The following is a 58,372-nucleotide window of genomic DNA, read 5'->3' on the forward strand; positions in this document are numbered from 1 at the left end:
ACTTAAGGCTCCTTTAACTACTGAACTAAATAATCGGTTTTGTTATATGTATAGATTTTTTAGCTTTATCTATTTTATGAACCGTGCAATATTCTTAGCAAAAATAGTTGTTCATAGCCAAAAATAGCCGTTAAAAAAAAGAAACCAACGATCACCTTGTGTTGATAATTTATTTTTCTTTTAAGTATTTGAATACATAGATTATCAATATTTTGAATTATTTTTCATAGTTGATAATAATGATTGGAGTTAGAATTTTTATTTTAGTTGGTAACATATTTTCAAAACGACTTGGGTATCATGTTTTTATATTTTTTTTGTGTTTTCGGCGCAATATTAGGTACTCTACAAACAAGTAAGTACATTATTTTGTACTGGTTTAAGAAAACCTGTTTTTTTAAAGCATGTTTCGTTTGATTGTTTTGTTTTTATATGTTTGAACTATTTTCTTGCACGGCAGTACTGTATATTTACTTAAGTTATAGCAAATACCTGTGATATACATCTGTGTTTTACCAATGTTGGAGTATTCATAATGATTCGATTTACTATTACACCTCTCAAGACATATTGTAACTACATTACAATTAGCGTTTAACGCATAATTACAGGTATACAACTAGAATTTTGATTCTATGGATGGGGATGGGGGGGGGAGTGTCCAAAAATAAGGGCCACTCTAGTCTACATACATACAGTCTGTAAATAACAAATATATTTGTATTACTTCTGTCAAGACTTGAATCCCTCCAAAAAATACTTTATAATAGTAGAAGCCCAGTGACAATCAAATTATTTTCACCTAAATTAAAACAATTGATTTAGCCAGGATTTTGTTTTAAGGGATGGTCAATTTTCGATTCAGCACTGTATTAAGTCTTATATATTGTGTGTAAGTGTGAAAATAGAATATTTGTAACGGGTTGGCTCAGGTACCACTTTTCTGATCGACATGCTGTGTTCTCAACTTTGAGAGCATAGCATTAAACATATTATATTAAAGTAATAGAACATTAGGAAAAAGTAAAAAACCAACAGTTCGGTAAGATAAAACACTGTCCCGCGAGCCTCTATATCTCTACCTGAGATACCATGGATGTGCATTTTCACACATTTCAATATTTTAATTAAGGCTTTATAAGGTTGTTAGTCATAAATCTCCAACTTTAGTTTTCAATATGAAACTACAGTTTCGAATTCTTTCATCGTTTAATATGTTCTAAGTCCTGACAAACTTTCAGCCTAAAATAACCCACACATTCTCAAACGCGACGAAGGTCAATGCCAATTATTAATGGCTCATATAAATACTTTTTAACAGTAACATAACGTTTCTCATTTTAGGGCTTACAGAATAAAATGTACCATACTACTTATAATTTTTTTTTTGATTTGGGCAGGTATTATAGAAATCGTATATTACAGCCAGTATTTTTGTACAATTTTCTTGATTTATAATACAAGTATAAGCTTAATAAACAAATTTGCTGTTAAAACGAATTGGTTTTGTATTTTCTGCTGTTGTTGTCGTTGTTGCTTCGTTCTTCTTTGTACAACTGTGTTGAATGTAGACAAGTTTATATTTTGTTCAATATAGGACGTTCTACTAACATGTGTTCTATAACATTATGCATATGTTTTTTTTTTAAGTTTCTACAGTACTTTTTGTCCTTGAAAAAAAATGTTCGGCCACTCGTATGAAAAAAGATCAATTATTATTCTTAATTCCACTATTTTTCAAAACAAGCATGCTTAAGTTAAAAGTTAACTCATTACATACGTTAGTCGTTAGCACTTGGGTTAAGGTTATATTGTTCAAGGAACGAATTTTAAATATCATACCCAATAATCTAACCTAACATATCAAAATATATTAACGTTTTAATCCATGACTCATAATGGCTCATATATTTGTATAAATTTATAAAAAAAGGGTTCTTTTGTAGTTAGGTTTGGTTAACTTATTGACTACAAATCAATGAAAGTTTCCTATCATGTGTTAATTTTTTTAGTTAAAATATAATAATATAATTTTCTCACTTGAATTGATATAAAATATTAAAAAAAACTTTTAAAATATGCCATCGGTCCCCTAACCCCACTAATTAGAGGCCAATCTAAAATCTTATGCAAAATTTTGGTTCAGGGGCCTTTAAAACTTATAACTATTTAAAAACAGTTAAAATGTAATTAATTTATAGTATTAATTTATTCGAGCTAATTTTCATTTCAGCTTACTGTGTGGCCACTACGGACTTCTATAGATCAAAAGTTACAGCTACCATTTTATCAAAAATATGTAGTCAAACTCAATTGTTATTTTTCTTTTTAGCATTATACAAATACAATTTTTATAGTTCTACTAACTTATGGAAAACTATTTGTATTTTTGGCTGTTATTAGTTGTATTTTGGAACGTTTAAATTTGCGTGCACGATAGTACAATATTATGTTTTTTCACCTAAGTATATCTTGTATTCTGTTAAAGACGTTTTTTTAATATTGTGTTAATTTTCTATAATCATTAAACGGCATACATTTACTTAACTGGAAATAATTTTATTGGTGAAAGTCTTAACAACATTTGGAAATAAAATTTTGCATTTAACAAAAAACAACTACTTTTACCTATCTCAGACTTCTAGCACATGTCAATAAATAAACCACTTCTTACCAATTGGTATAGAGTTTATGTAAATACATATTATTTGTGCCGTATACATTTTGACATCTGAATAATGTGAGCAAATAAATCGCAACATTATAAAAAACAAGTAAATTAGGACATGCTAAATACTGAAGAGTACAAGAAATATAGAGGAAGGAATATTATAGCTTTATTAAATCAATGTATAGATCCATATAACACACTCATTTCACTTAATTCCGTTAATAACAAACAAGTAAAAGCGTAGTATACTTTATGTATCAGGTATGTATTAAATTAGGTTTATAAAATCATGTATAAATTAACTAAAATTGTATTAATATTAAAAAAAAATTAGATTTTTCAATATCAGTATATAATTTTTTTAATTAATGGTTTTTTTGAGCCGGTGAAATTTAATTCTTCTGGGTTAGGTCCAGTATTCACGATTCATTATAGTGATGAGAAAGTTAATAGAAATCCTGGAGAATCCACCCTTACAGGTCTTTCAGAAGTGGCCACGTATACTACTCGTGTATCAGGAATACGATAAAGTGACAATTTTCTTATATTTGTTTTGCTATAATAAGGTGGCTGATTTGATTTTATTGAAACAGGCCAATAAGCACAATGAATGGTCGGAAGAAGTTCTATCTTTTTTCCAGTCGGACATCCACTATAAGTCAATGCTGACTCTGCGGCTGCCTTTAAAAATAAAAACGGTTAAACGTGTTTTTGAATAATGTATTTTATACAAAAATTACTTTGTCAACATCCTTAGGGAAACATATCAAATCGTCCCAATTTACAGTGGGTTCTGCTACTAGTTGTTGCTTCCATTCAGAAATTGAATCATACACCTATTAATTTGAAAAACATATACTGACTAACAATTAGTTTGAAGGTAACCGAAAAATTCTTAGTTACAAAAGCATATCTGATAAAAGATAAGAGATTAGAGTAAAGCATTCGATTATGTAAATCACTCTCTACTATTAGTGACGCTACATTTGTACGGTATGTCCGATTCTTTGTTATCCTGGTTTAATAGTTACCTATCAGATAGAACCCAAAAATTTAAGATTAACGGTTTTTTGTCAGATCCCTTTCCTGCCCCTTCAGGCGTTCTTCAAGGTGGCCATATATCTCCCTTACTGTTTGCCATCTTTATTATGGATATTGGTTATTGTTTTAATTATTGTGATCACTTACTGTTCGCGGATGACCTCAAATTTTTCGCTATTGTTTCTTCAATCGAAGACTGTTCTTTTATTTAAAAAGACCTTGATAAGTTTATGTTTGGTGTCTTGATAACGGTTTGAAATTAAACACTTCTAAATGTTTAAAAATTTCCTACACCCGTCCTCACAAGTAAATACCATCCATGATCTCGGAGTTATTTTTCAATCGAACCTTTAATTTTCCTCTCATATTGAAAAATCGTGTACCAAAGATTTAAAAACCCGTGGCTTTTTAATCAGATGCACTAAGGAATTTAATGACGAATTGTGTCTTAAAACTTTGTATATGTCACTAGTCAGACCTCTCTTAGAGTATTGTTCAGTTTTATGGAACTCCAGGCAAATTGCTCGTATTGAATCACTTGAGCGTGTGCAAAGACGTTTCTTGCGGCTCATTGGCTATAAGAGACGCCTCGGTCTTGATCCTAGTCTCCCCTGTTCTACTTCCGCTTTAACTTCTAATCAGGCAAGCCTTAATTTGGTATCACTCGGTACTAGACATGAGTTAATTGACGTATCCTTCCTTTTTAAAAATTGTAAAAGGTACCATTGCCTACTCAGATTTGCTTCATCTTCTTAACATGTTAACATCTTCTTTATTGCACTTAACTATTATACTTTTTTAAATAATTGTTGCATTTTTTTTTAAATTCAAGATTTTATTTAATTAAACATTTAGTTTAGTTAACTATGTATCAATTTTAAAATAATATTTCTAGGCATATCTTTAAAATGTGGTTCAGTGATAATTTACAATATAAATCCACTAATAACGTCCTAAAACACTCAACAATATTACCATATCATATTAAATATTATATTATTTTATTATGTATTGTTTATTAATGTTATTTATTTACTTATTTATGTTAAACTATTATTACTATTATTATTATTATTATTATTGTTATACTATGCGCCTGACACAAATAAAAAAAAAGTGGTAATTTAAAAATGTATTAATTAAGGTACCTACTAATTTGTATTATGTACTTAATAAATAAAAAAAACAATTACATTATTTTCCAAATGGACCTACGCGTCTGTATGTTCTCTTAACGCTAATAACTTGATAAATATCTACTTATTCATTATAACAATAATAAACGTTAAGTTAACTATGTATCAGTTTTAAAATAATATATGTAGGCATTTTTTTATGTAATTCAGCGTTAAGTTAAAATATAATTCAGTACCTACAAACTTTGTATTATGTACTTAAAAAAACAATTACATTATTTTCCAATCTGCTAAACTCGCCCGTCTGTAACAAAAAAGAAGCCATTACAGTGGGGTCGGTTCACAAAGGGGACGGACCATATTAAAGGAGGGGGTCAGAGGTTATTATGAATTATTACAACTGAAAGTGATATTATTCTTATGATTGTAACTTCATCTATTTAATATATCTATTTATTTTACCTATATCACACGATACTCGTGTTCATAAAACACTTATTGTCACTTTTTATTTTTGAATACAATAGCTTATTATTTAATGTGAGCAGGCTACTTATACAGGGTGATTCATATAGGATAAGACCCTCATTTTCCATTAAGTGATTTCAATTAAGTAATTTTTTTTTTTTTTTGAAACATTTAAGTTTTATGTTATTTTATATTGTTAAGTTAAAATGTAATAATTCAGTACCTACTAATTTTTTATTATGTACTTAAAAAACAATTACGTTATCATCTATTTGGCTGGACTCGCCTGTCTGTAACAAAAAATAAGCCAATACAGTGGGTTGGTGCACGAGGGGATGGATCATATTAAAGAAGGGGGTCTGTGGTTAATATAAATTATTACAACTGAAAGTGATATTATTCTTATGACTGGAACTTCATCTATTTAACAACATAAATATTTTTTTCTCTTCTCTTCTTTTTAGTCGGGGTCGGAGTCTAGTGGGGACGGAGAGGTTGCGACTAAGTTTGAAATTTAAGACGGGAGGTACGGAGTGCAGTTTCGTTTTTATCTGCACGAAATTGCAGATACAAATTGCAACTTTACCGCACTTCACCGGCCGTATTAAATTTTAATTCTTATAATTAATCCAAAACTGGTTATCGATCAGTCACAACGTTTAGCGAATATTTCTGCAAAATTATTCCCTTGCATTTGGTCGAAAAAAAGTCATTTAATGTCACATTACCTTCAATAAAATCCCAAAATAGTGTCATTATTGATTTTATAAGCTATGTTGAGTTATCATTTTGGAACACTATATATATATTTTTATAAGTATAGACTATTGAATTAGGTAGCAAAAAAACCTAGCACGATGAGCGGGAGAATGCGGGACGACATAGTATGAAATGCCAGCTGCCACGCACACTCGCTATACCTAGGTAGTACACACGATCATTCATTTTTGCAATCCCAAAATCAGTATGAAAAGTACTATCGATTTAAAAAAAATGGTATCCAATAAAGTGGATTTATACCCAAAATGTTATTACATTTAAAAATTGTTGAGAAAATATATACAGGGTGATTATTTTATCATGAACATCTCATAGGGTTTAATAAGAAATAAAAATATTTTTTTTCATATTGTTGTATACAATGTGATCTCAGTTTTTCACAATTATTTTTTTTACCCCCTTCCCACTTAGTTTTTTTGATAGCATCTTTCAAAACTTAAATAGTAATGCATACATTTCATTAACTTCTTAAATTGAGAATTATGTCCTAAACATTTTGACTGGTCGATAACGAGTTTCAGATAACTATTTTTAAAGTTATAAGAGTTTAAAAGTTAGGATGAGAGGGGAAGTGCGGTTGGGAAATGCACGCAGATAAAAATAATACTACGCTTCACCTTTCCTCCTGCTCTAAACTTGAAACTTCAATAACTTCAAAAATAGTTATCTGAAACTCGTTGTCGACCAGTCAAAATGTTTAGGACATAATTCTCAATTTAAGAAGTTAATGAAATGTATGCATTACTATTTAAGTTTTGAAAGATGCTATCAAAAAAACTAAGTGGGAAGGGGGTAAAAAAAATAATTGTGAAAAACTGAGATCACATTGTATAACAACAATATGAAGAAAAAAAAATGAATTTATTATTAAACCCTATGAGATATTGAGTGGTTCATGATAAAAGAATCACCCTTTATAGTATGATAAAATTACTTCAATTTTTTTCTAAGAACGAAAAACCTTTTGTGTAGTAAAAAACATTACTCGATTATATTACCTGTTCTGGGGAATATGTCCTAGATGGTTGATTACATGCACCAGCGTTCACTAAAACGGTAAAACACGGCAGCAAAAATATAATATTCCAATTCATTTTTTCGTGTATTTATTAAGAAATACCTATAACACTAAGAAATAACTAGAGGAATCAAAATCAGGTACAGCACTGAACGTTTGTTGGTTTTAAGTATTTACAACAACTTACATGTCTTTTTTACTGTATTGCCATTCTGATAATATCTGTTCTGTTACCATTGGTGAAACAGAAGTATACAAACATGATTTATAGAGTTGCTACTTCAAGCAATTGGCCAAGTATCAATAAAGTTATAGTGTACACAGGCACAAAAAAAGCCAACATCGTTGTAAAAACAATAACATCGCTGCTCCGCTTCGTAGCTAAAATATACTTTGCTTATTTTAAATTATTATTGCATCTAAAAATATTTTATGGCTTGTGGCTTCTGTTTCAGTACACAAGATGTAAATGCATGTTTGCCTGTTTTTTTACTGTATTACTTTATTCTAATAACATCTGTTTCTACGACTAAATTTAAATGTAGCTAGAAAAATAATGCTTTAACATTGTATTTCAGAAATATACAAACATGATCTATATATTGAGTAAATGAGTATTATGAGTCGAGGGTTAAAAGTAAAATTGGAATGAAAACAATGTTATAAGATGTAGCATATATATGATACGGACGGGAACCAAAGTTTTATATTTTTTAGGGTGGTCTGAACACATTCATATTTTATGTCGGTAATAATACATTTATTACCGACATTTATTACCGACATTTATAAATTTAAGTACACAATGTAGCTTCAAGACTATAACTGTAACTGGTAAAAAAGGTGCTGTCTCACAGACCACATATCACTGTAAATCTTATTAGGCTTCTCATTACTGTTCTAGATTCGTGTTAAAAATGTATTATTTTTAGGTATGGAAAATTTATCTCAATGCAACAAATACCTATATTATGCGACTGTTTTAATTAGTGGTTCAATACTACCCAATTATAAAAACGTATTGCTTACTACTTCACAGCTATAATATACATACATAATTCATAAATTGGTAAACATCCATATTTATTTTCAGTTTGTTTTATTTTAACCATAAGAGGTAAAAATTCACGTAACTTAAAAAATTGAATTATAAAAACCAAATAATTATATTGAAAACTGACTTTTTGTTTAAGATTTAAGCGTCGATGCGCAGCTGAGAAGCTATTGGCTTTATTTGATGTTGTTTTTTTATGTGCCTTTGTATAATGTAACTTTTTTTAGTACTGGACCGCAATACTGGACTTTCTTAAACTTATTTAAAACGAAAAACGTGGATCGTGGTGTAGTTTCCTTAAGCCCTCACAACAGTTTATATCATTTGCAGTGCAATACAATTGTAAGTGACTTAGGCGAACTATTCATGCATCAATTATCTATTGAATGATTCCCACGTTTTTGGTTTTAAGCTTTTCAAGTATTTTCATACTTTAAAAATTACATTTAACTTTCATATTTGATATTTATTAGTCTACTTTAAAAACGAAGTTAATTAAAACAATTTTTTTCGTATTATAAAATAACATAAAATTTAAATGTTTCCAAAAAGGAAAAATTACTAAATAGAAATTAGTTTAATAGAAAATGTGTGTCGCCTATCCTAGAAGAATCACCCTGTAAAAGAAACCTGCATACAATAAATAATGGAAAAGAGTATCATGTGATATAAGTTTTTAGGAGAATCTGAAATAGCGAACTCGAAAATGAAAAATTGTATAAATTTACTCTAAAACCACCCAGTAAGCCGTGTTTTTGGAATTAGAAAACTATGTTTAGATGACAAAACTATTTAAAATCAATGACAAAGATGCTGCGAAAGTCAGAAAAATAAATTAACTGCCTAAAAAGAATTTTAGTTACTAATCTAATAATAACAAATTACAATTTAAGCTTTAAATTGAGATTTTGCAAAAAAATTGCCTATACCCAATTCCTTAATAAATAGTAGTACGACGTCCCCTTAAGTATCTTGTTTTTGTATGACCAATACCTCGGAACTTTTGGGAAATGATTCTAAAATTTGATCTACCAGATCAAATATCAGATGCTTTGATTGCTTACTAGTGGCTTTGGAGAGTTAAAAATTTACAATATTTTCATCGACGGTTTGGTACACCTATTTGAATAATTACTTAACGAATAATAATTGATACAAAAGAAACTTAAATAAAAATAAATATCAACATACAACAATAATTACATTATGTTATATGCATAAATTTTAATTTTGTCTATTTTATTAACCGTATAATTGTACATTTGTCTTAGCGAAAATAGTTGTTCATAGCAAAAAAAATGGCCGTTAAAAAAAAGAAACCAGCGACCACAGCGTGTTGATTATTTACTTTTCTTTTAAGTGTTGGTGTGCAGTGTCACTTTACGAACAAGTGGGTATATTATTTTGTACTAGTTTATGGAAATCTGTGTTTTTAAAGCGTATTTCGTTTGGTTGTTTGTGTTTTTATATGTTTGAACTATTTTCTTGCACGGTAGTGCTGTATATTTACTTAAATTGTAGCAAATACCTTTGGTGTACATTCGTATTTTACCATCGTTGGAGTGCTTATAATGTTTTTTTTTTTTGTTATTATACCTCTCAAGACATATTGTAACTACATTGCAATTAGCGTTTAACGCATAATTATAAGTATTCAACTAGTATTTTCTAGTATTAGCCAAAGTCCCTGTGTTGTACAGAAGCCAACGATATACAGGTGTTATTATTTTACACATTATATTGTCATACAGTATTTTTCACAATGACAGTAGCGTTGCAAACAAAATACCAAAAACATCTGTTGGTCGTGCGTCATGGTTATACCATTATAAGAACAGCTGTTCATCCACCTATTCAATGCATCAAATTAGAATGTTAACACAAAACAAAAACCAATGACTGCTATTGACACATTGTCACAATTTTTTACTAATCTGTTATGTTATCATTAATTTTCAGATCTTAGTCTTAAAAGTTTACTCGAAAACGCGAAATAAATAAAAAGTTTCCACCCCTTCCAGGGGAAATTATTTATGATGTTTTATTGGTTAATCAATATTTATCGGTGATACTATGCCTAAAGAGTATTCCATTTTGGGGGTTTTTCTCGATTTTGAAGAGGAAGAGGTGAACTTTTAAAATGTCTGATCTATAGAGTTGCTTCTCGAAGAAATTAGATAAGCAGTTTGAAAAATATCGTGTGTCCAAACACCAAAACTAAATAAATAATATAAAATAAAAACATCTAAAAATAATACCTTCTCAGCTTTACACCGAAGCTATATATCTATACCTATTAATATATAATATTTAAATATCCATGTAAATAATTTATAAGTCTTACAAACTATTTGCAAATAATACAAATATATTTTAAGTAAAAGCGTGTCCAGTGACACTGAATTTTTTCTTTTCTAGTATTTTATAATTTGTCTGTATTGTACTGCATTTCATTGTACTTGATTTATATAATACTTTTCTAAACGTTAACATTGTATTATTTTTATAATATAGATAAAGATATTCTATTAATGCTTCAGTTCATCCTTTAGCTTTACAAACCCATAGATTACAATATTCTCAATAAAATCAATCTAAAATGAACATTTTTTCATATCATTTTTTTTGATCTTGCAAACATGTTCAATATATAACATCATTGGTAGGTGATATAATAATTATTGATTTATAACCGCCAAACCGATTTTTTTGTCGTTGATGAAAACCACACTTATAACGTAGAAAGAAAATATATCAACCAGTGTGGTTTTATAATAACTATGAATCACATGATATGATATTTGGGGATTTCATGAGTTGTATGAGATTTTTGTTTTCTATACAAGTTGTGTTAGTAAGAGTTGTTATAAGTAGTAACAATAGCTTCGTTTCTTTAACATAGGTACCTAGATGTCCTAAATTTATTATTACTTTTTTTTATGTAATTTGATGTTATATTTGTTTATTTTCTCATTTATAATATTTTTTTTTGTCAATTCTATTAGTTATTATTTTTGGGGGGTATTTATAAAAAAAAAAAAGTATATTTTATGTAAGTAGGTAAAAATTAAATTTATCTATTTTGTATTTAGATAAAATTGTATTTTTATTTATCCTTATGTAAATTATTTTAGCTTCGATGCAAAGCGAGAAGGTATTGGTTTTACTCTGATGTATGTTTTTTTTTTATCTGTATACACTGTAACTTCTTTAATACTGGACCAATTCCTTCGAATAGCAACTCTATAAATCACAATTTTCATCTAGTTGGTACTTTGGGGGGGTAAAAGTTGAAAAAGTTTAACTCTTCACAGGCGAAAGTTGAAAAAAAAAAAAAAAAAACCGTACGAGTTTTTAAGTTAGAACTTTTACTGGCTATAGCTTCGAGAAAAACAGTCGGATCGAGTTGAAATTTATAAGAAATATTTATTTAGTATGCCCGCGCACGTCAGTTATATCAAATTTGAATTTAACCCAATGCCCACCCCCCTAGGGGGGGTACAGGTTCTTTTGTTTTTCGGGGTTTTTAGCCGTAATTTTAAGACCTTTGGGTTGAAAATTTGCCAGTAGTTGGAACTCATATGTATCCATAACATATTAAACGGAAAAATAATTCGGCACTACAGTTTTTTTTTAATAGCCGGAAAACTGCGTTTTCGCAGATTGCGTATATTTTAACAAAAAACACTTAAAATCTTAAAAAAATTGTTATCAAATCATTAAAACAATTTTATGTAGATCTATGCAGAATGATACTATTGAGTTTTGTGCTCAAGTAACACTTTTGACTTTAAGTTGACACAAAGTTCAATTTTTTTTTTTTTTTACTTAAGTTCTTTCTGGCTGATAAAATTGAGAACTGATAACAAATTCGTAATCACCGACCCCAAAAACATATATTTGACCCCTTTTAATGCCTTTTTCACAAAATCCAGAAAAATGTTTAGCTTCGATGCAAAGCGAGAAGGTATTGGTTTTACTCTGATGTATGTTTTTTTTTTATCTGTATACACTGTAACTTCTTTAATACTGGACCAATTCTTCGAATAGCAACTCTATAAATCGCAATTTTCATCTAGTTGGTACTTTGGGGGGTAAAAGTTGAAAAGTTTAACTCTTCACAGGCGAAAGTTGAAAAAAACAAAAAAAAAACCGTACGAGTTTTTAAGTTAGAACTTTTACTGGCTATAGCTTCGAGAAAAACAGTCGGATCGAGTTGAAATTTATAAGAAATATTTATTTAGTATGCCCGCGCACGTCAGTTATATCAAATTTGAATTTAACCCAATGCCCACCCCCCTAGGGGGGTACAGGTTCTTTTGTTTTTCGGGTTTTTAGCCGTAATTTTAAGACCTTTGGGTTGAAAATTTGCCAGTAGTTGGAACTCATATGTATCCATAACATATTAAACGGAAAAATAATTCGGCACTACAGTTTTTTTTAATAGCCGGAAAACTGTGTTTTCGCAGATTGCGTATATTTAAACAAAAAACACTTTAAATCTTAAAAAAATTGTTATCAAATCATTAAAACAATTTTATGTAGATCTATGCAGAATGATACTATTGAGTTTTGTGCTCAAGTAACACTTTTGACTTTAAGTTGACACAAAGTTCAATTTTTTTTTTTTTTTTTTAAGTACAAACGCACTCTACCAGATGTGAGAAACGAAAAAAAAAAAGTATAATTTTTTGTTCTTGGCATCATCGTGTGTACGAACGGCATATTGATGCGCGCTCTTATCTGCTCTATAGTGTATAGTTGTTGTAATTATCAATTTTCGAGACAAAATAATATTCGATCGTGACCATATAAACGCCCGATCGCGTTATCAACTGTCCACCGTCTTATGTACACGGTACAGGTGGGAACGAAAAACCCCTTATCGGCCCGAGCCGGTCATGGTGTGTGAGAGAGAGGTCGGGGGTGATGACATTTGTAGTGTAGTTAGTCCAGTCAGTATTCGATAATTCGATTATCAGTTATTGATTTAAAATTGATCGTCGTTCCGAGTATTATTATTTTTATTTACATATTGTAAAAAAAAACATGAATGATAATATTATATATTATGACTTGTTCAATTCTTGTAAAATTGAACTTTGTGATACTGCTCTTATACTATTATTAAAAAAGTACAATTTTTTAAATCTCCATAAAAGGGTATAGTATTATTAAAAATTAAAATTTAACAAGCAACAGCCGGCAGCTAGTGGCTATAAGCGTTAGGAACATTTAAATAAAAAGTAATATAATATGTAAGTAAAATGTATTGTTTTCTCCATTACAGTAACAGTATAAGATTTAATTTTTATTTAAATGTTAGAAACTCAATTTTTCTTTAGAATACAACGAGAAATTAATGTACAATTACATTTACATTTTCAATTTAAGGATCTATCTATGAAAAGGTTTTTTTAGTTACATTTTGTTTTGTACATTATCAATCTAGTAAAATAGAAGTATAATAGTGCTTTGAAAGAATATAATATATGCGAACTATAATTTGTTAGTGTGAGATTGTCTACTGGAAGTATATAACAAATAAACCAAACACAGTGTAAGCCAGCAAAGTAAGAAATTATTAAATTTGAATTGGTCATTTCCATCATCATCGACCATTCTAACTAAAACTAACAAGACATTGTTTATGTGTTATTTGGTCCACTGGGTTTTTACCAAAAAAAAAAAAAAAAACCAGTACAGTGGGGTCGGGGCATAGTGGGGACGGAGCATAGTGGGGACGGGGAGGTCACAGGTTTATAGGAATTTTTAAATCTGAAAGTGATAAAATCACTTTCGAAAAACGCTTCGATGCAAATCGGTAGTTAGTATTTTCAAGGCAGTACAATCTAAACCAAGCACAGTGTAAGCTAGGAAAGTTAGAAAGTAATAAATTGAATCGGCCATTTCAAAAACGACTTAGGTCACCGATTTTTCAAAACTGTCTTTTTATCAATGTAATAATTATATACTTAGCTACGTATTCTGTGTGAAAACTCAATTTGTCAGACTCATATTTAATACAAATGTTGAGTACAAGAAATTTGAATCACTGCAAAATATATTTATGAAGTTTCTTGTGGCTAGTGTAATATTTCAAATTTGTGACTTGTGTCGTTTTTTAAATGACTGATAAAATTACAAAATAGAAGCATCAAAGCGTTAATTTGAAAGTGATTTTATCCGAGAGGACTAGTATAGTAGAGTATTGGCATAATGTAATCAAAGCAATGAGGAAACGGAGAGGTCACAGGTCTACAAGAATTATTATAAATAAAAGTGATAAAATTGAATAAAATCGCTTTCAAATAAACGCTTTGATGCTTCTATTTTGTAATTTTATCAGTCATTTAAAAAACGACACAAGTCACAAATTTGAAATATTACACTAGCCACAAGAAACTTCATAAATATATTTTGCAGTGATTCAAATTTCTTGTACTCAACATTTGTATTAAATATGAGTCTGACAAATTGAGTTTTCACACAGAATACGTAGCTAAGTAATAATTATTATACATTTGATAAAAAGACAGTTTTGAAAAATCGGTGACCTAAGTCGTTTTTGAAATGGCCGATTCAATTTATTACTTTCTAACTTTCCTAGCTTACACTGTGCTTGGTTTAGATTGTACTGCCTTGAAAATACTAACTACCGATTTGCATCGAAGCGTTTTTTCGAAAGTGATTTTATCACTTTCAGATTTAAAAATTCCTAAAACCTGTGACCTCCCCGTCCCCACTATGCTCCGTCCCCACTATGCCCCGACCCCACTGTACTGGTTTTTTTTTTTGATTAATAATCTATTATCTTATCTAGATAATAAATATTAAGCAATCTTTTTCCAACGCTGCACAGAACTTTTGATTAATAATCTATTATCTTATCTAGATAATAAATATTTAGCAATCTTTTCCAACACTGCACAGAACTTTAAGATAAATATTTCTGTTTGAAGCGCTCGGTAACCTGCACCATGTTTTTTCGCCATTTGTAATATGTAAGTAGGTTAGTACAATAACAAAACATACAAACTAGAAAAACCACTGAACACGTGTGGGATACCTTGAATATTGTCAACATCTATATGATTATAAAATACAATGGCGTTGCAAAAAACATGTTTAACCTTATAGTAGATTCATAATAAATTTACACAGAAATCAAGAAGTTTCTAAAAAATAATATTTCAATCAATAACCGTATTACCAACAGGGAATAATATTGAAAAAAATTGGGTTTATATCCCCTATTTTTGTTAATAACTATTTATTTATGAATTTATTAATACAAAATCATGATAATAATATGAGATGAGCAATGACGGCCCACAACGTCATGCGAACCGCCGGAACAGCCGTAATAATAAGTTTCAAGTTGACTATTTCTACTTTTGGTAAATTATATTTTTTTGGAGTCGGCGATTGCGAACTTAATACCAGTTTTCACGTTTTTACTCGGCCATAATATTATGTAAACTTAAAAAAGTATATATTTTTTAACGCCATACACGGTGGTGCAATAATGATGATAATAATTACAAACCTTCGGTTTTTTTTCATGGGCCGTCGCGTACTACCGCACAGCTGAAAGAATATTGTGACCCACACTGCAAAAGCAATTACTTTGGGTAAACAATGATTTACCCAAAGTTGTTGTAACAAATCGAGTTTCGTTTGCATAGAGTTAATATAAACAGGGCAAGATGTTTTTTAATGTACGGTATTAATACTAACCTAACCGCCACCACGTGGTACAGGTAGGGTTAAGCGGGGCGAATGTAAAAGCGTTTTTTTCAAATGTCAGTAAAAGTATTGAGTTAAAGCTAAAAGTAATTGTCGACGGTATCTAAAAATAGCATCACTACATATGTTCTGTTGTATAACGGTATTAATAAAAACGATCCGATAACATGCGATATTGCTACAAAATATATTTGCATAAAAAAACAAACCAGTAAACTTGTGAAATACAAAATTATTTTATTTTACAATATTTTATAGTTTGTATTCCAAGTTGTACAAGACGGGTTACGCACCATGGCTGTGGCGTACAGCTGCTTGGAGTATATACAATTAGTTTATACCATAATAATATAAGTTATGTGAAAATTGTTAATGTATGATAACATTATATGATATGTGAACGTTTCAAATGAATAACAATATAAATTACAATGACACTGACGATTATCCATACTAGAAACATCGGCAGAAATACCATGATAGTCAAAAGTTTCAGCAACAGTGCATAAGAAGTCAATACAAGTAGCAAAGGTGCAATAGCCGTGAGTAAGAGCACCAGTAAGACAATACTAGCAAAGAGCAGCACAATAGCTACTGCACTGACCACAACTCCATAACACACCTTTGCGAATAGGCCTTTGCCCATTTCTCGGATGCTAGTCAGAAAGGTCGTTCCAACAACCTGTTAAATACATTTCAAGAATACAGCGAAAGAGTTAAATTCAAAAATTAATTTTAAACTTACAAGTTCTGGTCGGTGGGGTAGGTATATAACTGTCAAAAACAAAATAATATGTAAATTGCTATGAGAAGTTTATTACCTGTGTGTCGACCTGCAGGATCGGCAAATTTGGTTTTCCAAATTTAATAAGTGAAGTTCTGTCAAGGTTTTTGACTTCGGGCAACACCATGCCAAAACCCGGGTAGGAAATTATATCTACACTGCAGTGCAAATGGCGGCTGTCCATTGTCAAATTCCAACTGACTTGTTCTTCCTTATATAACTTTTTGAGAGAGGTATTTTATATTTTAATAGATTTCGGAGAAACTTTTAAGCGCAAAATATTTAAATTTCTATGAGAAGTTTATTACCTGTGTGTCGACCTGCAGGATCGGCAAATTTGGTTTTCCAAATTCAATAAGTGAAGTTCTGTCAAGGTTTTTGACTTCGGGCAACACCATGCCAAAACGCGGGTAGGAAATTATATCTACACTGCAGTGCAAATGGCGGCTGTCCATTGTCAAATTCCAAATGACTTGTTCTTCCTTATATAACTTTTTGAGAGAGGTATTTTATATTTTAATAGATTTCGGAGAAACTTTTAAGCGCAAAATATTTAAATTTCTACGAGAAGTTTATTACCTGTGTGTCGACCTGCAGGATCGGCAAATTTGGTTTTCCAAATTTAATAAGTGAAGTTCTGTCAAGGTTTTTGACTTCGGGCAATACCATGCCAAAACCGGGTAGGAAATTATATCTACACTGCAGTGCAAATGGCGGCTGTCCACTGTCAAATTCCAACTGACTTGTTCTTCCTTATATAACTTTTTGAGAGAGGTATTTTATATTTTAATAGATTTCGGAGAAACTTTTAAGCGCAAAATATTTAAATTTCTATGAAAAGTTTATTACCTGTGTGTCGACCTGCAGGATCGGCAAATTTGGTTTTCCAAATTTAATAAGTGAAGTTCTGTCAAGGTTTTTGACTTCGGGCAACACCATGCCAAAACGCGGGTAGGAAATCATATCTACACTGCAGTGCAAATGGCGGCTGTCCATTGTCAAATTCCAAATGACTTTATGTAGTCCTGACTGGCTCATTGTTCCAATCAACACAACGATCATCAACACAAAAACCGTAGAATACTGTTTATACATATTGTATTAGCTGTAAGAGATCCTTCGAAACAGGAAAAATTAGCAAAAACGGTTCGGAGAAATATGTTGTTTTACACTGAAATGGTGCGGTGATACAAATGTAATAACAGTTACGTTATAAACAAGCCGTTTTTAATACACATGTACCTATATTAGTAGTATTGGCCAGCATATATAAATATATAGAATGTTTTTTTTAAATAACATATGTTCTACTTTTTACCGTTAAAAGTTCCGAAGTGTATTTTACACTTGTTGTAGGTATAATATGTTAGACCTATCTTCAGACTTATAAGAAAGCCAACACTCGGTTGAGGCTGTACATAACAAATCTATTACAATCTCGAAATCCCAAAAAAAATATATTAATCATTGTCAATGGTGATTTGAAATAATCTATTGGTATGATAGAAGCCCAGTGATACTCAAGTTTATTTTAGTAATATCCCACGGCCGGGGAAATCATCGGTTCAGAAACAATGATTTTTATAAATAAATGTGTGATAATTATTCTAAAAAAAACCCTTTTTGAAGAATGTGCATAATATTCTATTTTTGTACTTTGGTAAGTACAAAGTTGATCATCTGTCTACAATAATTTCTCACTACGGTGATCCAATTGGTGTAAGTCACTTTATTTCTAGGAAAATATTAATATTCTGAAAAACAGTGATTTCGTATTCTTTTTGGTTCATATTTTACTATATTTTTTAATACTGTGAAAATTCTTAACTTCATCCCTTATACGTTAAAAGATTAGTGACTTCATTTTTCCAAATGAGAACAAATATTTTTAACTCGATACAAAAGCAGTGAAAAATGTAATTTTACTATCGTCGTTCGATTTTTAATTTTCATTAACCGGGTCGTTACTTATTACGTTTTTAAGACTTGAAATTTTGATCAATACTCATTTGGGATTTCAACACAGGTAGCATGTTACTTGCTATTAAATAATATTATCAACCCCGTCGTCCGTCGTTAAAATCGATAACCAGACACTTAACACTCACTCAATAACATGCACTACATATTTTTGAGTTTTGAGATAATATTATGCCCTGGCTACTAAAGATTTGGAAATGTTACCATCATCAATAATCACAATAATATATTACCCTGATGTGAAAATAACGACTAACATTGTTGATGGTAATGATAATGCCAATTAAAATTAAATAGTTGTTGACGTCAAATTCGCAGGAATGTTAAAAACTTATTTTTTGCAAAATTTCTCTAAACACAATATTATTGATATAAACATGTATTTATTCGTTTATTAAAATACATTTTCCTATATTTATTTAAATATCTGTATTTAACAAAAAAAAAAAATGCCATTACTTAGCCCAGAATTCTAGCACATGTCAATAAGTGATAACCACTTTTACCAATTTGTTAAGGGTTTATGTAAATAAATATTTTTTGTGACATTTTCTTTTTTTTCTAAATTACCAGAGCAAATTAAATTGCCACATTACAAAATACAAATAACAGAACATTTAAACACTGAAGGGTAAAAATAAAATAGAGGAAGGAATGTTATAACTTTATTAAATCAATGTCTAGATCAATAATTTATTAAAACTATAAAATAATTCAATTTTAGTTGATTTATACACAATTTTGTAAACCTAATTTGTTTACATACCTATTACATAAAGCATACTACGCCTATATAAAACTTTTATTTGTTTGTTGCTAACGGAATTAAATGAAATGAGCGTATTATTTATACATTTTTTTTAAACATAAGTGTTTTGAGACGATAAAATTGAATTCTGCCACTCTGATTTTAATCAGTATTCACTATTTGCAAGTTAAGTCTTTTGAAAATGAGTAAAAGTCCTGGCTCAGGCACCGAATCGTTTTCAAAAGCGGCCACGACTACTGCTGTTATATTTGGAATTTTTCTAAGTGTATAGCTTTTTAAAAGACTTCGGTTTCCTGCGTTAGTTGTGTACCTATCAGGAGGCCAGGTAATTTGTTGACTGTTCACAAGAAGACCTTCCAAAATATCAGGTGGACATCCACTATTAATCAATCCGGCCTTTACATTATCCTTTAAAAATAAAAACGGTTAAACACGTTTTTGAATAATGTATTTAGTACAAAAATTACTTTTTCTTCAGTCGTAGGTATATATGACGAAGTACTCCAATTTATATTGGTCATTTTTTCTAGTGGACCTAACCAACCTTGAATTGATGCATTTGGATGGAGGTTTTCGGGCTAAAAAAATTTAAACGATTATAAATTTGAAAAAAAAAGTTCAGACGGATAAAAAATATTTTACAGTCTATGTTCTCTTAACGCTAATAACTTGATAAATATCTACTCATTCATTGTAACAATAATAAACGTAAATTTAACTATGTATCAATTTTAAAATAATATATGCAAGCATATCTTTTAAATGTAATTCAGCGTTAAGTTAAAATGTAACAATTCAGTACCAACTAATTTTTTATTATATACTTAAAAAAAACAATTACATTATTATCCAATCTGCTATACTCGCCCGTCTGTAACAAAAAATAAGCCATTACAGTGGGGTTGGTTCACAAAGGGGACGGATCACATTAAAGGGGGGGGTCAGAGGTTATTATGAATTATTACAACTGAAAGTGATATTATTCTTATGATTGTAACTTCACTTTATTATCACTTTTTATTTTTGAATACAATAACTTATTATTTAATGTGAGCAGGCTCCATAATATACAGGGTGATTCATATAGGATAAGACCCTCATTTTCCATTTTTTTTTTTTTTTGGAAACATTTAAGTTTTATGTTATTTTATATTGTTAAGTTAAAATGTAGTCATTCAGTACCTACTAAATTTTTATTGTATACTTAAAAAAACAATTACGTTATCATCCATTTGGCTGCACTCGCCTGTCTGTAACAAAAATAAGCCAATACAGTGGGTTGGTGCACGAGGGGATGGATCATATTAAAGGAGGGGGTCTGTGGTTAATATCAATTATTACAACTGAAAGTGATATTATTCTTATGATTGTAACTTCATCTATTTAACAACATGAATATTTTTTTCTCTTCTCTTTTTATTAGTCGGGGTCGGAGTCTAGTGGGGACGGAGGGGTTGCGACTAAGTGTGAAATTTAAGACGGGAGGTACGGAGTGCAGATACGAATTGCAACTTAACCGCACTTCACCGGCCGTCTTAAGTTTTAAACTAGAATGACTTTAAAGTAATTGATCCAAAACTGGTTATCGATCAGTCACAACGTTCAGCGAATATTTCTGCGAAATTATTCTCTTGCATTTGGTCGAGATAAAGTCATTTAATGTCGCATAACCCGCAAAGAAATCCCAAAATAGTGTCATTATTTATTTTATAAGCTATGTTGAGTTATCATTTTGGAACACTATACATATTTTTTTATAAGTATAGACTATTGAATTAGGTAGCAAAAAAACCTGCCACGATGAGCGGGAGAATGGGGGACGACATAGTATGAAATGCCAGCTGCCACGCACACTCGCTATACCTAGGTAGTACACACGATCATTCATTTTTGCAATCCCAAAATCAGTAAGAAAAGTACTATCGATTTAAAAAAAATGGTATCCAATAAAGTAGATTTACACCCAAAATGTTATTATATTTAAAAATGTCTGAGAAAATATTTATATATAGTAAGATCAAATTACTTTTTTCCTAAGAACGTAAAATATTTTGTGTAGTTATGAAAAACAAAAAAATGTATTTTGTATATACTAAAAAAAAAAATTGAAAGACATTATTCGATTATATTACCTGTCTTAGGGAATGTGTCCTAGATGGTTGTTTACATGCACCAGCGTTCACTAAATAGGTAAAACACGGCAACAAAAATATAGTTTTCCAATTCATTTTTTCTTGTATCTACTAAGAAATACCTATAACACTAAGAAACAACTAGAGGAAACAAAATCAGGTACAGAACTGAGCATTTGTTAGTTTGAAGTATTTACAACAGCCTGCATTTGTTTTTTACTGTAGCCAGCCATTCTAATAACCTCTGTTCTGTTCTGTTAACATTGTATTTCTGAAGTATACAAACATGATTCATAGAGTTCCTACTGCAAGGAATTGGTGCAGTATCAAAAAAAAAAAAATTCAGTGTACACAGACACAAAAAAAAGCCCACATTATTGTAAAATCAATAGCATCGCTGCTTTGCGCCGTAGCTAAAATATGTATTTGCTTATTTTGAATTATTATTGCGTATAAAAACCTAGTAAAGAATATTATTACAATATTTTGAAAAGTTAATAGTGTTTAGTATTAACACATACTTGATTGTTTTTTTTATTGTAGTCAACCATTCTAATAACATCTATTTCTACGATTAAATTTAAATGTAGCTAGAAAAATAATGCTTTAACATTGTGTATCAGAAGTATACAAACATGATCTATATACGTATATATTGATTAAATGAGTATTATGTGTTGAGGGTCAAAAGTAAAATTGGAATGAGTACAATGGTACAAGATCTTTCATACATATGATTAAAATTAAATAGATCAAAGTAATGTTATTTCTTATTAGGATGGTCTGAATACATTCATATTTTATGTCGGTATTAAATATATATTAGTTCATGTACACAAAGTAGCTTCAGGAATATATATGTAACTGGTAAAAAAGGTGCTCTCTCATAGACCACCTATCAATGTAAATTTTATTAGGCTTCTCATCACTGTTCTAGATCCATGTTAAAAATGTGTTTTTTTTTTATATGGACAATTTATTTTAGTTATGGTGCTTGAGATTCTATTTGTCGCATTCTTCTTATCGTCTTTATTGCACGGTGTCTTGCCAGTGAATTTTGAACAATTGAGGTCCTCTATTCTTAAATTCTCTAATGATCTGACACAATCTAATGTGACACAAGACTTAAGCAAATAATGAAGATCCGAGGTATACAACAACTAATTACACATTAGTAAGAATTTACAAATTTCCTTACTAAATTAAAAATATAGTGTCGTCCAAGAGCAAGTTAGCCTAAGTAACCTATTTTTTATTTTCGTTACATATAAAAAAAAATAACTACTAATAATTAACATTACGTAAACTAATTATTTTTATTAAAAACATAATATCTACGTTAAAAAATTCCCACTTTTGAGAAAAATATAAAACACTTCAATACTTATTTAATAAAATAATGCTGGTTCTATACCGTTTTTATACTTATGTTGCATATTATCATAATAAACGTTTTCGTTAAATTATCACTTCTCCGATCTTCTACTATAATATTTATAAACCTCCATTACTAATCTCATTAGCTTGTTTATTTCAATTTACAACAAATTTGACTTACTATAAAAGCACTACATCAAGAGCGGTAGCGAAGATAATTATTTTTTTTAGCAATTTTTGGGTTGGGGGCATATATGTTGTATTCACAACGTTCAAATTAGAACTAAATGATAAGTTCCAAATAGTTTAAGGGCCCAAATTCTCTATGGATTGTTTTAAGCCAGATATTAAACACTACAATATTAGCCAGAAATTTGATGTTTTAATATACTAACCACCTTAGATACTAGCTTGTTACTGCTTCTTAATATACTATATCATTATCTATAATTCCGCCACTACTCTAAGTGTATTCGGTACTTCAACGAGACATGAAAATCCTCTTTCATGGTTGCAGACTCAGCTGAAAAATATTTTATTTGTAACATTTTACTTGTTTTTTTTACAATGTACCATACTAATTCTTTTTATTTCGTCGTTAGGATTTGTGCAGGTATTATAGAAACCTTTATTACAGCCGGTATTATTGTACAATTTTCTTAATTTTCAATATAAGTATAAACAAATATTTTATCGACGCGTAAATTTGCCTTGAAAATCTCTTAATTTGTTGTTAAAACGAATTTTTTTTTTGTATTTTTCTGCTGTTGTTGTCGTTATTGTTTTGTTCTTCTTTGTACAACTGTGTTGAATATAGAACACGTTTTTTTTTTGTTCAATGTAGGACGTTGTCCTACCCATTGTTTTTACAAAAATATGCTATGATTTTTTTTTAAAGTTTCCACAATATTTTATGCCTTGAAAAATTTGAAGGTAATCTAAATATGAATATATCGGTTTGACAAATAACAACAGATATTATGTCACTAGAACACATTTTATAAGAGCGATAACAAATTATCTAATTTAATATGTTATATCAACTACGTAGATATGTATTTAATGTTATATATATATACATAAAACTACACTTTGTAGTGAAGCTACAATTTATATAAGTAGCCACTTGTATAATGATCAATAGTTTAATAATTATTAATAAACCATGATATCAATTAAATTAGTCATAGTTAATATAGTGTAATTTAATTAATAAATTAGTGAAGCTAGAATTTATACAAGTAGCCACTATACATCTAGTTTAGTATTATAAACGTATAAACGAAACCTAAACGTTCAGGTGTACAATTACACTTTATAATAAACCACGTGACAAACGTAACAAGAACAAAGAACACTGTTACACCAAATGATGGCGTGGCGAGATCATTAATCCTCACCTTGCGCATTCATTTTGAGAAAATTGCAATTTTCAGATTTTTCCCTTTACCTAGACTATAAGACCCACCTTTGTGCCAAATTTGACGTTTCTACCTATACTGGAAGTGTCTTATAATTTTGATGATGAGTGAGTCAGTCAGTATATTATTCTAAAAAACAAGAATAGTAACAATATTACTATTAGAGTTGGGGATAAAAGGAATATTTAAATCTCGTTGGATTACAATTTTTTTTAAATAGGTACTTGTATTAAATCGCAATTAGCTATTGATGTTTAATTATTTTACATTTTTCTTTTAAATATAGTATCTTGACAAACCAAAAACTTATAATAAACCCATTCCTTGGAATGTGGTGTACCCTTTTTCTTTATACCGCTTTTTTAGATCAGGTTTTAGCTTTAAGTTATGATAATTAGACCGGAGGTAGATTTAGAGTGAGATAATAATATATACCAATTTTTTAAAAATTACATAATACATTATAAATACTAAAGAGAGCAAATAAAATTAAGGAAGAAATATTATATCTTTATTAAATAAATGTCTAGATCAATATAATCATTTTATTTAATTTCGTTAGCAAAAACAAATACAAGTGTTAGATAATCGTAGTATGCTTTATGGAATAGGTATGTAAACAAATTAGGTTTACAAAATCATGTATAAATCAACTAAAATTTAAATATTCTTTAAAATAATTAGATCTTTACTCTATTAGTGTAATATTTTTTAAATTCATGTTTTATTGAGCTGATGGAATTAAATTCCGACACGCCGATTTTAATCAGCATCCACAACTGATACAAGTCGACTGAAAATAAATAAAACTCCTGTCACAGGCAATCCTTGGTTTTCAAAAGGGGCCGCGATTACTGCATTTGCTCCTGGAATTTTCCTACATTTCAATTTACCCATATTACTTAGGTTATAATAAGGTGGCTGGCCTGATTTTAATTCAGTAGGCCATTTACTCCAATTACTCAGGTCAAGAAGACGTTTTAGAAGATCAGTTGGACATTTACTTCTTCGTAATGCGACCTTTATAGGTATCTTTAAAAATAAAAACAGTTGAACAAGTTTTTGAATAATGAATTTTATACAAAAATTACTTTTTCATCTTTTCCAGGTCGAAGTGTCAATAATCTCCAATTTATATCGCTCGTTTCTTGTAGTGATTCTACCCATTCTCTACTTTTGTGGACGGGATACGGAGCTGGGTACTTAATCATAACAGAATTTATTTATTATAACAATAATGCACATATATAGGGTGATTTTTTTTATCATGGATCACTCAAGATCTCATAGGGGTTGAGTTTAATAAGAAATTAAAGTGTTTTTTGTATATTGTTTCTATACAATGTGCTCTAAGTCGTTCATTCATTTTTTTCGTTTTTACCCACTCCATACTTAGTTTTCTTGACAACAACTTTTGAATTTTGAATGGTAACGTATAATACAATTCATTAACTTTTAAGTTTTAAAATAATGTACTCACAAATTTGACTGGTCGATAACCAGTTTCGGATAACTATTTTTAAAGTTTTTGAAGTTTTAACTTTAGGACAGGAGAAAAGGTGGAGTGTAGTATTATTTTGAACTGCACGCATTTCCTAGCCGCACTTCCTCTCCCAAAACTGATTATAACCCAATCAACATTTCTAGTACAACTTCTAACTCACATCATTACATTATTCTAAATTTAAAAACTTAATGAAATATAAGCGTTACTATTTAAGTTTCAAAAGTTGCTATTCAAAAAACTAAGTTAGAAGGGGGTTAAAAACAAAAGAAAATTGTAGAAAAATAAGATCACGCAGTATAAAAATAACATGAAAAAAAAAATTTAATTTCTTGTTAAACCCTATGAGTAATTGAGTGGCCCATGATAAAAAAATCACCTTGTGGTTTTGTAATCAAACAATTAGTAAGATTATAAGTTAAGCCCCTCAGGTACACCTAGGGTTTACGGGTTTAATGAACTTGGGGCCCCAAGCTCCCTTCTTCCCATGGTATGGGAAGTTGGTCATAGGGCTTACAATCCTACATCGTAAAACCAAACGTTAAGAAACCACAAAACAAGCCTTGGAATTGGAAAAAGACTGGACAACGACTGGACAACGGAAAATGGCATCAAAATTGGTACTTAAAACGTCAGAAAGATTAATAAACCTGGGGCGTTATAGTGTATGCAGAACGGCATTTAAAATTATAATATTTCTATATTAGCTCTACAAGAAGTGAGATGGCCTGGAGAAGGAAGCCTCAGAAACGATGCCAAAACTATTTTTGATAGTGGAAACAGATATGGAAAAGTTTGAAAATGGACTAGGATTTTTAGTAAGAGAGAATATCTTACCATAGGTTAAAACTTTTTAGGCAATTAATGAGCGTATATGCTACATACGTATAACGGGACGCATATTTGATCTAATAATTCTAAACAGTTACACGCCAACCGAAGACAAGGGATATGATATCAGAGATAACTTCTATGATAAACTAGACAGGATATGTGGTATAATATTTATCATCGTATTAAAATATTTCTTGTAGACTTCAATGCGAAAGTAGGGAAGGAGATTTATAGACCAACGATTGGCCGAGATAGTCTCCATTACACAAGCAACGACAATGGTACCCGTCTAATTAAATTCTGTATGGCTATAAAATGGTCTTAAGTAGTACATATTTCCCTAGAAAGGATATCCATAAGCAAAGATGGATAGCCCCAAACCAAGTAGTGAAAAATTAAATAGATCATTTAATGTCAAAATAGAAACAAAGGATGTATACAAAATGTCAGAAGCTTTAGGAGTGCTAGATAGAAACAACAGTGATAAATAGTGCAAAGAATGGTCTGGGAATAAGGAAAAAAAAATAAAAATAAAATCACGTTAAGCCAATCAATAAAGCCATGTATTAGTAATCCTTTGAAACTTAAAGTTAACAGGAGTAAAAATAAACTAATGAATAATAAGGATCCAGGAGAAAGCAATGTAGTAGCATAATTATTGAAGAATCGCGGAGAAGCATTGAAAATCGAAATGTGGAAAATGATCAATCTTAATTAGGAAAAATAAATGATACCAGAAGAATAGAATACGTCGATATGCCCTGTGATTAAAAAGGGGGACAAAGTGGATACAAAAAACTATAATGCCATTTCTTTATTAGACACGTGTTATAAAGTGTTATCTACAATTCTATTAGAGAGGATAACTCCATACGCTGAAGATATTATAGGACGGTACCAACGTGGCTTTAGAAAAGGAAGGTTAACAACGGATCAAATATTTGGACTGAGACAAGTAATGGAGAAACATTACAAATTCGACAAAGACCTATACATTCGATTCGTTGACAATAAATAGGCTTATGATAGTATAAATAGGGAAGAGTTATGGAACACAATGATCTACTTCGGGATACCGAAAATATACGTTTATATGGCAAAACTGTGCAATAACAAAATTGCTTTTAGAGTGAAATTTCTGAGAGAATTGCCATCGACCTTTGAAGTAAACTCGGGTTTACATCAGGGAGATGCCTTATGCCAAACCTATTTAATTTAGTGCTTGAAAGGGTGATAAGAGAAATAAATCATAGTCATCAAATGGATGTGGCAAATAAAGAAATAATACTCGCGTATGCAGATGATATTGTCATTTTAAGTGCACGGGACTTTAGGGATTCTTCAAATTAAAACAGTATTATCTTTTTATCGATTTAAAAAAAATGATTTCCAATAAAGTAGACTTACAACCAAAATGTTATTTAATTTTTTATCCTAAGAACGCAAAACATTTTGTGGAGTTATGAAAAACATAAGATATATTTTACCTACTTAAAAAAACTAATTAAAATACATTACTCGATTATATTTACCTGACTTTGAGAACTTGACATAGGTCCAATGCATTGACCAGCGTTCACCAAAACGGTAAAACACGGCAAAAAAAATATGATTTTCCAAATCATCTTTTCGTATATCGATTGCGAAATACCTGAGCACTAAGAAACAACTAGACAATTCAAAATCAGAAACAACAATGAACATTTGTTAGTTTTATGTATTTATAACAGCTTGCATGTTTGTTTTACTGTAGTAAGCCATTCTAATAACATCTGTTCTGTTCTGTTAATGTTATGTTTCAGAAGTATACAAACATGTTAATAGAGTTGCTACTCGAAGGAATTGGTCCAGTACCAAAACATTTACAGTGTACACAGACACAAAAAACACACATATCATTGTTAAACCAGTATCGTTACTGCTCCGCTTCGAAGCTAAAATATGATTTGATTATTTTGAATTATTATTGCGTACAAAAATTATTTACGGTTTGTGGCTTATGTTTTTGTACACAAGATGTAAATACATGCTTGCATGTTTTTTTACTGTAGCCAGCCAGTTTTACAGTAGCTGTAACGTCTGTTCTGCTCTGTTAACATTGTATTTCAGAAGCATACAAACATAATCTATGTCTTGCCTAAAAGAGTATTATACACCGAAGGTTTTAAGTAGAATTGGAATGAGTACAATGGTATAAGATGCATCATAATATGACGGATGTGAAATAACTAACAGTTAAAGTTTTTTCTTTTTCGGGTGGACTAAGCGCACACTTTTAAACACTAAGAAGATATGGCCTTAACATAAGAAAATAGTTAGATATATATTTTGATAATGACTATTCAAAATGAATGCCAAATTTTCGAAATCGTATGTCTACTATTTTATTCAATATTTAGTTTTTTTGAGTTTCGTGAAAACTTTCTGTAGTTAGAAATTCATAAATGGACATGGCTTATTGTTTGGAAATAATAACAATTGTTAACTTATGACAAAAGGCTACATTTTCTCGCCTTGAGTTTTGTTAATTTAGAATTGTAATTTAAGTTTTTATTTTTTTAGACATTTTTTTAGTGTTTTATTTTTTTTTTATTTTTTTAATAATTTAAATCCAGAAACGAATGTTAGAATAAAGAGGTTGTTGAGTTAATTTTACAAAAATGTAGGTGACTCTTATAATAGGAGATCCCGACGAGTCCTGTCATCGCAGTTTTCGACCATAATTAAATAGAAATGTAGTTTACATTTTCTTAAATTATATTTTTTAAGTGAACTTTATTTACTGTTGTGAAGTCTTTGCAGAAAGACGATATAACTCGTTGTTAAATTAAATAATTAAGAAAAAATTAAAATAGGTGATTTAGTGTTTGAGTTTCAAAAATGAAACCGTTTAAAACTTGAAAAGAAGGGAGTGGCAATATGATCTATCTATAAATATAGTTTATGGCCACACCCCTGAGTATAAGATAACTGCAAATCGTCGAAACTTTTGAAAAAAAAAATTGCAAAATGTATACAATGTAGCAAGTATAAACATGTGTTTTGCAAAATTCCTCTAAACACAATATAATTGATATAAGCATGTGTTTAGTTTATATAAATATATTTCCTATATTTATTTAAATATTTGTAATTAAAAAAAAAACTGCCAAGTAATAACCACTTTTATCAATTAGTAAAGTGTTTATATAAATACATATTATTTGTGACACATACTATTTGAGAGTAATTATAAGAGTAAAAATAAAATAAAGGAAGGAATTGTAGCTTTATTAAATCAATGCCTAGATCAATATAATACACTCATTTTATTTAATTCTGTTAGCAAACACAAATAAAAGTTTTAGATAAGCGTAGTATGCTTTATGTAATAGGTATGTAAGCAAATTAGGATTACAAAATCATGTATAAATCAACTAATATTTAGTTATTTTATAATTTTAGTTATAATTATTTATTTATTTTTTTTTTTAATTTTTGGTTTTTAGAGCCGGTGAAATTATATTCTGCCTCGTCGACTCTAATTGGACTCCACAATTGGCGGGGGTTGACGGAAAATGAATAAAAGTCCTGTCAGAGGCAACATTTCGTTTTCAAAAGAGGCCGCGACTACTGCTGGCACATGTGGAATACGTCTACAATTCAATCTTCTCATATTGCTTGCGTTATAATGAGGTTCCTGAGCTGATTTTAAATGAGTAGGCCAGTGCAGTAAATTACTGGTGGTAAGAAGACGTTTTATAAGATTAGTTGGACATCTACTTTCTTGCAATGCGACCTTTATAGGTTTCTTTAAAAAAAAAAACAGTTAAACAAGGTTTTGAATAATGAATTTTTTACAAAAATTACTTTTTCATCTTTTTCAGGTCGAAGTATCAATAATCCCCAATTTATATCGCTCATTACTTCTAGTGAATTTATCCAATCAGTAGTTAAAAGATACGGAGCTGGCTACAAAATGTATGTATTTATTATAATAATAATGCACGAATACAGGGTGATTTTTTTTTATCATGGATCACATAACTCATGGGTTTCAAGAAATTAAAATGTTTTTTGTACATTGTTTTTATAAAATGTATCTCCATTTTTCATAACTTTTTTTTTACCTACTCCTAACTTAGTTATTTTGACAGAAACTTTTGAATTTTAAAAGACAACGTATTCTTTATTAACTTTTATTATTTATGATAGTTTACTAGCAATTTTGACTGGTCGATAACCAGTTTCGGATAGCTATTTTTAAAGTTATTGAAGTTTTAAGTTAAGGATAGGAGGAAAGGTGGAGTGCAACATTTGTATTATCTACACGCATTTCCCAACCACACTTCCTCACTAAAAAGTTGCTATAAAAAAAAAAACTAATTTGGAAGGAAAGGGTAAAAAAAAAGCAACGACAATGGTTCCAGGCTAATACTTTTCTGTATGACTAATGGATGGTCTTAAGTTGTAAATATTTCCATATGAAATAAACTAAGAGAAATAGCATTTAAAAAAAAACGACAAATGAAAATTTAGATACAAAGTTAATAAAGCTCACTTCCTTCCCCTTTAAATTTGAAAAAAACAAAAAAAAACCATACTAGTTTTAAGTTTTCAACTTTTTTTTGACGGATAGTATTCTGTTAACGAACCTGCAAAAACATTACACTCGTACTTAGATTGGAAGATTAGTTTTTTTTTTTAAAAATCCCCATCAATTGTACTTTTGAATAAGAAAAAATAAATATTTTGCATTTTTTAAAATTTTTTTAGAGTTTTTAGTCAATTTACCACTAAAACTCGAACTTAAAATTTTGTTTCAGTTTCTTACTTTTTTGTTTTATATAAGAAATTATTTAGTACTCGTATCACGTTGTCTGATAATTATAATTTTTCAAACTTAACCTAGATTACCAAAATCGACATCAACGCTCTAGGCGCCGTCGTAAAACTATTAAAACTTTTATGAAACTAATTTGCAAATGTTTTTTATTGAATACATATCATTGATAAGTTTGTTCTGTATAAACTTATGTATTTCCGTATAATAGCTAATCATTTATCAAATAAAAATTATGAATTAGTGCATTTTATACATGTATTATTTATACACATATTATAAAATATCACGTACACTCACTACCGATAGTCTGCACGATATTTCATTTTTGTAGTCCCGAAATTAGTATGAAAAGTGAGAAGTATTTCACCCAAAATGGTACTACATTTAAAAATTATTGTAAAATTTTGTATAGCATGATAAAATTACTTTAATTGTTTATCCTAATAACGCAAAACATTTTGTGGAGTTAGGAAAAACATAAGATATATTTTGAACCTACTAAAAAAACTAATTAAAATATACATTACTCGTTTATATTTACCTGACTTGGAGAACTTGACATAGGTTCAAGGCATCCACCAGCGTTCACTAAAACGGTAAAACACGGCAACAAACATATAATTTTCCAAATCATTTTGTCGTTTATCTACAGTGAAAAAAACACTAAAAAACTACTAGATAAGTAAAAGTCGGGTATAGCAATATGCTGAATTTCAATACTTTTCTTATAATATGACTTCTATGAATATGTTTTGTGGGTAAGAAAAAAGCTACGGAATTTCACAGGTGGCCTTAGTTAAATAAAAAAAATATAACTTTGACAGACACGGAATGTGATATGAAGTGTGAAAATTTAGCATGAATAATGCTATAGCCTTGGCCTCCAAGCCCGAAAACGACACAAAGTTGCTATACGAAAGTAGCGCACGATGACATCGAAATCATAACGAGTCTTCGTCGTCGCACATTATGTTTGGCGAGAACATAAATAATTAAGACTATTTTACCATCAAAAGTCGCAAGGAGATTATAGATCAGAAGTAATCACTATTCAGAAGCCGGCAGGCTAAAGCATTTTTTATGTTTCATAATTTTAGGCTTTGAGTAGAGTGTAACTTTTTATCAAATTATATTTCATTACTAAAAAATGTATTTTGCTTATTTTTAATTGCGTATAAGAATCGTTGATGGTTTGTGGCTCGTGTGTTCAGTACACGCGATAAATATAATATTTCATAAAAACGGGCCTAGTTGAGAAAGTAAGTACGAAATGTTGAAAAGTTATTGGTTTTTTGTTATTAACACATGCTCGCGGGGTTTATTTCACTGTAGCCAGCCATTCTAATAACATATTGTTATTGAGGTTTAAAATTTAAGAAGGGAGGTGGAGTGCGGTTGAGAAACGCGCGCAGATAAAAATAACTGTACTCTCCACCCTTCCTTCTCTCCTAAATTTAAAACTTTAAAACTATTTATTCAAAACTGATTATCGACAAAAATGAGACAAACTACATTTTCTCGCCTTGGATTTTGTTATTTAAAGGTTGTAATTTACGCTTTTGTTTTTTTGTTTGATCCTCGTTCTACCAGGGAGCTGGTGTTGGGTGCTTATTGGTTCTAAAACCTGGTCAAAAAAAGTTAAGTGCTTGGCTTATAGCGCGGTTATATTGTATATGGGCTTTACAGTGACTTTCTAATATAGCTATATATTATATAGATATAGCATACCAACTACTTATTCAGTGTTATATCTATTTGTTGATCTAACAACACATTTAATGGTTCTTGTTGATAGTGATGTTTTAGACTGTCAGCGTTCCAGAGTAATATGTTTACACTTAGTCCGTTAGTAATTTTCATCTTCATTAGTTTATTTACAATATTATTGATATAAACATGTATTTATTCATTCATTAAAATAGTAAATACAATATATATATGAATATATTACCTATATATTTTTTAATTATTTGCATTTAACAAAAAACAACTACCTTTAGTTATCTCAGACTTAATTATTGGTTTATGTAAATAAATATTATTTGTGATCTGAACGATGCGAGCAAATAAATTGCCACATTATAAAAAACAAGTAATTTAGATCATTCTAAACACTGAAGAGTATTAATAAAATAGAGAAAGGATTATTATAGCTTTATTAAATCAATGGCTAGATCAATATAATACAATATAATATACTCATTTTATTTAAATCCGTAAGCAAAAACAAATAAAAGTTTTAGGTAAGCGTAGTATGCTTTATGTAATAGGTATGTAAACAAATTAGGTTTACAAAATCATGTATAAATCAGCTAATATTTAGTTATTTTATAATTTTAGTTATAATAATTCATATATTTTTTTATAATTTTTGGTTTTCAGAGCCGGTGAAATTATATTCTGCCTCGTCGATTTTAATCAGTATCCACATTTTCCGGTAGATCTTTGAGTTGATTGAAAATGAAAAGAATTCCTGGGCCAGGCAATGATGGGTTTTCAGCACTGGCCGCGAGTGCTGCTGGTACATTTGGAATACGTCTAAATGTATAGCTTGTTAAAATATTTGAGCGATTTTGAGCTAGAGATTCAGCTAATTCAGGAGGCCTTTTACTTTGTTCACTTGTATCAAGAAGAACGTCGACAATATTAGATGGACATCTACTATTAATTAATCCGCGCTTTGTGTTGTCCTTAAAAAATAAAAACGGTTCAACACTTTTTTTGAATAATGTATTTTATATAAATATTACTATTTGATTTTGCATAGGTGTAAATGCCAAAGTATGGCATTCATCAACTGTAATGGTCTGTAGTGGTAAGTTTGGTAGCCATTCTTCAATTGATTCGTATGGTGGCGGGTCTTCGGTCTAAAAAAAAAAATATACGGTAATGAGTTTGAAAAACAAATACTGACTTAGAGCGGACAGATAAAAATTATTTTACAGTCTGCATGTTCTCTGAGCGCTAATAACTTGATAAATACTTATTTATAACAGAATTCATTTTTTATAAAATAATAAACATAAAGTTTTGCAATTAATCATTTAGTAAAGTTAAGTATGCATCAATTTTAATATAATATACAGGGTGTCCCACAAAAAATAAGACAAATTAAATAACTTCTGTTTTAGTGAATATTTTTAAGGTTTTTTTTTTTTAATTAATTTATACTCATTTGTGTTATAAACGCCACGTTTTTATTGCACTTAACTATTATACTTTTTTAAATAATTTTTTGAAAAAATTCTAGATTTTATTAAATTTAACATTTAGTAAAGTTCGGTATGTATTAATTTAAAAATATTATATGTAGGTATATCTTTAAAGTGTGATTCAGTGTTAATATAAAATGTATTAATTCAGTACCAACTAATTTTTATTATGTACTTAAAAAACAATTACATTATTTTCCAAATGACCATACTCGTCCGTCTGTAACAAAGAGAAGCCAGTACAGTAGGGTTGGTGCATGAGGGGACAAATCATATTAAGTGGAAGGGGGCAGAGGTGAACATGAATTATTACAACTGACAGTGGTATAATTTTTATGATTGTAGGAACTATGAAAACAATTTCAATTAAAGTGTAATTTAAAAAACCGGCAGATATCACTACTAAACAATACACACATTTCTGTTATGATGGTATAAATATTAATTGGAAGTATATAACAGGTCTTCATTTCAAACATTTTCCATACATTGGTAATAGAGAAATTCATTGAAACATTGTTAACAACGAAAACTTGAAAGCTTAAGATGTTTTACCGTTTTATTGTTGATGATAGTTTATTACAGTTAGTTCTTAATGTGACATATGAAAATGCAAAAAACTAAAAAGCCAAATAATGGAAAGACATAGAATTTGATGAATTACTCAATTTTTTTACTATTATGTTATGTATTTAACTTTTTTTTTTTTATGACCAAGTGGTAATTTAAAAAATTTTCATGTATTGATTACAAAAATATATATTATATTACCATTCAAGTATTTATATTTTCTTATTTTACAAATTTCACTAATCAAAGTTTTTTTTACTAAATTAGTTTTGTTTGTTATTTACAAGTATATAAGCAGTTGTGAAATTATAAAGAAATGTTACTTAAGGTATAGTTCAGGTATTTTCAGTTGATCGATTGAGTTTGATTGTAATAAAATAAAATAAAACACTGAAAATATCTGAATTTATTCATTACAATCACACCTCGTTCTTACAGAGTAGCAGGGGCACTCGATATCCCGCCACTCGACACCCTGATTCACAACTCGACGCTTAATAAGCCGTCACTACGCCCAGTACCACGGACCAAAATTTGTGTTAATTTATTTTTATTATAGCCCTTTGTTTTTTTGACTTTTACATGTCTTAGCTCTGGCACAAAAATTTTATGCACATTTTTGTAAAAACAATCGGCAGGACACCGTCCTACATTGAACAAAAAAAACTGTTCTATATTTAACACAGTTGTACAAAGAACAACAAAACAATAACGACAACAACAGCAGAAAATACAAAAAAAAAAAATTCGTTTTAACAACAAATTAAGAGATTTTTAAGGCAAATTTGTCTGCGACCACGATAGAACATTTTCATGTCTCGTTGAAGTACCGAATACATTTAGGGTAGTGGTGGAGTTATAGATAATGATATAGTATATTATGAAGCAGTAACAAGCTAGTATATTAAAACGTCAAGTTTCAGGCTAAAATTGTAGTGTTTATTATCTGGCTTAAAACAGTTCATAGAGAATTTGAGCCCTTAAACTGTTTTGAATTTATTATTTAGTTTTAATTTGAACGTTGAACGTACAACATATATTTTATCTCTTATCTTCTGCATCTTACCCCTATCCCCTACCCACTATCTCCCATCCCTATCACTCACCCCTATCCCCCATCCTTATCACTCATCCCTATCGCTTACCCTTATCCCCTACCTCTATCACTCACCCCTATCTCCCTCCCTCTATCCCTGTCACTTACCCCTATCTCTTATCTCATATCAGATAACAGCGTAACACTTTTTTCGTTACGTTTTTTTTCGGTTATTTGCAACAGCTAATTCCACCCCAACCCCATTTCCACCCTCAACCTCATCTTTATCCCCATTTCTTTTTGACATTTTCATGTCTTAGCTCTGGCACATAACCGAAAATATTATAACGAAAATATTGTAACGAAAATATTATAACGAAAGTATTGTTAACGAAAAATGCGTTACCAAACATAAATGGGGATGAAGATGAGGTGGGGGGTGTGAATGGGGTCGGGGGTGGGAATTAGCTGTGGTGCATAACCGAGAAAAAGCGTAACGAAAAAAGTGTTACGCTGTTATCTGATATGAGATAGGGGTGGGATATAGGGGTAGGGGATAGGGGTAAGATATAGGAGATAAGAGATATGTTGTATGTTCAACGTTCAAATTAGAACTAAATAATACATTCAAAACAGTTTAAGGGCCCAATTTCTCTATGAATTGTTTTAAGGCCCCTGGATACCGATCATTTTTAAGGAGTTTTGTATAGGCAATATTTAAGAAAAAAAGTGGTTTTAATACATTTTGACCTTGCCAATTAATTAACCGGTTAATTTTTAAAATCATCATGGTATTATTTTTAATTTAAATCATTTTGTCTATGAGTAAAAGCCATTTTAGTTAATATAATAGTACATATTTTGTCCATCGCACAGGCTGAACCAGTGATCCGATAAGTAATCTGAAAACAGATTTGAATTTGTCATGAAGTTTACTTGAGATCGGTCAGCGTACTTTTTTGATATCTTATTCCTACTACGCATAAAACATGTTTGAACATTTTATAAAATTTCAAAATTCAAATTCAAATTTGGAAAGGGTTAAAAATAAAAATTGAAAAAAACGCTCTGACCGATCTCAAGTAAACTTCATAAAAAATTCATATCTGTTTTTAGATTGCTAATCGGATCACTGGTTAGATCTGTGCGATGGACAAAAAAAGATGTGTTTGGGCTGAAAAAAACGGTCGGTATCCAGGGGCCTTAAGCCAGATAATAAACACTACAATTTCAGCCAGGAACTTGACGTTTTATTATACTAGCTTTTTACCGCTCGTTAATATACTAAATCATTATCTATAATTCCACCACTACTCTAAATTTATCTCTGTACTTCAACGAGACATGAAAATGCTCTTTCGTGGTTGCAGACTCGGCTGAAAAATGATTTTCAATTTTAATTTGACGTGCGATCCGCTGAACGGGTCCCGAACTTCGGAGAGGAGGGGGTTAAAGATAAAAAAGGTCACTTCTTCAACCTTTAACCCTGCATTAGTCGCGCGTTCTACTATTGTAGTACACCGATAATAAATTTTATTTTAAATGATTTTAGGATTTCCTCATCACAATGATAATTATAATACCTTTAAATGACATTGTATAGTTGATATCTGTTATGATTTCGGGCTTTATATTTTTGGTGTGATTCTGTATACTGAGTGATAAAGTTGCATGTTCTACTATTGTAGATTACGCGACCACTCAGGTACATAATTTTTATACATTGTGTTATGGGTATATTTAAAATTTTATATATTGATGTTATACATTATATTATATATAGATACACATACATAATAAATATATGATATACATATGTGTATATATATATGTATTTATACATATAAATATATATTTTAATAATATTGTTTTATTTGTTCTCCTTTAAATTGTTACAGTTCCTTTTGTATGTATTAAATTAATAAACATTGTACAACTATGTTATAAAATACACAATATATATGAGAATTGAATAATGTGGTAAAATCATTAATTTATGTTGCAATAATACATTTTAATTAGCAAAATTGTAATTGTTCTACATATGTAGACGCGCGACTACTCATGTGATATTTAACCGCACGACTAATGCAGGGTTAAAATAATAATAAAAAAACAAAAAAACAATACGAGTTTTAAATTTTCAACTTCTTTTAATTTGTAATAATTAATATTCTGTTAACGAACCTACAAAAAAACATTGCACTCGCGCTTAGTTTGAAAGATTAGGCATATAAATATTTTAAGTAATGCAACGCTCCACGATATTTCCGTTATTGATGTCATAATATGATATTAGGTATCAATTGTAAAGATATAAGTTATTTTAAAATTATCATTTTGAACGACTATAATTGTTAATATGACTATTAATAGTAGGACTACTAATTCGAGGTATTTTGCATTTTTAACCAAAGCTTTGTGATGCTTGTTTTTTTTTTCACAAAAAAATCGTCGCATGTATTTTTAACGATAATATTAGGTTTTAAGTCGATTTAGCACTAAAATTCAAAATTTAAAATTCGTTTCGATTTTAAAATTTGTTTTTTTTTTAAATTATTAAACGCTCGTATTATGTTGTCTGATATAATTTATTGAAATTATCCGTACGATGTAACCTAAATTTTGGAAATCTAGGTTACGTCATTAGTAGTGACAAGGCACCATCGTAAAAACCATTAAAACTTTTTTGAAATGTTTTTTAATTAAATACATATTATTGATAGGTTTGTTCTATATATACTTATGCATGTTCGTATAATGGCTTGTAATTTATCAAATATAAAAAAAATTATGATTTAGTGTATTTTATAGTTGCATTATTTTGAAATGCAACTATAAATCGTGACCTAAAATAAAATGTCACGTCCACTCACTATCGGTAGTACGCGCGATCATTTATTTTTGTAGTCCCGAAATCAGTATGCAAAGTATAGGTTTTCAAAAAAATTGTATTCAATAAAGTAGATTCACCTACACCCAAAATTACTTAAATTTTGTATTCTAAGAACGCACAACATTTTATGGAGGTATGAAAAATATAAAATGTGTTTTGTACCTACTAAAAAAAATAATCAAAATACATTACTCGATTATATTTACCTGTCTAGTCCCGCGAGCTGGTTTAAGACATTGACCAGCGTTTACTAAAACAGTAAAACACGGCATCAAAAATATTATTTTCCAAATCATTTTTTTGTTTATCTACTGAGAAATATCTTGACAATAAAGAACAACTTGAAAAGTGAAAGTCAGGTATAGGACTGTGCTGAATTTCAATGCTTTCCTTACAATATGACTACAATTTGTTTTGCGGGTAAGAAAAAAGCTACTACATATTTTTACAGATGGCCTTAGTGAAATACAAACATCATTTTGTCAGGCACAGAATAATATGAAGTGAGTGAAATTTAGCATGGGACATGCTTTAGCCCTTGGCCTCCCAGCCCGAAAACGACACAAAATTGCTATACGAAAGTAGCGCACCTGTTTAAACGACTAATAACATGTATAAGATGGCATTGAAATAATAACGAGTCGTCGTCATGCATACCGTTTGGCGAGAATATACACTAACTTTTTATTAAATTGTATATTATTACTGAAAAATATATTTTGCTTATTTTGAATTGCGTATAATAATTATTGATGGTTTTTGGCTCATGTTTCAACACACATGATGAAAATTATATTTCATAAAAAACGGGCCTAGTTGAGAAAGTTAATACAACATTTTGAAAAGTTATTAGTATTAACACATGTTTGCTTGTTGTTTTTTTTTTACTGTAGTCAGCCATTCTAACAACATAACATTTCTTACGATGCAATTTAAATGTAGCTAAAAAAATTAAGCTTTAAATTATACTTTAGAAGTATAAAAACATGACCTATGTATTGTTTAAATGAGTATTATGTGTCGAGGGTTAAAAGTAAAATATGAATGTATACAATGGTATAGCACGTATCATATTGTATATGATTAAAATTAAATAGATAAAATTAAAGTTATTTCTTATTAGGGTGTACTGAACACTTTTATATTTTATGTCGGTAGTAAATGTATGTAAATTTAAGCACACAAAGTAACTTAAAGAACTATAACCGTAGGTGGTAGGAAAGGTGCTGTCTCACAGACCGCTTATCAATGTAAATCTTATTAGGCTTCTTATCACTGTTCTAGTTCCACGTTAAAAATGTACTGTTCTTAGATATGGACAATTTATCTCAATGCATCAAATACATTTATTATTTGACTGTTTTAATTAATTTTTCAATATTAGCCAATTATAAAAATGTATTACTTACTTCTTCACAGCTATAATAATATATTAAATTGATATATTGGTAAACATCCATATTTATTTTCAGATTGTTTTAATTTAACCACGATGTCTTAGTATTTTATTAGATGGGTGACGAAAAATTCAACTTAACAAATTAAAATATTTACATAATTAAAGCAATGTCAAGTTTGAAAAAACATTAAAATAATGTATCAATTTCAAAAAATATAAAAAAAGTACAGTTCCAACTTTTATAAGCACCAATAACTATACCTATAATATCTACGCTTTTCCCACCATTTGGATAAAGAATATTGTAGTTGTATTTTATTTAGGTGTAAAAAAAGCCCAAAAGAATGCATTTTATTATTGTTATTCTTAATGTGGTTACGTTGTCACTGTTTTAGGTTTTATATCTCTAAAATTACTTCCAAATGACAAATAGGCTGCTAATTCTTAAACAAAAATCTCGTGTCCAGATTAGATTTTTTTAATATACATAGTCTACCACCTTTAAAGTCTGTATACTATATCTGTATCTGTATACTATTATGAATCTGAATTGTACTTGATCCTTAATGGCGTAAATTCTAAAATAAAATAATTACATTTTGTAAGTTAAAATATTTACACTACAAAAAAACTTCTTAAAATACATTTTAAAAAACCAGTAAAGTGGGGTCAGGGCATAGTTTGGACGGGGAGGTCACAGGTTTACAGGAATTTTTAAATCTGAAAGTGATAAAATCACTTTTGAAAAAACGCTTCGATGCAAATCGGTAGTTAGTATTTTCAAGCCAGTACAGTCCAAACCAAGCACAGTATAAACCAGCAAAGTATTAAATTAAGGTTCTGTATTTATAAATAAGCTGTAGGTACCTATCATGTTTTTTTTTCGGCGTAATGTCACTCTACAAACAAGTAGGTATATTATTTTGTACCAGTAGAAGAAAAACTGTTATTTTTTAAAACGTATTTCGTTTGGTTGTTTGTGATTTTATATGTTTGAACTATTTTCTTGCACGATAGTACTGTATATTTACTGAAGTTATAGCAAATATCTAGGTCGTACAACCGTATTTTACAATTGTTGAAGTGTTCACAATGAGTACAACAACTAGAATTTTTTTTTTAGCTAAAACCCCCTTGTTGTACAAAAGCCAATGATGTATAGGTGTTATTATTTTGCACATTTTATTACTATATAGTATTGTTCACAATGACTGTCGGGTTGCAAACAAAATATGAAAAACACCTGTTGGTCATGTATCGACTTTTTAAGTTCTAATATTAAGTGTTGTTTCACGCGATTTAAAAATGTTGCTGTAAAAATTTACCCACCTATTCAGTGCACCAAATTAAAATGTTAACACAAAACAATACCAATGACTGCTATAGACACAGCCACCCAATTGGTTTTTTAATCAGTCATATTATCACTAGTTTTCAGACCTTAGTCCTAAAAGTTTACTCGAAAAGTGAAATAAAGAAAAAGTTCCCACCCCTTTTAGGGGACACGATTTATGATATTTTTTTGGTTAATCAACATTTATCGGTGGTACTTTGCCTAAAGAGTATTCCCCTTTTGGGTGTTGTTGTTGATTTGATTTCTTTTTCGGTTTCATATTGAATTTTCATGTTAACCCGACTCGTTCAGTATTATTTTAATATCGCGTTTTTAGGCGAAATGCCATGTGCGCTGTAGCGTTATAACCCTCGTTCATTCGTACAGCGACATTTCTGGTCCCGATTTTTTTACCTGGTAACACGATCGTTCCGAAATTCGAAATCATATACTTAGGTCTTTGAGACGCCCGAGCAGTTTTACTTCTATGATCCAAAGCCCTAAGTGCAATGTTTATCGAGAAATTTAATTTCGAAAGTTCTGATTTTCATCAATAAGCGTCGAAACTGGAAAGTTATCTCTACCGCACTTAAAGTGTAATTATCCAAAGCTGGAGCCGTCAATATTTTCGGCAGATCGTCCTTAATCTAAAAATTAAATTAAATTTATAGGCACGTTATAACTTAAGGTTTAAATGTTGATAGAGCTCTAGAAAAAAAAGTATAACTTTGAATTTAAGTTAGAAAAAAATCAAAATTGCAATTTATTATATTTAGAGAAAATGTGTGTCTCACGTTAAACTGGTAACAGTGTACACAATTATTTAATTACTTTTATTCTCTCGGGAATGTAAAACATATTAAATTTAATTGCTGGATTAAACAAACTAACTTGTTTGCAAGTGTGTTGTCTAAAAAAAAGACACTAAACAAAATTACAACGATAATGTTTCATGTATTTAACAAGAGTAATGTCGCCGATTATAGTTAGGTATTATGATTTTTACGGTTGTGATGTTAGATTATATGTCCTAAGATATGGCATGAATTATTTTTTTAAGTATAGGAAAAAAATAGGGAGGTGGATGCAGCAAAAAAATGTTAATAAGAGCCACTCTAATCTATATACATAGTACAGTTTGTAGATAAGAAATAAAATAATATTACTACTGCCAAAACTCGAAGACCCTCAAAAAATACTTCATCATTGACAATAATGATATTTAGCAATCTATTGGTATAATAGAAGCCCAGCGACACTCAGATTATTTTCACCTAAATTAAAACAAATGATAAATGATGTAAGGGGCTTACAGAATAAATTGTGTTGAATACTCTTTTTTTTGTTGAATATCATATTTTATTTGTAACATTCAAGTTGTTTTTTTTTTTACAATGTACCATACTAATTTTTTTGATTTCGTTTAAGATTTGGGTATGTATTATAGAAACCTTATATTACAGCCGGTATTATTGTACGATTTTCTTAATTTGCTATATAAGTATTAACTGATTTTTTACCGATGCGTAAATTTTACTTGAAAATCTCTTAACTTGCTATTAAAACGATTTTTTTTGTATTTCCTGCTGTTGTTGTCGTTATTGTTTTATTCATTTTTGTACAACTGTGTTGAATATAGAACACATTTTTTTTTGTTCAATGTAGGACGTTGTCCTACCGATTGTTTTTACAAAAATATGCATATGATTTTTTTTCAAGTTTCTACAGTATTTTTATGTCATTGAAAAAAATGAAGGTGATTTAACTACGAATATATCGGTTTAACAAAAAACAAAAAACAACATATATTATGTTACTAAAACACATTTTATAAGAGAGATACGAATAAGATATTAATACTTCGGTAGTATTAAAAATGAATTCCTTACTTAGGGGCAAAAAAGGCAAACCAAAATGTCCTGAAATGAATAAATAATACTAAGTCTATGCTTGAAATGTAGTTTGAAAGAGTAAAAATTAGTGAACTTTTAATACACTCATATATTTGTATAAATTTTAAAAAAAAGTGTACTTTTGTGAATACATTGATAGTTGTAATATTCGGAAACACTTAACTTGTTCTTATAAATAAAAGTTCACAGCTGTAGTAAAATAACATGTATTGAGTGGAGACATGTACGAAACAGACATTTCCTAACATATGTTGATAACTTTATTCTGTTATCGAGTATCTTATTGACTAATGTCATAATACAAATCTAGCAAATTTATATTTACATTTATGTTTATACGCCTCAAGGGCAAGATTATAAGACATCATAAAAACAGTGACAATTTATACAACTACATAAAGTACAATAGAATATCAATAGTAGCAATTACTGTTACAAACTAAAAACTATATCTACGGTAGAAGAAAAAAAAAACAAAGAGAAGTAAGGTATTTACAATAATTTATAATAATTACAACAAGTAACAGAGGTCGGAATTAGCTAATGACATACAGCGGCGTAGTGGTTCATTTAAACCATAATTAGTGGAAGAGGAAGAAAGGGAAAAAGGAACTGTGTAGCGGGTAGAACGGGGAGGAACTTCGAAAGAAATTTTAGAAAGCAAACAAGGTGAGTCAATTTATCCATGCAGTAGTTTAACTAAAAACCCAAGATTGTTTGCACGTCTACGGTTAGCTGTTGTGAGTTTTCGCCGTATGAGAGTCCCAAATAACCGAACCATATTCTAAGATTGGTCTAACCGGTGAACAATACAGTGCTCTCAAAGGTGACTTTAATTTAAATTCGGAGGACACACGTTTAATAAAACCTAATGTTTTGAGAACTTTACATGAAACTTTCTCTGCATGCAAATTAGGACTAAGCGTCGGACTGAAAACAAAATCTAGATCAGTGATAGACTTGTCAAGCGACACTAAAACCGATCCCTTTATAGTACGACTAAATTGGATAGGGAGTCTGCGGCGTGTAAAAGAAAAATAATGACATTTAGCAATATTAAATTGCAGCCCCAGCTTATCGCCCCGAGAGACTAAACCTTTTAACTCTTCTTGGAGAATATGGCAATCGTTTAGAGAGTCAATCTGATAAAACAGTTTAATGGCGTGCGCAAATGCTAATAGGCGCACATGCTGTAAGACAAGGTTAGCACTATTAATAAACAACGAGAAGAGTAGTGGAGAAAGGGGAACCCCTTGTGGAACACCCGAAGAAGCAGGAAGAATATCAGATGTAACTCCATGAATTCGCACCCACTGTTTTCTGTCTTCGATAAATGAACTAAACCACGACAATAGCGGCTTTCTGAAACCAGTTTCACGTGATACACTTACCAAGGCCAGATGGTCAACACGGTTAGGTTAGAAAATAATTAGTTTTAGTTATAATATAATTTTCTTATTCGACTTGATGTCAAATATTTAAAAAATACTCAAACTTTAGAAACATCCATGCTAACACTCCTAATTAGGGGTCAATCTAAAATGTAATACAACGTGTTAATCAAATAGGTTATTTAGTGTTATAGGTTTAAAAAAGAAACCGTTTAAAACTTTAAAAGAAGGGTTGGTGAATATGGCCCATTTATTATTACAGTTTATGTAAACGTCCCTGAGTATAAGATAATAGAAAATCGTCGAAAACTTTAAGAAAAAATTGCAAACTTATGCAGTGTAGCAAGTATAAATATATTTTTTGCAAAATTTTTTAAACACAATATTATTAATATAAACATGTATTTTGTCATTTATGAAAATACAATATATATTATTATAATTATTATGTAATAATACCTATATATTTTTTAATTATTTGCATTTAACAAAAAACAACTACCTTTAGTTATCTCAGACTTAATTATTGGTTTATGTAAATAAATATTATTTGTGATCTGAACGATGCGAGCAAATAAATTGCCACATTATAAAAAACAAGTAATTTAGACCATTCTAAACACTGAAGAGTATTAATAAAATAGAGAGAGGATTATTATAGCTTTATTAAATCAATGGCTAGATCAATATAATACAATATAATATACTCATTTTATTTAAATCCGTAAGCAAAAACAAATAAAAGTTTTAGGTAAGCGTAGTATGCTTTATGTAATAGGTATGTAAACAAATTAGGTTTACAAAATCATGTATAAATCAGCTAATATTTAGTTATTTTATAATTTTAGTTATAATAATTTTAATAATAATTTATATATTTTTTTTAATTTTTGGTTTATATTCTGCCTCGTCGATTTTAATCAGTATCCACATTTTCCGGTAGATCTTTGAGTTGATTGAAAATGAAAAGAATTCCTGGGCCAGGCAATGATGGGTTTTCAGCACTGGCCGCGAGTAATGCTGGTACATTTGGAATACGTCTAAATGTATAGCTTGTTAAAATATTTGAGCGATTTTGAGCTAGAGATTCAGCTAATTCAGGAGGCCTTTTGCTTTGTACACTTGTCCCAAGAAGAACGTCCACAATATTAGATGGACATCTACTATTAATTAATCCGGGCTTTGCGTGGTCCTTAAAAAATAAAAACGGTTCAACACATTTTTTGAATAATGTGTTTTATATAAAAATTACTATTTGATTTTGCTTAGGTGTAAATGCCAAAGTATGGCATTCATCAACCGTAATAGTCTGTAGTGGTAAGTTTGCTAGCCATTCTTCAATTGTTTCGTATGGTTGCAGTGCTTCGGTCTAAAAAAAATTTATACTACAATGAATTTTAAAAACAAATACTGACTTAGTGCGGACAGAAAAAGTTTTTCACCATTTAATTAATTTTTTGTGTTATGTTGTATTATTATTTTATGTTGTAATAATTTTTACGATTTTTTCTTTCTATTTGTCATTTTTAATTTTATCAATTCGCTGTTTCATTCTCTGCTATTTTATTTTATATTGTACTTTACTTGAGCCTACGGACGTTTGTTCAATAAATAAATAAATAAGAGATAAGAGATAGGGGTAAGAGGTAAGAAATGAAGGGCGGGGTGGAATGGGGTTGGGGGGTGTGGGAATGGGTTAAGCTTTTTTCTGATAAGAGATATGTTGTACGTTCAGCGTTCAAATTAGAACTAAATGATAAATTCAAAAAAGTTTAAGGGCCAAAATTCTCTATGAATTGTTTTAAACCAAATTTTAAACACTGCAATATTAGCCAGAAACTTGATGTTTTAATATACCAATCACCTTAGATACTAGCTTGTTATTGCTTCTTAATATACTATATCATTATCTATAATTCCACCACTACTCTAAATTTATTTCAGTTAACTATGTATCAATTTTAAAAAAATATATGTAGGCATTTTTTTATGTAATTCAGCGTTAAGTTAAAATATAATCCAGTACCTACAAATTTTGTATTATGTACTTAAAAAAACAATTACATTATTTTCCAATCTGCTATACTCGCCCGTCTGTAACAAAAAAGAAGCCATTACAGTGGGGTCAGTTCACAAAGGGGACGGACCATATTAAAGGTCAGAGGTTATTATGAATTATTACAACTGAAAGTGATATTATTCTTATGATTGTAACTTCATCTATTTAATAGATCTATTTAATTTACCTATATCACATGATACTCGTGTTCATAAAACATTTATTGACACTTTTTATTTTTGAATACAATAGCTTATTATTTAATGTGAGCAGGCTCCTTATACAGGGTGATTCATATAGGATAAGACCCTCATTTTCCATTAAGTAATTTCAATTCAGAAATTTTTTTTTTTTGGAAACATTTAAGTTTTATGTTATTTTATATTGTTAAGTTAAAATGTAGTCATTCAGTACCTACTAAATTTGTATTATATACTTAAAAAAACAATTACATTATCATCCATTTGGCTGGACTGAAGTGATATTATTCTTATGACTGTAACTTCATCTATTTAACAACATAAATATTTTTTTCTCTTCTCTTTTTTTTAGTCTGGGTCGGAGTCTAGTGGGGACGGAGTGCAGTTTCGTTTTTATCTGCACAAAATACCTAGTTAACCGCACTTCAACGGCCGTCTTAAATTTTTAACTAGAATGACTTTAAAATAATTAATCCAAAACTGGTTATCGATCCGTCACAACGTTTAGCGAATATTTCTGCAAAATTATTCTCTTGCATTTGGTCGAAAAAAAGTCATTTAAGTCACTTTACCCTCAATAAAATCCCAAAATAGTGTCATTATTGATTTTATAAGCTATGTTGAGTTATCATTTTAGAACACTATAAATATTTTTTAAGTATAGACTGTTGAATTAGGTAGCAAAAAAACCTGCCACGATGAGCGGGGGAATGCGGGACGACATAATATAAAATGCCACGCACTCTCACTATCGGTAATACGCGCGATCATTAATTTTTTCAGTCCCGAAACCAGTATGAAAAGTACTACCGATTTAAAAAAAAATGGTATCCAATAAAGTGGATTTATACCCAAAATGTTATTACATTTAAAAATTGATGAGAAAATATATACAGGGTGATTATTTTATCATGAACATCTCATAGGGTTTAATAAGAAATAAAAATATTTTTTTTCATATTGTTGTATACAATGTGATCTCATTTTTTCACAATTTTTTTTGTTTTTACCTTCCTCCAACTTAGTTTTTTTGATAGCAACTTTGAAACTTAAATGGTTACGTATATATTTTATTAACTTTTTATATTGAGAATAATGTACTAAAAATGTTGACTTCGATAACCATTTTCAGATAACTATTTTTAAAGTTATAAGAGTTTTAAAGTTATGATGAGAGGGGAAGTGCGGTTGAGAAATGCACGCAGATAAAAATAATACTACACTTCACCTTTCCTCCTGCTCTAAACTTAAAATTTCAATAACTTCAAAAATAGTTATCTGAAACTCGTTATCGACCAGTCAAAATGTTTAGGACATAATTCTCAATTTAAGAAGTTAATGAAATGTATGCATTACTATTAAATTTTTGAAAGATGCTATCAAAAAAACTAAGTGGGAAGGGGGTAAAAAAATAATTGTGAAAAACTGAGATCACATTGTATAACAACAATATGAAGAAAAAAAAATTAATTTATTATTAAACCTTATGAGATATTGAGTGGTTCATGATAAAAGAATCACCCTTTATAGTATGATAAAATTACTTTAATTTTTTTCCTAAGAACGAAAAACATTTTGTGTAGTAAAAAACATTACTCGATTATATTACCTGTTCTGGGGAATATGTCCTAGATGGTTTATTACATGCACCAGCGTTCACTAAAACGGTAAAACACGGCAACAAAAATATAATTTTCCAATTCATTTTTTCGTTTATTTATTAAGAAATACCTATAACACTAAGAAATAACTAGAGGAATCAAAATCAGGTACAGCACTGAACATTTGTTAGTTTTAGGTATTTACAACAACTTATATGTCTTTTTTACTGTATTGCCATTCTGATAACATCTGTTCTGTTACCATTGGTGAAACAGAAGTATACAAACATGATTTATAGAGTTGCTACTTCAAGCAATTGGCCAAGTACCAATAAAGTTACAGTGTACACAGACACAAAAAGAGCCAACATCGTTGTAAAAACAATAGCATCGCTGCTCCGCTTCGTAGCTAAAATATACTTTGCTTATTTTAAATTATTATTGCATCTAAAAATATTTTATGGCTTGTGGCTTCTGTTTCAGTACACAAGATGTAAATGCATGTTTGCCTGTTTTTTTTACTGTATTACTTTATTCTAATAACATCTGTTTCTACGACTAAATTTAAATGTAGCTAGAAAAATAATGCTTTAACATTGTATTTCAGAAACACACAAACATGATCTATATATTGATTAAATGAGTATTATTTGTCGAGGGTTAAAAGTAAAATTGGAATGAGAACAATGTTATAAGATGTAGCATATATATGATTAAAATACGGACGGGAACCAAAGTTATATATCTTTAGGGTGGTCGGTAATAAATGTGTATAAATTTAAGTACACAATGTAACTTCAAGACTATAACTGTAACTGGTAAAAAGGTGCTGACTCACATACCACTTATCGATGTCAATTTTACTAGACTTCTCATCACTGTTCTAGATCTATGTCAAAAGTGTTTTTTTTTATATGGACACTTTATCTTAGTTATCGTGCTAGAGGTTCTATTTGTCGCATTCTTCCCATCATCACTTCTTCGGCTCCTTTACGTAGTTTGACTAATCTTGAAGACTTACCTGTTTCCGATTGCTGTTGAAGCTTCTCTTGTCGTTTTTGTTTCTCCTTTTCTAGGAGTCGCTTGCGTCGAGTGGCTGTCTCCTTAAACATCGTGGCAATTGTCAATAATGCACTATTCATTTCATAAGTTAATAACACAGATAAAATTGCGTTGTTGTCCAGTTATGTGCTATGTTTAAAGTTTCAAGTCTCTAGCTCATCGGCAAGATTGTTTAAATTTGATTGCAAACATTTTTACCGAACAGAGAAGAATACGAGTTAATAAAAACGTGTTAAAATAATAACATTATTTTCATGATTTAAGAAATGGGCGTATCGACAATGTGTGTTAATCACGAAATTGCAGCTTTCAATAATGGGCGGCTGTGTATTTTACCTAGCGAACATTGGCAGCCATTTCCTGAGAATTAAATACATGAGTTGATGATATTGTTGGAATTTTTTTTTCAAAAATGAATGCATTCCCATTCACATAAATATGGAAAGCATCAGAGTGAATCCAAAAACGAAAAAATGTTTTTTTTTAATCGTGTAAAATTTGTAGTTATAATTAGTAATAATTTACAAATTTCCTTACTAAATTGAAAAATTAGTGTTGTCCAAGAGCAAGTTAGACCAGATAACCTAATACTCAAACTTAAAAAAAATTATCGATTTTATATGAGAACTTAAGAATAAGGCGCTCATTTTTCTTAAAATTGTTGCACGAAGAGTGGATAGTAGTATTATTTTTATCTGTGCGCATTACTGTACCGCACTTTACCCCGTCCTAAATTACAATTTTAATGACTTTAAAAGTGATAATTCAAATTTGGTTATTGACCAAACAAAATGTTCAGCAAATCAAATAGATCAGACAGATGAAATATCAGATGCTTCAATTGCTTACTAGCGGCTTGGCAGAGTTAAGCATTTATAATATTTTCATCAATGGTTTTATATTTTAATAATTGTTTAACGAATAATAAAATGGATAAAAGTGAAACTGAAATAAGAATAAATATCATTGTACTACAATAATATGTATTTTTCTGATGTAGACACCTTAACTACCGAGGGAGGTGGATGCAGCAAAAAAATGTTAATAAGAGCCACTCTAATCTATATACATAGTACAGTTTGTAGATAAGAAATAAAATAATATTACTACTGCCAAAACTTGAAGACCCTCAAAAAATACTTCATCATTGACAATAATGATATTTAGCAATCTATTGGTATAATAGAAGCCCAGCGACACTCAGATTATTTTCACCTAAATTAAAACAAATGATAAATGATGTAAAGGGCTTACAGAATAAATTGTGTTGAATACTCTTTTTTTTGTTGAATATCATATTTTATTTGTAACATTCAAGTTGTTTTTTTTTTACAATGTACCATACTAATTTTTTGATTTCGTTTAAGATTTGGGTATGTATTATAGAAACCTTATATTACAGCCGGTATTATTGTACGATTTTCTTAATTTGCTATATAAGTATTAACAGATTTTTTACCGATGCGTAAATTTTACTTGAAAATCTCTTAACTTGCTATTAAAACGATTTTTTTGTATTTCCTGCTGTTGTTGTCGTTATTGTTTTATTCATTTTTGTACAACTGTGTTGAATATAGAACACATTTTTTTTTGTTCAATGTAGGACGTTGTCCTACCGATTGTTTTTTACAAAAATATGCATATGATTTTTTTTTCAAGTTTCTACAGTATTTTTATGTCATTGAAAAAAATGAAGGTGATTTAACTACGAATATATCGGTTTGACAAAAAACAAAAAACAACATATATTTTGTTACTAAAACACATTTTATAAGAGCGATACGAATAAAATATTAATACTTCGGTAGTATTAAAAATGAATTCCTTACTTAGGGGCAAAAAAGGCAAACCAAAATGTCCTGAAATGAATAAATAATACTAAGTCTATGCTTGAAATGTAGTTTGAAAGAGTAAAAATTAGTGAACTTGAATACACTCATATATTTGTATAAATTTAAAAAAAAAGTGTACTTTTGTAAGTACATAGTTTTTATATACATTGATAGTTGTAATATTCGGAAACACTTGTTCTTATAAATAAAAGTTCACAGCTGTAGTAAAATAACATGTATTGAGTGGAGACATGTACGAAACAGACATTTCCTATCATATGTTGATAACTTTATTCTGTTATCGAATATCTTATTGACTAATGTCATAATACAAATCTAGCAAATTTATATTTACATTTATGTTTATACGCCTCAAGGGCAAGATTATAAGATATCATAAAAACAGTGACAATTTATACAACTACATAAAGTACAATAGAATATCAATAGTAGCAATTACAGTTACAAACTAAAAACTATATCTACGGTAGAAGAAAAAAAAAACAAAGAGAAGTAAGGTATTTACAATAATTTATAATAATTACAACAAGTAACAGAGGTCGGAATTAGCTAATGACATACAGCGGCGTAATGGTTCATTTAAACCATAATTAGTGGAAGAGGAAGAAAGGGAAAAAGGAACTGTGTAGCGGGTAGAACGGGGAGGAACTTCGAAAGAAATTTTAGAAAGCAAACAAGGTGAGTCAATTTATCCATGCAGTAGTTTAACTAAAAACCCAAGATTGTTTGCACGTCTACGGTTAGCTGTTGTGAGTTTTCGCCGTATGAGGGTCCCAAATAACCGAACCATATTCTAAGATTGGTCTAACCAGTGAACAATACAGTGCTCTCAAAGGTGATTTTAATTTAAATTCGGAGGACACACGTTTAATAAAACCTAATGTTTTGAGAACTTTACATGAAACTTTCTCTGCATGCAAATTAGGACTAAGCGTCGGACTGAAAACAAAATCTAGATCAGTGACAGACTTGTCAAGCGACACTAAAACCGATCCCTTTATAGTATGACTAAATTGCATAGGGAGTCTGCGGCGTGTAAAAGAAAAAGAATGACATTTAGCAATATTAAATTGCAGCCCCAGCTTATCACCCCAAGAGACTAAACCTTTTAACTCTTCTTGGAGAATATGGCAATCGTTTAGAGAGTCAATCTGATAAAACAGTTTAATGGCGTGCGCAAATGCTAATAGGCGCACATGCTGTAAGACAAGGTTAGCACTATTAATAAACAACGAGAAGAGTAGTGGAGAAAGGGGAACCCCTTGTGGAACACCCGAAGAAGCAGGAAGAATATCAGATGTAACTCCATGAATTCGCACCCACTGTTTTCTGTCTTCGATAAATGAACTAAACCACGACAATAGCGGCTTTCTGAAACCAGTTTCACGTGATACACTTACCAAGGCCAGATGGTCAACACGGTTAGGTAAGAAAATAATTAGTTTTAGTTATAATATAATTTTCTTATTCGACTTGATGTCAAATATTTAAAAAATACTCAAACTTTAGAAACATCCATGCTAACACTCCTAATTAGGGGTCAATCTAAAATGTAATACAACGTGTTAATAAAATAGGTTATTTAGTGTTATAAGTTTAAAAAAGAAACCGTTTAAAACTTTAAAAGAAGGGTTGGTGAATATGGCCCATTTATTATTACAGTTTATGTAAACGTCCCTGAGTATAAGATAATAGAAAATCGTCGAAAACTTTAAGAAAAAATTGCAAACTTATGCAGTGTAGCAAGTATAAATATATTTTTTGCAAAATTTCTGTAAACACAATATTATTAATATAAACATGTATTTTGTCATTTATGAAAATACAATATATATTATTATAATTATTATGTAATAATACCTATATATTTTTTAATTATTTGCATTTAACAAAAAACAACTACCTTTAGTTATCTCAGACTTAATTATTGGTTTATGTAAATAAATATTATTTGTGATCTGAACGATGCGAGCAAATAAATTGCCACATTATAAAAAACAAGTAATTTAGACCATTCTAAACACTGAAGAGTATTAATAAAATAGAGAGAGGATTATTATAGCTTTATTAAATCAATGGCTAGATCAATATAATACAATATAATATACTCATTTTATTTAAATCCGTAAGCAAAAACAAATAAAAGTTTTAGGTAAGCGTAGTATGCTTTATGTAATAGGTATGTAAACAAATTAGGTTTACAAAATCATGTATAAATCAGCTAATATTTAGTTATTTTATAATTTTAGTTATAATAATTTTAATAATAATTTATATATTTTTTTTAATTTTTGGTTTATATTCTGCCTCGTCGATTTTAATCAGTATCCACATTTTCCGGTAGATCTTTGAGTTGATTGAAAATGAAAAGAATTCCTGGGCCAGGCAATGATGGGTTTTCAGCACTGGCCGCGAGTAATGCTGGTACATTTGGAATACGTCTAAATGTATAGCTTGTTAAAATATTTGAGCGATTTTGAGCTAGAGATTCAGCTAATTCAGGAGGCCTTTTGCTTTGTACACTTGTCCCAAGAAGAACGTCCACAATATTAGATGGACATCTACTATTAATTAATCCGGGCTTTGCGTGGTCCTTAAAAAATAAAAACGGTTCAACACATTTTTTGAATAATGTGTTTTATATAAAAATTACTATTTGATTTTGCTTAGGTGTAAATGCCAAAGTATGGCATTCATCAACTGTAATGGTCTGTAGTGGTAAGTTTGCTAGCCATTCTTCAATTGATTCGTATGGTTGCAGTGCTTCGGTCTAAAAAAAATTTTTACTACAATGAATTTTAAAAACAAATACTGACTTAGTGCGGACAGAGAAAGTTTTTCACCATTTAATTAATTTTTTGTGTTATGTTGTATTAATATTTTATGTTGTAATAATTTTTACGATTTTTTCTTTCTATTTGTCATTTTTAATTTTATCAATTCGTTGTTTCATTCTCTGCTGTTTTATTTTATATTGTACTTTACTTGAGCCTACGGGCGTTTGTTCAATAAATAAATAAATAAGAGATAAGAGATAGGGGTAAGAGGTAAGAGGTAAGAAATGAAGGGCGGGGTGGGAATGGGGTTGGGGGGTGTGGGAATGGGTTAAGCTTTTTTCTGATAAGAGATATGTTGTACGTTCAACGTTCAGATTAGAACTAAATGATAAATTCAAAAAAGTTTAAGGGCCAAAATTCTCTATGAATTGTTTTAAACCAATTTTTAAACACTGTACAATTTTTAAACACAATATTAGCCAGAAACTTGATGTTTTAATATACTAGCTTGTTACTGCTTTTTAATATACTATATCATTATTTATAATTCCACCATTACTCTAAATTTATCTCGGTACTTCAACGAGACATGTAAATGCTCTTTCGTGGTTGCAGACTCGGCTGAAAAATTATTTTCAATTTTAATTTGACGTGCTATCCGCTGAACGGGTCCCAAACTTCGGGGGGAAGGGGGTTAAAGTTAAAAAAAGTCACTTCTTCAACCTTTAAACTTAATAATTTTAAAATTATTATAATTTTATAATCTTAAAACTTTTTTTAATTTGTAATAGTTAATATTCTGTTATTAAAGCCAACTATTAAACACTACAATATTAGCCAGAAACTTGATGTTTTAATATACCAATCACCTTAGATACTAGCTTGTTATTGCTTCTTAATATACTATATCATTATCTATAATTCCACCACTACTCTAAATTTATTTCAGTTAACTATGTATCAATTTTAAAATAATATATGTAGGCATTTTTTTATGTAATTCAGCGTTAAGTTAAAATATAATCCAGTAAAATTTTAGTTAATTTTCGGTTGTTTTCAAAGTAATTGACATTTTAGATAAAATATGCTTCAACTGGTTGGTAAATTGTTCTTGTAATAAAATTATTTTTTACTTTTGATATTTTTATGTCTTCGCTACACGGAAAATCGACACCGCTTATTATAACAAAAAATAACAGCTGATTTATCTGATAATACAAGAGAGATATGAGATAAGAGATAAGAGATATGGTTTTTACTCTGGAGCAAAATCGGAAAAAATGGACACCGACACCGGTTATCATAACGAAAAATAACAGCTGATTTATCTGATAAGATAAGAGAGATAAGATATAAGAGATAGGGGGTGAGAAATATGGGTCAAAAGATAGGGGGTGAGAGTAAGGGGTGAAAGTTGGGGGGTGAGAATTAGAGATAAAGGATGGGGCGGAAATGGAGTTGGGGGGGGTGGTTATAAGGATGAGGGTGGAAATGGGAATGAGGATGAGGTCAAGGATGAGGTAGAGGTCGAGGTTGAGAATGAGAATGATAATCTCATACAACACAAAATATATAGACAACATATAAAAATGTATTAAATCAACAATTGTCATATTATATGATTCACTGATTTTAAAAAAACTACACTTGTAGATATTTCTTTTTACGTGACAAGTGTGGTTTTCGCATCACCGATTCTATACTATTATAATATCAATTTCTATCTAGATTAATAGCCTAAGACAACTGTTTTATTTATCTAGATAAAAGTTAGTTAAAAAAATGGATTTATATAATTTTTTTAGATAATTCCCAATAATGTTTCTAATTAATTGATTTATTTAATCACTTAATAAAGACACTGAATATAATATTATTAACTTACATTAATAGGTACATTAAATTCGATTTACTGATTATTTGAATATTGCTACGGTAAACATTATTATCAAAAAAAAATTACAACACAACTGAAATAGATATTCGAATACCTAAAAATCTGGTTTTGGGATATTGCATTTTTTTTGGTATTCTTCGATATTTTTGGTATAGCGGTTTGCCATATTCGCAAACGATTGAATGTATTGCAATTGGGGCCGATCTCCTAATTGTGCCGAAACTTTAGATTTGAAATGTATTAAATAATCGTGGATGTCTTCTAACATAGTTTCGGCATTTTCGAGAAAATCGACATCCACAACTTCGTCTACAAACGGATATCCATACGCTTCCGACAGTGCTCCGACATCGTGTTTAATACTATTTATAATATTATTACTTTGTTTATCGCGTTTGTTGACGTTTAAAAATTCGTCACATTTAATAGAACTCACATAGTTCAACGAAAGAGTGTCGTCCTCCAAAGCCATCCCGTGCATTACTCGTGTTAATGTACCGACAAATTGGTCAGTACGCTGTTTCAAATCAACTTCCCTGATAACGAACTTAACCTTAAGTACTCCGTTTAAAATTATCACAAACCTCCATTGTATTCGCAAAATTATAATTTTCAGTACATCGATTATCGCGCGTTGATGATTACCCACGCCGATTATTCCGCTCAAGTTTGGCGTGATCGCCTTTCGAGTCAATTCGGTTATCGTTTCGCAGGCAATGTACCGATTGATTTTTGGAAAGTAATCCAGAACATCAGTATCACAAAACCAATTTTCATTAGTTTTTGCTTTTTTTTTGGAAAAATATATCGAAGATTTATAAAACCGGTTGCCGATGTATGTTTTAGCCTTTCTGCGCGACGCATTAATGTTGTTTATTAAATCGTGTAGCTGTGTTTTATTTTGCTTTAGCGCAATCGCATCCATTACACCGTCTTCGTGTTGGGTGTTCGTTGGAAAAATTGGGTGGTTTTTTGCCAACACCCGTTTTTCCGCATAATAGAAATTAAATGCGTTTCTTTCGTCGCAGCTGGATTGCAAATAGTTCGTTAGTTCATCGTAGACAAAATCGTGCAGACGTAAAATGTCGAGCGTATAGGCGGAACCTTTGACCTTTGTGTTTCTGAAGTAGACTTTCGACGCAAGGGCGTAAAATCTGACTAACGACAGTTCGTTAATTTGCCAATAATTTTCGATAAGCATCGCGTTGATCATCATAATGGTTTCACCCTTGAAGTATACGACATCGAGTGGCGCGTTAGGTTCTATAGTCTTGTAATCCTTCATATATAAATTTCGGACTGTGCGCATATGCTGTTGGACGATAAAAAGGAATCCACACATAAGTTCACGGAGCTTGGCCGTAATTGCTTGATTCATCAAATCAGCCGAAAGAGTTTCTTTCTCGCTAATCGTTTTTAAAGGGTAACCAGTATAGTAGGTTTCTACTCTGGTCAGTTCGTCTCTGATGATGTCTATGTGATTACCGCTTACACGTTCGAACTCATAATTGAACATGCTAATTGCTTGTATGATGAAGCAAATTATAAATTTACACGATTTGAATACGAACATATTGTAATAGTATTATGAGCTTAAATTCCAAAATGTTAGTAGCTACTAGTAACCGTA

The 58,372-nt window shown here is 29.9% G+C and overlaps 2 protein-coding genes across 8 annotated transcripts; both read right to left on the bottom strand.

Annotated features, from left to right (window-relative positions):
- Positions 1-2,915: 2,915 nt before the first annotated feature.
- On the bottom strand, positions 2,916-49,350 carry LOC126837078 (E3 ubiquitin-protein ligase NRDP1-like). Of its 6 annotated transcripts, none has more exons than XM_050570853.1 (5): positions 49,162-49,350; positions 5,577-5,606; positions 5,123-5,152; positions 3,412-3,507; positions 2,916-3,352 (listed from the first exon to the last, which is right to left on the bottom strand). In XM_050570853.1, exons 1-5 carry the CDS (start codon positions 49,255-49,257, stop codon positions 3,101-3,103), a joined length of 504 nt encoding a protein of 167 aa, XP_050426810.1. In that variant the 5' UTR covers positions 49,258-49,350; the 3' UTR covers positions 2,916-3,100. The 6 variants fall into 6 exon arrangements, with proteins under 6 accessions (XP_050426810.1, XP_050426800.1, XP_050426832.1 ...); XM_050570843.1 differs by lacking the exon at positions 49,162-49,350 and adding an exon at positions 7,095-7,278; XM_050570875.1 differs by lacking the exons at positions 5,577-5,606; positions 49,162-49,350 and adding an exon at positions 7,095-7,278.
- Positions 19,411-21,834, bottom strand: LOC126837061 (E3 ubiquitin-protein ligase NRDP1-like). 2 transcript variants are annotated; one of them, XM_050570805.1, is made up of 5 exons: positions 21,583-21,834; positions 20,671-20,700; positions 20,292-20,321; positions 19,918-20,028; positions 19,411-19,858 (listed from the first exon to the last, which is right to left on the bottom strand). In XM_050570805.1, exons 1-5 carry the CDS (start codon positions 21,676-21,678, stop codon positions 19,592-19,594), a joined length of 534 nt encoding a protein of 177 aa, XP_050426762.1. In that variant the 5' UTR covers positions 21,679-21,834; the 3' UTR covers positions 19,411-19,591. The 2 variants fall into 2 exon arrangements, with proteins under 2 accessions (XP_050426762.1, XP_050426769.1); XM_050570812.1 differs by lacking the exon at positions 20,671-20,700.
- Positions 49,351-58,372: the final 9,022 nt, after the last annotated feature.

The sequence above is a fragment of the Adelges cooleyi genome, unplaced genomic scaffold, assembly GCF_023614345.1.
Source record: "Adelges cooleyi isolate 19-005CV unplaced genomic scaffold, UGA_ACOO_1.1 ACOO_flye_CR_arks_rails_tigmint_CR_PRNA_10, whole genome shotgun sequence".
Lineage (NCBI taxonomy): Eukaryota > Metazoa > Arthropoda > Insecta > Hemiptera > Adelgidae > Adelges > Adelges cooleyi.

Coding starts and splice junctions, on each gene's coding strand:
- LOC126837061 (XM_050570805.1), bottom strand. CDS start 21,678: ATGAATTGGAAAACTATATTTTTGTTGCCGTGTTTTACCTATTTAGTG. Junction 20,029..20,291: donor ATAGCAGATTGGATAATAAT/GTAATTGTTTTT, acceptor AAATTTTTTTAG/CCCGAAAACCTCCATCCAAA. Junction 19,859..19,917: donor TACCTACGACTGAAGAAAAA/GTAATTTTTGTA, acceptor TTATTTTTAAAG/GATAATGTAAAGGCCGGATT.
- LOC126837078 (XM_050570824.1), bottom strand. CDS start 49,257: ATGAATTGGAAAATTATATTTTTGTTGCCGTGTTTTACCGTTTTAGTG. Junction 47,388..49,161: donor GGACATATTCCCCAGAACAG/GTAATATAATCG, acceptor TTTTTGTTACAG/ACGGGCGAGTATAGCAGATT. Junction 34,234..34,293: donor CACCTATGCAAAATCAAATA/GTAATATTTATA, acceptor TTATTTTTTAAG/GACAACACAAAGCGCGGATT.